Below are 72,089 nucleotides of genomic sequence, written 5' to 3'. Positions count from 1 at the left end.
GCAGAGCGTCACGGGATCAGCTGCCCGGCATGGATTTGGGCCACAGCGTTGGAGCCGTCGCAAGGTTGATCGAATTTTCTGTGAGCAAGGCTACCTGGAAGGCCTATTCGAGGGTATGGCAGGAATGGTCGGAGTGCTTGGCAGCGATCGGCATGGCCCCGGGTGAGGCGGGCATGGCTCAGGCGGTATTCTACTTCCTTAGCACTGCTATGGACCAGGGGGGGGGGCTTCGGCAGCCTCTATTGACAAAAAGCTTGCGGGGTTGGCCTTTCTCTTTAAATGGGGAGGACAACGGGATTACACTAAGGAGTTCTGGCTGTGGCAGGCGGCGAAGGGTTACCGGAAGCCACATAGGCAAAGGGATGGGAGGAGCCCAGTTTCCTTTGAGGTGCTCTGCGGCCTGTGTCGCGTGGTGGGGACGGTCTGTAGTTCCGAATATGAGCAAGTCCTTTTTCGGGTGGCTTTTTCCCTGATCTTCTTGGGGGCTTTTTGGATTGGTGAACTGTTTTGCCCAGCCAGGCGGAAAACATGGGGGTTTGGAGGTAGGTGAGGTAGAACTGGGCCGAACCGTGGTTAGGATTTGGTTGAGAAGGCCCAAGATGGACCAGGAGGGAAAAGGAGTACTTGTAGAGGTGGGAAAATTAGAGAGCAGCATCTGCCCGGTGAGGGCGGTGGAGGCTTTTTTGCTCCTGCGGCCAAGGATCCTGGGCCCATTTTTCGTGCAAGCGGATGGTTCTTTCCTGTCTAAATTTCAGTTCAGTGTGGTCTTTAAGAAGTGCGTGGTGGGGGCGGGGTTCGACCCGCGGAATTTTTCATCCCATTCCTTCCGCATTGGTGCAGCTACCGAGTCGTCCAAGGCCGGACTGAGTTCGGAGGCGGTTAGGAGGATTGGGAGGTGGGATTCAGAGCGGTTTAAGCTGTATGTTCGCCCACAACTGATGGCTTGAGGTTTTTGTTTGGATGGGAGGGGTTGTGGTGTTGTTATTGTTATGCAGAAGAATGTGTTTTTCTTCCGTGTATCTAATTCTTTTTGTTTGCAGGTTATGAAGCTGGCCTGGTATGGATTTTGGGCCATTCCTAAGATTTTTGGGGTTCAAAGAGAGCTGACATTCGGCCGAACGGCAGACAACTTCGGATACCCAGGGATGAGACGCAGATTGTGTGGAACGGGGTCCCTGGTATGCGGTGGAACAGGGTTTTGGGCGAGGTGCATAGATTCGCTCGTCTGGGCCGGCTGCCAGATGTCTTGCTTCTGCATGTGGGGGACAACGAAATGGGGGTGAGGTCTATGAGGGACCTCACCCGGGACATAAAGTGCGATTTTCTTAGGTTGAGGGATTCCTACCCGGGAATGGTACTGGTGTGGTCCGTTATGGTTAGCAGGACGTCGTGGAGGTGGGGGCTGTCGGACAAAAAGGTGGACAGGGCCAGGATTAAGGTCAATAAGGAAGTTAGTAGATTATTTATCAAGAATGGGGGGGCTGGCCATTCGCCATCGGGAGTTAGAATTCAAGACCTGGAAGTATTTGAGGAGTGATGGGGTACATTTAAATGATGTAGGTACAGACATGTGGGCCTTGGGCCTTCAGGAGGGGATTCAGCGTTGGCTGTTGGTGTGGCGTTGCTCAAAAGGGTAAGGTTTTACCACCTTTCGAGCTGTGGCAGTTGTTGGGGGTCAGTTGAGGAGGTTAAGTAGTGCAGGTAGAGAATATGTTTGTACCCATCCATGGTGATGGGGGTGGTTTGATCTGTACTTCCCGGTTACATGGGGTTAACCGTGAAGGGTAAAAGGGGTAGGTCACTGCACTGGTTTGGGTATAGCCTCCGAGACATGGGATTCCGTCTGGAGGTCAAGAGGTTAAAGTACTGACTGATGTAGTGTGCAGTGACCAGTAGGTGGATGGGTATACTTATGACCCATGATACAAGACAAATTAATAGTTGTTTACATGTTTAATAAAGTTATTTATGAAAAGTTTATTTTTTGTTATATATATATATAGATATATATTTTGATTAATAAATCAAGGCTGGATGGCCATTTACTCCAAACGCAGTCTGGTCATTGCTTATGGGGGGTCGGGTTTGGAGGGGAATTGGGGGTGAGGGGTGTTAAGGTTGGAGCACGGGAGGTGTCAGGCAATACAGATGTCATGCACTGGGAGCATGCATGATCCTTATCCATAGAGGACACATCTACAGAATGATGGATCTGTTGTCAGCAAGGACCGGACTCTGTTACCTCCTGCTGTGTCTGCTCAACTTCAATCCATTAGAAGGTTTATCCTCCTCGGGGACCAGAAATCCAGGGGATCAGTCCACCTCCCACCATAGGGTCACCCCTGCTGAGACTAGGCTGCCAGTCTTCACCTTCCCACCCTCTCTGCGGGAGCACAGCGGCAGTGGCACTTACCTTGCTGACTGTGTTGTCCTCTCCTCTCCTGCGGTGTCTCTTTCCAGCGGTGATGGAGGAGTCCACTCATAATACTTCCCGTTTCCTCTCTCGGGCGCAATTAGAGAAAACAGGAAGTGACATCTAACACAGATGTCAATCAAACCGCCCAGCCATAATAATATATACTATGGGCGCTGGGCGGGAGCTACTCCGTGCTTCAGAAAGCGACGCAAGGCGGGCTAGACACCCGCAAGTGAAACGCAACATCTGCAATCTCGTCTCGTGATTGCATAGATGTGGCGCTTACCATAGTGCACTGTGTCTGGTGTCTGAACACACTGCACTTACTTAAAGGACTTTTTTTCAGAGGGGCCGTTTTAAAAAATATATATATATATATATATATATATATATATATATATATATATATATATATATTTATTTTTTTTCTTTTCTTTTTTTTACTACACAGGTGGGGGAGGGCGGGGGCGGCCCCTATGGACGGGCTACCACTGTGGCTGAACCATCCCTTAGATCTCGAATAGATAGGGGTAATACTGCCCAGTGAAAGACACCCTTCTTCTCTACATCCCGGTGCGGGATCGAAAGACTTCTACAGACCACAGGTATGCTCCATCTCCCTTTTTCCCTACACCCTCCCCCCTCAGCTTTCCCTTCCCCTCCTCTAATCTCTTCCTTTCTCTCTCTCTCTTTATCTTCTGTTCATTAACTATCCAATGCCTCCCTGGTACCAGGATGTGGTTCTATGTTTTACCTTTTAAAATAACTGGAGTTATGGTCATAGTGGCTAGCTGTGAGGGGGAATGAATCCCCTTATTGTGACTGGCATCTGTATCTCCCCCTACCGCAAACATGAGACCAATGGGGCATGCCCTGCTGGAGTGGCGGAAATGTTTCTAAATAAAGATTTTGCAAAACAAAATAAATAAATCCGGTCTCCTCCACCTCTTAGCCTCTCCTTTTTTCTGAGATGTTAATAAAGTGAATGTCTGGAGCGTTCACCTAATAGGTGGTAGCTCAATCAGGGTAAAGCGACTCCTTTTCGGCATTGAATGTCTGGAGTGATCACCCGAGAGGTGGTAGCTCAATTAGGGTGAAGCGACTCCTTTTCGGCAGTGAATGTCTGGAGTGATCACCCGAGCGGTGGTAGCTCAATTAGGGTGAAGCGACTCCTTTTCGGCAGTGAATGTCTGGAGTGATCACCCGAGCGGTGGTAGCTCAATTAGGGTGAAGCGACTCCTTTTCGGCAGTGAATGTCTGGAGTGATCACCCGAGCGGTGGTAGCTCAATTAGGGTGAAGCGACTCCTTTTCGGCAGTGAATGTCTGGAGTGATCACCCGAGCGGTGGTAGCTCAATTAGGGTGAAGCGACTCCTTTTCGGCAGTGAATGTCTGGAGTGATCACCCGAGCGGTGGTAGCTCAATTAGGGTGAAGCGACTCCTTTTCAGTGGTGAATGTCCGAAGTATATTTTTTTTTTAGGTATCATCTACTATAAGCAGAAACAGCAAAAAAATATACATATTGTTATACATTACCCCATGTTGTTTCCAGGGGATCAGAAATAGAATACAATACCGTCTAGATTTCCAGGATGGGGTCTCCATTTTCATCATGCCCCATGACAGGATACAGGAACTCGCCGTCTTCATGTGGAACAACCAAAAAATATGGAGTAAACGCTCGGCACAGAGGACAAGTCACGTTCAGTTGGAGCCATCTGTTGATACAATCGGCATGGAATACGTGATCACAAAATAAGGTAATAGACTCCTCTGCACTATACTCACTGAGGCAGATGGTGCACGGTGGTCTCTGAGGAGGCTGCTCCAGTGCCGGTGGTCTCTGAGGAGGCTGCTCCAGTGCCGGTGGTCTCTGAGGAGGCTGCTCCAGTGCCGGTGGTCTCTGAGGAGGCTGCTCCAGTGCCGGCGGTCTCTGAGGAGGCTGCTCCAGTGCCGGCGGTCTTTGAGGAGGCTGCTCCAGTGCCGGCGGTCTCTGGGGTGCTGGTTGCTGATCCCTGATGTGGTCTCCAGGAGGATGGCGCACGTTGTTGGCTTCGTCCTCTCGTCTCCTCCGAAGCTGTGCTCGTGTGCGGTGGGCGATGGGTGCCTCTCCTCCCTCCTGGCGGGATCGCCTTCCACGGGGCCGTTGACACGAGAGTCGTGGCATCTTAATGACGGTGTAACTGAAGAAAATAACAAACTAAAAATATTAATATGAATAATAATATTAATATATACAATAATAATAGAAAAAATGTAAATAAAAATGCTAATAATCGCAGGAAACAATCTGACAATGTGAAAATGAAGTGTCACCCTTGCTCTATGATAAATGAAGAATCAGTGATCAATAAGAGCTGCTCCCCTCAGACAAACTTGAGTAATATGTAACATTGATGGGGGGGCGATTAATAAAGTGCTAATAACTGATCACACCAACTAATACTTTTCAGGCCTGGAAACTTTGACTGGGAATACCTCGGTCATGTAACACTGTAGCCAAATAAATGTTATATCATTTTATAGATTTTATATATATATATATGGAAATTTTACCACTTCAGTCCCGGAAGATTTTACTCCCTTAATGACCAGAGCACTTTTTGCGATTCAGCACTATGTCGCTTTAACTGATAATTGCGCTGTCATTCGACTTTGTACCCAAACAAAATTACCGCCCTTTTTTTCTCCACAAATAGAGCTTTCTTTTGGTGTAATAAGTAACTTATTATTGTATGTGACTTCATACTGTGTCACTGAATGATCCTGAGCAGGGCCATCATCAGGGTTGTTCCACGGTTCTCCTGTAGGGGGCTCGGACAGCAGGTGGATCAGACGGTGGGGTGGGTAAGAGCAATTGCAGAACGATGCCCTGTGCTGCTCTCTGCAGCATCTTAAAGCTGGTTTCTTCCTCTCGCCAGCTTTTAGCTGCTAGATGGAGAGACACAGACAAGGCGGATCCATGGGGGTGCTAATTTCCACCCAGATTTCAGTCGTGCCCCTCCCCAGCCCTTCCTTCCATGTGCTAGAGGAATAGAGGAAGTGATTGGGGGGATTTGTGCTAGAGGAAGTGATTGAGGGGATTTGGGCTAGGAGGATGGATTGGGGGGGATTTGTACTAGGGGGATTGGGGGATCTATGCTAGAAGAAGTCATTGGGGGATTTCTGCTAGGAGGAGCAATTGGAGGGGATGTGTGCTAGGAGAAAGGATTGGGGGGAGTTGTGCTGCAAGGAGATTTTTTTTGGTGGGGGGTTTGTGCTACGGGGAGGGATTGGGGTGGAGTTGTTGCTAGGAGGAGGGATTTGTGCTTGAGGAGGGATTGGGGGGGGGGGATTTGGGCTAGGACAAAAGATTGGGGGTATTTTTGTTAGGAGGAGGGATTGGGGGTATTTTTTCTGTGAGGAGGGATTGGAGGGGAATTTGTGCTAGAAGGGGGATTGGGGGGGATTTGTGCTGTGAGCAGGGACTAGGAGGATTTGTGCTGTAAGGAGTGATGGGAAGATATGTGCTGGGAGGAAGGATTGAGGCAATTTGTGCTGGGAGGAGTGATGGGGGGGGGGGCTGTGCTAGTGGAAGTGATTGGGGGGGAATTTATGCTAGGGGGAGGGATTGGGGGAGATTTGTTCTAGGGGGAGGGATGGGGGGATTTGTGCTAAGGGGAGGGATGGGGGGGGATTTGTTCTGGGAGGAGGGATTGGGGCAATTTGTAATGGGAGGAGGGATTTGGGGGATCTGTGCTGGGAGAAGGTTTTTTTGTGGGGGGGCGGGACGTCAGTTAAGAGGAGGGATGGGGGGGTTGTGCACACCATGTGTGATGTGCATCCCTGTTACCTGCTCTCCCTTCCATGTATCCATCTATAAACTATACACAGTGACAGGCCTCAGATGATTGCACTGGGTGTGTGTCTCATCTCTGCCCCCCTCCTCCTGTGTGTCTCATCTGCTTTGAAGCCACAAGCTGTCACAGCCGGGTGCCCCTAGTGAAGATGCCAGCGATGGGGACCGCGGGGGACACTGGCTGAGGTGAGCACCCCGCTGGATCATGGGACGGGTGAGTGTTTTGTTTTTTTAAAAGTCAGCAGCTGCAGTTTTTGTAGCGGTCGACTTTTAGTTTTTTCCATAGGTGGCTGGAACTCCTCTTTAACCGCTTCCCGCCCACCACACATCACATGACGTCATCGGGTTTGAGCGGTGATATCTGAATGATAGAAAAAGTCTGCGCTTAGTAAAAAACAATAAAGAAATCAGCAGCTGAACACCATAACCAAGATACTAGGCATAAAAAATATATAAGAAAAAAGTGCAGCGCTTGGCCAATAATTATGAAAGTGACCAAAGAAAAGTTGCAAAAAATATATATGTAAAAGAAACTGTGAAGCCAAATACTCAAATGCTATTGAAAAATAAAAAATAAACTCAAGTGTCCATAAAAAAAATAATCAAATGTCCATACATAAATTAATACACAAAAAAGAAAATGTATATAATGTCCAGTGTGTATATAAAAATAACTGTGGAAATAACTGGAACTTGATTATTCAATCAAATTATATTTGACCACGTGGACCCGACACCTCTAAACACCGCTATTAGATGGAGGCTTACCAGATTCCCAGTGACCCCCCATTTAGGGGAGGTCAAACTGCGCAAATTCGATCACAGGTCACATAATCTCCGGGATCTGGATATCTGGACATCTATGTGACCTGTGATTGAATTCGCACAGTTTGACCTCCCCTAACAGGGGGTCACTGGGGATCTGGTAAGCCTCCATCTAATAGCGGTGTTTAGAGGTGACGGGTCCACGTGGTCAAATATAATTTGATTAAATAATCAAGTTCCAGTTATTTCCACAATTATTTTTATATACACACTGGACATTATATACATATTTATTTTTTGTGTATTAATTTATATCTGAATGATGCCTGCAGCTACAGACATCATTCACATATCTTCTTTGAGCGCCAGCGATTCTCTACACATAAGGATGATCATAGCGGCCGCTTGATCATTCTTACAGGTGGCGAGAGGAAACTCCCCCCACTCCCACTGCTTCTACCGACTCGCCACTGCCATTGGTGAGTTGGAGAAGGGAACCGCTGGCTTCAAAGAAAAGGATTTTACAGGTAAGCCGTTTTTATACATCAGGGGACACAGAGCCATAGTAGTTACTCCCATACATGCCATAGCAATGGCAACTGAAGGGAGGGAGACACAACAAAAAGGGTAGGGCATTAAGAGGCTAGAGGACTTATACTGCAGCCTGCAGTACACTACGCCCAAAGGCAATATCCTCCTGACCTTTTACATCGATTTGATGGAATCTGGTAAATGGATGGCCTGAAGACCAAGTTGTGGTCTTGCAGATCTGAGCCATGGAGGCCTGGTGATGTACCGCCCAAGAGGCACTAACAGCCCTGGTGGAGTGCACTTTAACATGAAAAGGAGGAATTTTCTTTAGACCATAAGCTTGAACAATCACTTGACAAATCCATTTGGAAATAGTAGATTTTTATGCTGCCTGTCCTCTTTTAGGACCTCCTGACAGTACAAACAAAACATCTGTTTTGCAAATCTGGGCTGTCTCCTTTAAATAGACCTTGACCGCTCTCACTACATCAAGAGAATGTAGTGACTTCTCTATATCGAGGCTCTGCAAAAAAAGAAGGCAGAACAATATCCTGGCTTAAATGAAAATCTGTCTCTACTTTTGGTAGGAATTCAGAATGAGGTCGCAATACCACCTTATCCTTACGCATAATCAAATATGGCTCTTTACAAAACAGAGCCGACAATTCTGATACCCTTCTGGCAGAAGATAAAGCAACCAAAAAGATTATTCTCCTCGTCAAAAGAACCAAGGGAATTTCCCGAAAAGGGTCAAAGGGCTGTTTTTGTAAAGCCGAAAAGACTAAATTCAAATCCCAAGGATTCAGGGATGCCCTGATGGGAGGATTCATTTTCGTTACCCCCTGAATAAAACTACGTACTAGAGAGTGAGAAGCAAGAGGCCATTGAAAGAATACTGATAAGGCCAAGATCTGGCCCTTGATAGTACTCAGGGCCAGCTTCATTTCCAGTCCAATTTGCAGGAATTCAAGGATCCTACCTATGACGTACTTTCTGGGGTGCCAACCCCTGGATCCACACCAGGAGATATATGCCTTCCAGAATCTATAGTATATGACTCTGGAGGCCAGCTTCCTAGCATTAAACAAAGTAGACACTACTGAAGGAGATAACCCACGGTCCTTTAGAATGTGGGTTTCAATAGCCAAACCATTAAATTTAGTGTTTGTAAGATCAGATGGAATACCGGACCTTGTGCGAGAAGGTCTGGCCACAGAGGCAGGGTCCAAGGATCCCCTACTGCCATCTTTCTGATCTCAGCAAAACAAAATCTGGGCCAGGCTGGGGCCACCAGAATCACCTCTTTTCCTTCCTGATTGATCCTGCAAAGAAGGCGCGGAAGCAGCAGAACTGGAGGGAAGGCATATATCAGTGAAAACTGATCCCATGAAAAGACCAAAGTGTCTGTTCCGCATCCCAGTGAATCCCTTGTCCTTGATAAAAAGTTGTGGACTTTGTTGTTGAATCTGGAAGCAAACAGATCCATGTCCGGAACACCCCATTTTTGACATATCGACAGAAAGATGTTGGGGTGAAGGGACTCAAGTAGTCTGCCTGCCAATTTTCTATCCCATGATTGACCTCATTTTGGGCTGCACGACTTCTCACGTCCCCTTGGTGATTGATGTAAGCCACAGCCGTGGCATTGTAGGATTGAATCCTGACAGGAACATTTCATAATCTGAGCGTCCAGGCCTCTAGGGCCAGACATACCGCTCAAATTTCTAGAACAGTGATGGGTAAGGTCCTTTCTGACTTGGACCACTTCCCCTGGACAGAAGCCTCTTCCAGGACTGCTCCGCAGCCTAGAAGGCTGGCATCCATAGTTACCACTTTCCAGAATACTGGTAGAAAGGATTTCCCCTGTTGGAGGTTGCTGGATATCAACCACCAATTGAGGCTCTGATGCACTTCGGGAGATAAACGCATTGGAAAGTCCAAAGCCTGGACTTTCTTGTTCCAGGCCGACAGAATGGCTTTTTATAGCAGTCTTGAATGAAACTGTGCATAAGGAACAGCCTCGAAAGAGACCACCATCTTTCCTAACAATTTCATGCACAGCCGAATGGAATGTTTTGAATAGTTAAATCAGTTCCTTTATGGAGCGGACTCCTGCCTGGGGTAAGAATGCCTTCTTTTGAACAGTATCTATGATCAGCCTTAAGTAACGTAATCTCCTTGACAGTTTTAAGGAAGATTTTTCTAGGTTGAAAATCCAGCCTAGGAATTCCAGGTAGTTTATAGCTGAGATTAAACTTTGGTTTAGACCGGTGACTAATTGCTCTAATAAAAGCAGATCGTCTAGATAGGCTAGGATAGTTATACCCTGAACCCTTAACCTGGCTAACAGAGGTGCCAGGATCTTTGTGAACACACACGGTGTGGTGATTAGACCAAACGGCAGAGCCACAAGCTGAAAATTATGATTTTCTACCTCGAAGCGTAGAAATTTGTGATATCGGCATGTGGAGATCTGATATCGATTGATGCTAAAAATTCCCCTCCTTGCAGAATGAAACAACCGGATCAGATTGACTCCATGCAAAAGGACCGAATATTCAAGTTCCGGTTCAGACCCTTGAGATCTAGAATGGGTCTTACCTCCCCGTTCGGTTTTGGAACCGTGAAGAGGTTTGAATAAAACCCTGAACCCTGCTCTTCCGTGGGAACTTCTGATAATCACCTTCTGGGTCAAGAGATTATCCAGCGCTAGAGAGACTTCCTTTTCCCTGGATCTCTGGGAACGTTTGATCTTAAAAAACGAGGAGACAGGAATTTTCTTAACTCTAGTTTGTAACCTAGAGAAATTGAGGAAGCCACCCAGCTGTCTCCCTTCATAAGGAAGCTTTAGTATTTTGTTTTGCGGGATTCCTGCCCCAAGTCCTCTTTTGTCCCTGGGACTGCCCCTGAGGTCTTCCTCTTGAGCTCGATGGTGGAGGCCGTCAAGACTGTCTAGAGGCAGATGCTCCTGGCACTGGACAAGATGCACGTTTAAAGGAGAAATGCCTAAACTTCTTTTTCACTGATAAAAGAGAACTTTTTCCCATTAGAAATCCTTTGGATATATTTATCGAAATCGTCTCCAAATAACTGTTCACCATGAAATAGGAAACTGGCCAAGAGCTTTTTACACGGCGCATCAGCTGACCAATTTTTCAACCATAGGACTCTGCGTGTATGTACCAGTCCTAGCATAAGCTGTGAGGCTTGAATAGTAGAATCTTTCATAGCATCCACTGTAAAACATGCTTCTGATATGCCAGCCCATTGCTGGGCTTGCTGATTAGGAATAATTTTAAGTATCTCTACAAACTGGTCCTTTATGGACTGAGATACTCCAATTGCCGCAAGAGCCGGCTACACCACTGAACTTGCCAGAGAAAAGTTGTTCTTAAGAAATAAATTGCAACTTTTTATCTGTTGGATCCTTCAACATTTGCGCATTGTCTACAGGACAAGTGAGGTTTTTATTTACCAAGAAGATTGCAGCATCGATTGCTGGAACCCCCCCATTTCTTATAGAATTCCTCTTCCATAGGATAAAGTATAGAAGACTTTTTTTGGAGGAAATAAATGCTTATCTGGGTGTTCCCATTCAGAATACATCAACTTTTTTTTAGCCACCAATGGATAGGAAAGGCATCCCCAGAAGGGGGAGGCTTTAGTGATCCAAAACCAGAGGTGGGCTCATCAACAGATTGCGCTACAGGCAGCAAAAAAGTTGAGCGAACCAACTTAGTAAGGGAGTGTACCAACAGTCTTTCTTGTGAGACTGCTCCCTCCATATTAGGATCCTCGGAAGAGGAGATATCAGTGTCTTCCTGATCTTTTGGAAGAACTTCCTGATCCCCTGCCCCTTGCACCTCAGTATGAGGGTCCTGAGCACTGGATGGGGGATCTGCTATGCTTGGAACCATTGGGAAGCAACCATAGCATTAAGCATGAAGTGTCCAGTGTTGCTGTAACACCAGTCCCCCCCTGACAGCTCACTCTGACCGGCCGCATCACTCTCAGAGGAGGATGATTCTCAGACATAGATTTAGGTTGTCGTATAACAATTGATCTTTTGAGGTGTTCCTTTCCCCCCTTCCGCTCATAGCTTGATGCACAAAGCAGAGGCACTACCAGAAGGAATGCATACACTGCTAGGGTTATAGTCCAGCAAAAATGGCTGCTATTAATGCCCAGCCTGAAGCAGTAACAATGTGTCAAAAGGAAATGCCTGTGTCACCAAACCTGATAATGCCACCTCTTTGCTCGTGTCCCTCCACAGCCTGCAGCAGCACACAGTCTGCTTTTAAACACTTGCCTCTGTGTGCACCTGGCATCAGAGAACACCAACGATGTTAGCCCCGCCCCCACCGCGTTACCTACGGCTCCACCCCCATTTCAAAAGGAAGGGTTTTCCTGCATAAGCGGCAGACTACAGGTCCTCTCAGACCCAGAGAGAGCATGGTGGGGGGGTTACAAAGCCGCCGCTGCGCTTTCCCTCTTTCTTTTTTTTTTTTTTTATGAATCTGAGCGTTTTTACCCCACGATTCCATTCCAGCACTTAGCACAGAACCAATCTTCACCCTTCATGGTGGGCTCTGTTAAACCTTCAGGACCAGGGGATCCTAGAGGAAACCCACAATCCTGGACCTGCAACAGCACACTGCCAGTAAAAAACGTTATGGACTACCAAAAAGTACTGGATCCCAGGGTCCAGCTCTCTAAAAAGAGAAGCAGTCACAGCAAAAGCCTGATTTCTTCGGATATGAGGACTGGGTACCATTCAATTTGGCCCAAAACAGGACACTTTGAATGGATCCGGTCAGCATGGCTAGCCCCAGCAAAGATTGATCCAGTGGAGCTCAGCACAGCACATCTTTGCTCCCATCCAACACCTTAGACACTGGCGAAAAAACTGAGGTACTCCCCGTAGTGGGAGGGGTTATATAGGGGGGCAAATTCTTGTCTTAGGGAGTGCCAGTGTCCATCACCTGAAGGTGGCCTATAACCCACATAGAAACTACTATGGCTCTGTGTCCTGTAATGTATGAGAAGAAATGATGATGTAGGAGAGAAATGTCAGAATTTAGTCTGGTAGGCAAGTGGCTGAGCGGTTAAATTGTCTGCACAGCAGAGAATCCTTCAGCTAATCCCCGCTGAGCAGGCAGATGGCTGGTCCATGCCCGCTCCGCTTATGCAGACACAGCCCGCTCTATGGGCAGCCGAATGTAAACGGACCAATTGTCTAACCCGACTGTTATCTGATCCGCCAGATGGATGGGGAACGGATCCCCTTGTTTTTAGTCGATCAGATGTCCATAGAGCAGACTGGAGGTCCAATTGGGTCCTCCCGATAAATTGACAGGTGAACCAGATCCGTCCTCTAGTGTGAAAAGAGCCTTAAAATATCAATATCCTACCCATTTTCTGGATGAAATGTCAGAGATCTTAATATAAAAAAATCTGCAAATGCGTGCTCAAAAATAAACCATAAAAATAAACACACACATGGCAAAAAGTCCCAGCGATCTTTTATGCATGAAACGCAACGTATTATTGTGCTGCCATCCCAGTAAGTGGGAAAACATAAAGGGGTCCGATTTATATAACAAGCATTTGCCCATCCTTCACAGATTCTGACTGTATTTTGCTTAATTCAGTGACCTCATCGGCTCTATCTAGCAGCCATAATGCAGTATTTTCCTGATTGAAGTATTCCAGGAAAAGTACCACATTATGAGCATTAGATGGCGCTGATGATTATAGGAAATCAACATATAAAAGTGATACTAAAGTCTTGTTTTTTTTTGTTTTGTTTTTTAAATAACAAACATGTTAAACGTACCTGCTCTGTGCAGTGATTTTGCACAAGGCAGCCCAGATCCTTCTCTTATTGGTTCCCTAGCCAACATATCTGGCCCTTCCCTCCTATCGAGTGACCCCCACAGCAAACAGCTTGCTCTGGAGGTCCCCCCGAGCCGCTGCTTTGTGTGTCCATTCAGACACGGAGCCGTGGTTCAGCCCTGCCCCCTCTCTCTCTCTCCTCAAGTAACACTGTAGCCAAATAAATATTATATCCATTTTTAGATTTTACATATAATTAACCACTTATCTACTGGGCACTTTCACCCCCTTCCTGCCAAGGCCACTTTTTAGCTTTCAGCGCAGTCACACTTTGAATGACAATTGCCCGGTCATGCTACACTGTAACCATGTGACGTTTTTAGAATTTTCTTCACATAAATAGAGCTTTCTTTTGGTGGTATTTAATCACTGCTGGGATTTTTATGTTTTTCCTTAATAAATAAAAACGAAAATGTTGAAAAAAAAAAAGTTTTTCTTTCTGTTAGTAAATGGGCATTGATGAGGTGGCACTGATGGGCACTAATAGGCTTCACTGATGAGGTGGCACTAATATTCTGCACTTATGGGCACTGATAGCTGGCCCTGATGAGCACTGATAGGCGGCATTGATAGGTGGCACTGGTGGGCATTGATAGGTGGCACCGGTGGGCACTGATAGGTGGCACTGGTAGACACTGATAGCTGGCACTGGTGGGCACTTATAGGCATCATGGATAAGCGGCACTTATGGCCACTAATGAGCATTAATGGGTGGCACTGATGGGCTTTACTGATAGACATCACTGATAGGCGGCATTGAAAGCCAGCACTGACTGGCATCATTAATGGGCACTTATTTCTGGCTGTGGTGGGCACTGTTTGTTGGCACTGGTTAGCATGGGTTGCTGGCACTGGTGGTGCTCTAATGTAATCAGGACACCGATCATCAGTGCCCCGATTACATTTCTCACTGTCCCCTGTGATAAAATGCTGCTGATTGGCTCTCCTCACCACTTTCTCTGTCAGTGGGAGGCGAGAAGAGCGGATTACCGGCACTTCCTTGTTTACATGTGACCGGCTGTGATTGGACACAGCCGATCACATGATTAAAGAGCCGCATCAGCTTGACATCGCAGGAACGGCCGTCCTGGTGCGCTATCATATGGGGTCTACCCAGAACAAGAGCCACAGCATCCTGCCATCATTTGACAGGTGGGTAAGCAAGTGGTTAAACTGTACTATGGTCATTTTAATGGCTGAGCATAATTCTCAGTATCTGTTCTTATTCTGTATGTATGGGCCCTGCACAGTACCACTTCTCTTGTCCCCTATGCTGGGTATAATTCTCAGTATCTGTTCTTATTCTGTATGTATAGGCCCTGCACAGTACCACTTCTCTTGTCCTGTATGCCAAGTATAATTCTCTGTATCAGTTCTTATTCTGTATGTATGGGCCCTGCACAGTACCACTTCTCTTGTCCCCTTTGCTGGCTGTAATTCTTAGTAACTTATTATTGTATGTGACTTCATACTGCGTCACTGAATGATCCTGAGCAGGGCCACCATCAGGGTTGTTCCACGGTTCTCCTGTAGGGGGCCTGGACAGCAGGCGGATCAGACAGTGAGGTGGGTAAGAGCAATTGCAGAACGATGCCCTGTACTGCTCTCTGCAGCATCTTAAATCCGGTTTCTTCCTCTCTCCCTCTAGCCATCTTTCAGCTGCTGGATGGAGAGACACAGACAAGGCGGATCCAGGTGGATGCTAATTTCCACCCAGATTTGTGCTAAGAGGAGGGATGGGGGGGATTTGTGCTGAAAGGAGGGATGGAGGGGATTTGTGCTGAGAGGAGGGATGGAGGGGATTTGTGCTAGAATGGAGGAATTGTGGGGGTTATGTAAGGAGCAGGGATTGGGGGGTTGTGTAAGGAGGAGGGATTGGGGGGGGTTGTGTAAGGAGGAGGGATTGGGGGGTTGTGTAAGGAGGAGGGATTGTGTAAGGAGGGGGGATTGGGAGGATTGTGTAAGGAGGAGGGATTGGGGGATTGTGTAAGGAGGGAGGAATTGGGTAAGGAGGGGGGATTGGGGGGTGTAAGGAGGAGGGATTTGGGGGGTTGTGTAAGAAGGGGGGAAATGGGCGGTTGTGTAAGTAGGAGGGATTGGGGGGGCTGTGTAAGGAGAAGGGATTGGGGCGGTGTAAGGAGGAGGGATTGGGGGTTGTGTAAGGAGGGAGGGATTGGGGGGATTTGTGCTGGTTGGACGAATTAATGGGATCTGAGCTAGAAGTAGTAATTGGGAAGTATTTGTGCTGTTATGGGGAATTTTGGGGAGTAGATTTCTGCTGGGGGGGCGGGGATGATGTGATTTGGGATTGGGGGGCAAACACTTGAACTGGGAGGAGGGGGGGCTGTCAGGTAGGGTGTTCGGAGGGCCCTGTGATCTCTAATGGCAGCTCTGATCCTGAGTGTGAAAAGTGATTTCTCTTCCCTCAAACCAGAAAGGAGGAGAGAAGAGAAAACACGGACAGGTCATGACAGCACAAGCCGGGTCCAGCTCTCTATTGCCCTGGGATGAGGACACAGAGGCGGCTGGTGAAGTTTTAGGATAGGGGGGTGCCAGACCCACCACTCCTTTTTAACTCCAGACCCACCGGGAGGCTCGATTGACAATCTGACAATTTTGACAGACTGGCACGAAGCTGGAAACGGCTTTGTGCCAGTCTCCTGGATGTAAACACAGAATCGATGTCACAATGTCACTTCCTGTTTACTCGGCTGCCAATGGCGCCAGATTTTAAATATACAGTATTAAGATGCACTGTTTTCGGTGATCTGAATACTATGACGTGCAAAGGAGGGATCGGGGATAACTTTACTGTTTTTTTTTTTTTTTTAATTCATGAAAGTGTCCCTTTTCCCAAAAAGTTGCGTTTAAAACACAGCTGCACAAATACCATGTGACATAAAATATGCAACAATCGCCATTTTATTCTCTAGATTCTCTGTAAAAAAAAAATTATATATATATATATATATATTTGGGGGTTTTCTGGCAAAAAAATATGGATTTTAACTTGTAAACACCAAATGTCAGAAATAGGCTTAGTCATAAAAGGGTTAAAGAAAAAAAAAGACATAGCCTGTCTTGTGCAATACTCTGCGGAGATCTCTGATCACCAATATCAGCCCCACATAGCCTGTCTTGTGCAATACTCTGTAGAGGGAGTGATGATTTCCCGCCCCTCCCAGCACCAGGAGGCTTACCCGTACCCTCTGGTCCCAATGTTATTAGGGACCAAAGGGATCAAGGGGACCAGGTGGTTGGAGATTGTATTAGACAGGATAATGCGAGTGAAGTTATTCTACCACCATAGAAAGAGATCACACCACAAGAGGGGGGACTAGATCTATCTTTGATGACACATCTAAATATGGATGTATCAAAGAAACAGGAGCCTGTTCAAGGACCAAGACCCCATGATATATTGGGTACAGGAAAAACTACCAATAACAAAGGACTAGAATTAAATGATGAGATTTCTTTTTTGTGGAAGGAGCTGCGGGAAGGACAAAACCTGCAGCACAGCAAAACAGTGCACCCCGATCACTACCACCCCCAAACACCAGGAGGCAACAAAAGCAAACGAGAAGAGGTTGCAGGGGAGGGCAGAAAAATACAAAGAAATCTAAAGCAGTAGATATTCTACAATTAAAATATTGAATCTGTCGAAATGTGAATTCATAGAATCAGAGCTCAAGTTGCTTAGAAGAGGTCCTAACTATGCTCCAGAGAGTCCTTCCAATTTGTTTGAACTCTTCATAGATCTTAATAAGTTTGTACGAAATCTCACTGGGAAACGCCACTTCAGGCTGAAAGAACTTAATGGAGTAGCCGATATGAGTGCTGCAATGACTACTCCTACTTCTCCCAGTGAGTCCTGTGACAAAGGAATATTGGAGACCCTAGAGGAGCTATATGTGGAAGAAGGTCAAGTGTCTATGGATGAGATCTCCTCCCTGATCTTTGAAGATAAGATGATTAACACCGGGTTTAGACCAAGATCCTGCTTTTACCCCCATTGGAATAAGGGTAACTTTATACCGACTTTCTATCAGGAGGTGATGGAAGGATTCAGAAGGTTGTGTGGAAGCCACACTCGTAAATACAATAAGGGCCATGAAGTGTTTTTGGATGGCCCTCTAAATAGCCTGAGAAAAAACTCAGAAATCGTAATAAGGAAGGCAGACAAGAGGGAGGCTTGGTGATACAAGATAGGGAACATTACTTGGAGGAAGCATTAAGACTAATTGGGGATAAGAATACGTATGAGAGGCTCACTTGGGATCCTACGGCCATTTACAGTATTGAACTTAAAGAGCTCTTGGATAGAGCACTATCCAACCAGGTTATTACTCTGAATGAATACCAATTCTTGTACTCCAAGCACCCAGTAGTCCCCTATCCTATCATATTCCAAAAGTAAATAAGGATCTGGAGAAGCCCCCAGGCAGACCAGTTATTGCCGGAATGGATAGCTTGACCAGCAATCTTGGCAGTTATATTGATCACTTCCTCCAAAGGCTGGTAATTAATTTGCCATCATTTATAAAGGATTCTGGCCATGCCCTGGATATCCTTAGCGCGTACACATGGGAAAGGCTACAGATGGTTGTCGCTAGATGTAGCGTCATTGTACACTTCTATCCAGCATGAATTTGGCCTGAGAGCAATTGAGAATTATCTGGCAGAAGCATACCTGTTTAAACCTGTGCAGGCTAAATTTATACATGAATGTATCAAGTTCACTTTGACTCACAACTATTTTACGTTTATGGAAGGCTTCTATAGGCAAGTAAAGGGCACAGCTATGGGGGCTAGGTTTGCCCCTAGTTACGCTAATCAATTCATGGGCTACTGGGAGCAGAACAGGGGTCAAGTCCTGCGCGAACGCATGGGAACGGAGTTCCTGTACTTTTTCCTCAACAGGAACTCAGTTCCCATTAGCAGCCGCGTCTTGCATATGCCTGAGTAACTGGTTGCTAGGCTGAGCAGCGCCTCTGACAGAGCAGCCAGCCACAGACACCACACCAGACAGAGCCACACTTACTGCTGGTAAGGATCCAGCCTGTGCCCACTGCCCAGTCAGTGCCAGACAGTCCCGGGGCCACCGCCAACTACTCCTGCAGCCGCTGTAGCACATTGCCAGCCCAACTCTGAGCTGCCAGACTTCTCCAGTTCAACGTCTCCTCTCCTGAGCTGAGCCTCAGAGTCCTCCCGCCCCCAAGGTCTGCCGTGAGTTTGCCACCCGACAGAGTCATTGACAAACTTCCAGGTTAGTGTGTTGCACACACTTTGTTAGTTACATTGAGCATGGTCCCCCTCCGTTCTGCTGCTGTGTCCCCCACTACCCCTCCGTTCTGCTCCTGTCCCCCCCACTCCCCCACCATTCTGCTGCTGTCTCCCCCACCATTCTGCTGCTGTCTCCCCCAGCATTCTGCTGCTGTCTCCCCCACTCCCCCTCCGTTCTGCTGCTGTCTCCCCCACTCCCCCTCCGTTCTGCTGCTGTCTCCCCCACTCCCCCTCCGTTCTGCTGCTGTCTCCCCCACTCCCCCTCCGTTCTGCTGCTGTCTCCCCCACTCCCCCTCCTCCGTTCTGCTGCTGTCTCCCCCACTCCCCCTCCTCCGTTCTGCTGCTGTCTCCCCCACTCCCCCTCCGTTCTGCTCTTGTCCCCCACCCCCCCTCCATTCTGCTCCTGTCCCCCACTCCCCCTCCATTCTGCTCCTGTCCCCCACTCCCCCTCCATTCTGCTCCTGTCCCCCACTCCCCCTCCATTCTGCTCCTGTCCCCCACTCCCCCTCCATTCTGCTCCTGTCCCCCACTCCCTCTCCATTCTGCTCCTATCCCCCACTCCCCCTCCATTCTGCTCCTGTCTCCCACTCCCCCTCCGTTCTGCTGCTGTCTCCCCCACTCCCCCTCCGTTCTGCTACTGTCCCACTCCCCCTCCATTACACCCTCCATTCTGCTGTCCCCCTCCGTTCTTGTGGTGATTATTCTGTTAGCTTGACAAGGTAACTTATATTGTTTTTGTAAACTGGCACTTTACAATAAATGTTGCACTGTATTTTCTGTGAAATATATATGCATATGAGCGTATCATTTAAAAAAAAAAAAAAAAATATTGGTGGGGGAGTGGATCTTGGGTGGGAGTTCCCACACTTTTTTCCCCAGGACTTGACCCCTGGAGCAGAACTATATTTGGGCCAACAATCCTTTTGGAAGGAACTTAATACTGTAGAAGTATTCTGTCAGAAACCATGAATCAGACAGAGACAGAAGTACAATTAAATCACACTTGTTTATTAAATAAAAATAAAAAAGGTAAATAGAGTAAGCATAGTCAAAGCATAGCCAGAGTCCAGTAACTGGATCGAGTAGTTAGCCAAGCCAGAGTTCAGAGTTCAATAACCAGATCGGGTAATCAGCCAGGCCAGAAGTCAGGGATCCAAGTGGAGGAATAGCAAGCAGAATAAGGAGCCAGAAGGGATATCAGCAAGCCAGTCTTTAACCAGGTACGCAGGAGATGGTTTCCTGTGATGTGACCAAGGCGAAGGCAGAGATGAAGTGAGCTGCACAGCTTTAAGTAGGCAGGTCAGACGAGCAGGAACAGGAACAGCTGGTAACTGTGGAGAGAGATGAGAACTGGCAATTAGTCTGAGCAGCCAGCCCAGAGAAGGAAGGGCTAAGCCAGCCCTGACAGTACCCCTCCTCAATGACCCCTCTCCCTCGGAGGGCCACTGAGCTTGAGGGGAAAAAGTCTATGGAACTTGAGGAGGAGGACAGGGCATTGACCGTCCGAGGATGAAACCCCTTCCAATGCACCAGGTACTATATGCGCCCACGGAACCTACGGGAGTCAACAATGGATTGTACCTCATACTCCTCATGGTTCTCAACCTGAATAGGGAGGCATGTGGCACTGAGGTGGTAAATCGGTTGCAGCCCAACGGTTTCAATAAGGAGATATGAAACACATTAGGAGATGTGCATACTAGGAGGAAGGTCCAACAAATAAGGCACTGGGTTAATCCTGCGAAGGATACGGAAAGGCCCAATAAACCGAGGTGCAAACTTCAGTGAGGAAACACGAATTCAGAGGTTGCGAGATGACAGCCAGACCCTATCCCCAATCTGGTAGGAAGGTGCAGGCAGGCGTCTGCGGTCAGCATGGAGTCTGTACCTATCATTAGCATGACGCAAAGCCTCCTGGACTTGTACCCAAGTGGAACGAAGACCACGAAGATGCTCCTCTAATGCAGGAATACTCTGCAAAACAAATGAGTCAGGCAACATGGAAGGTTGGAAACCAAAATTCACCATAAGTGGAGACAATCGGGAGGCAGAATTCAAGGCACTGTTGTGAGAAAACTCTGCCCATGGTAATAGGTCTGACCAGTTGTAATGTTGGTCAGAAATATAGCAACTTAGGAATTGCTCCAAGGACTTATTGGCTCGCTCTGCAGCCCCATTAGACTGCGGGTGATACGCAGAAGAGAAAGCAAGCTGGATTCCCAACTATGCACAGAAGGCTTGCCAGAACTGGGAGACAAACTGACTGCCCCTGTCCGAGACAATCACCTTGGGCAGCCCATGTAAGTGAAACATCTCCCAAGCAAAAATGGAAGCCAGTTCCTTAGAAGTAGGTAACTTCTTAAGTGGAATAAAATGACACATCTTTGAGAACCGGTCAACCACCATAAGGATAACCGTGTTTCCTTGGGAGTTGGGCAACTCCACAATGAAATCCATTGACAGGTGGGTCCAGGGCCTCTCTCCATTGGGTATGGGTTGTAGGAGGTCCACTGGAAGGTGTCGTGGAGTCTCACTCTGAGCATACACAGAACAGGCATCTACAAAGGCACTGACATCAGCCTGTAGACTAGGCCACCAGAATCGTTGGGGAAATGGCCCAAATGAGTTGATTCCTCCCAGGATGACCAGTGGCCTTGGGAGAATGGCAAGTCTGGAGCATGGCAGTACGGAGACTCTCTGTGACAAAGCAGCGGTCACAAGGTTTATCAGGAGGAGCATGGACCTGAGCAGCAAAACTTTTGTTACCCAAAGGAGAAGTAAGACTGGTGCGAACCGTAGCCAAGATACGATCAGGAGGAAACACAGGAACCGGTACAGACTCCGAGTTGGAAGGGGAGGAAAATTGATGTAACAAGGCATCAGCCCTTACATTCTTAGTACCGGGTAAGAATGAGACAATGTAATTAAAATTCGAGAAGAAAAGAGCCCATCGCACCCTTCTGGGAGAGAGGCGCTTAGCCTCAGACAAGAATGTAAGATTCTTATGATCAGTAAGAATAAGAACCGGTACAGTGGTACCTTCAAGGAGATGTCTCCATTCTTTCAGGGCCAAAATGATCGCCAATGGCTCTCTGTCACCAATCTCATTGTGGTGACCAGGAGAGAACCTTAGCACGGAGCCAATCAAAAGAGGGGTTATGCCTCTGTAACCAAGGATAACCAATAACCAGCAGAAACCTGGGTGAGGAAATAACTTGGAACTGGATTACCTCATGGTGAAGAGCCACATGGGCAGGCTGTAAAGGTCTCCCGTCAAGAGCCTCAATGGCAAGTGGAGTGTCACGCAACTGCAGCGGAATCGAATGCTGCAAAACAAATGCAGCATCAATGAACAGGCCTGCAGCCCCAGAGTCGATTAGAGCCTGTATCTCGATGGACGACTCAGCCCAAGAAAGGGTGACCAAAACCAGGGGCTTATCCTTCTGGATAACTGGGGATGAAACAACGTCACCTAAGTTCTGTCCGTGACAGGACCTCAAGGTTCGGGCGTTGCCTGGACGGGTAAGACAAGACTTCAAAAAGTGACCTGCCTGGCCACAATAAAGGCACAATCTCTCCCTCCTCCTAAAGGCTCTCTCATCCACAGAGAGACGTGTGAAGCCCATGTGCATGGGTTCCTCTTCACTGACCGACTCGGTACCAAGAGGCATGGGAGGTGAGGGAAGCACGGGTGGGACTGCAAAGCTCAGAGGCAAATGTACAGGAGACTTCGGCAAGCGCTCCTTAAAAGAAAGTCTTTCTCTGAGTCTGGAGTCAATGAGGATGACAAACAAGATCAAGCTCTCCAGCTCAGTAGGTATATCTCGGGCTGCTATCTAATCCTTAATGGAATCCGAGAGACCATGAGAAAAAGCGGACACAAGGGCCTCATTGTTCCAAGCAACCTCTGCTGCCAGAGTACGGAATTCAATGGCGTAGTCGGCAACAGTTCTTGTACTCTGTTTGATGGACATGAGACACTTGGCAGCAGAAGCGGAGCATATGGGAACGTCAAATACCCTTTTAAAGGAGGCCACAAACTCGGGGTAACTCAAGACAACAGGTTTTTGCGTCTCCCATAGAGGGTTAGCCCAGGCCAAAGCTCTTTCAGAAAGCAAAGATATCACAAAACCTACTTTGCTTCAGTCCGTGGGAAACGCCTGGGGCAGCATCTCAAAGTATATCTCAACCTGATTGAGAAACCCTCTGCATTGAACTGGATCACCCCCAAATTGCTGGGGAAGGGGACCGGGAGATGGTTTCTTGTGATGTGACCAAGGCGAAGGCAGAGATGAAGTGAGCTGCACAGCTTTAAGTAGGCGGGTCAGACCAGCAGGAACAGGAACAGCTGGATAACTGTGGAGAGAGATTAGAACTGGTAATTAGCCATCAGCTGAGCAGCCAGCCCGGAGAAGGAAGGGCTAAGCCAGCCCTGACAGATTCCTAACACGTAATGCAGAAAATCCGTTTGGAATTACATTTACGCATGTGGTGGATGACGTTTCTCTGGTTTTCCTGGATTTGGAGCTGCGTGTTGACGATGAGGGAAGAATTTATTCAAAAACTCATTTTAAGCCAAGTGCTGGCAATTCATATCTTCATGCACATAGTCATCACCACCCCAGATGGATTCGAAATGTCCCTTTCGGACAATTTTGTAGACTGAGCAGACCTGTACCCTCAAACGAGACTATGAAGAACAAAGTCTTGTCCTTAAGAGTAAATTCAAGGAAAAGGGATACAAGGATGAGCATATAGAGGAAGCCTGTTGGAAATATCTGTTTTTGTACCACAATGCTGGGGCGGAAGGGGGGAAAAAAGATAGAACCCCATAGTGATCAACAACTACAGGTACGTTTTTGTACTAGGTTCAGCAATAAGGCCCCTGCAATACAAAAAATCCTCAAAATGAACTGGAGGATATTAGAATCAGATCCCATCCTGAGGACCAGTCTTGCTCCACGCCCAAATGTGCTCTTTAGGAGACCTAAGGACCTGAGGAGTATCATTGCCCCAAGTAGGGTGAAAAAGATTAGAAATAGTGGCCTAAATAGCCTTTGGACAGCGGTATTCAATCAAAAGGGCAGCTACAAATGTGGGAGTACCAACTGCGGGAATTGTACATACATGTACCATAGGAAGAAGGATGTAGTAGGTGTTGACGGCAGAACCCACAAGATCAACCAATTCATAAATTGCGGTACCCCATATGTAGTCTATGACCTCCTGTGCCCATGTGGCCTCTTGTATGTGGGCCGTCCTTCAAGGCCAACGAGAACCAGAATTAATGAAGCAACATTCTGACGAAGGATAAATATTCGATACCAAGACATTTTAAGGAGATCCACGCCAGTAATGTAGACGGTCTTAGGGTGTTTAGTATTGAGGCCATGCCAAATGATTTGGACAATGGCAAAAAACACCAGCTATTGTGTAGTAGAGAGGCCTACTGGATTTTCTCCTTAGGGACTATGGCCCCAAAGGGCTTGAACAAAGAAATTAAATTGCATAATCTCGTATGAGATCTGCTGTCTCTGTGAGTCTGTGGGATGTCTTGGGGTATGGCTATGTTCACTGGGCTTGTTTACTGGATCCATTTGCTACATGAGGGCCCCATCCTTTCAACGAGGTTCAGCACTTAAAATAACTTATTGTGTAGCCATTATATCTGATAGTGTATTGTTGTGTAGAACTAGGGTATCACTTTTGTCGAGTATAGGCTCTCTTAGTTGGGATCTATTGGGATTCCTTTGAATAGGTAGGCAGTTGTTGCGTTAGGTTTAGGTGCAGACAGGTTAGGGAGTTACACCAGTTTTGTTTTTGGTTCTGTTTTTGTTTCGTCTTATTTCTCCTTCTTTTACCTTTCTGTATTTCTGTAACACTATGCTTACTGTGCTATTGGTCTATGCAATTGGTAACGGGTATTTGGTTTCTCTGTAGGGAGTTATTCTAAATAAGTCCCCTCGAGCTATTTATATGCATGATCATTTTTTTATTATATGTCTACATAGATATAGCTAGTTGTAGTCCAGGCTTGTCGATGTTCGGAATAGTGGATTCTGCTTTATTGATTATGCCGTCTATCAATACTCGTTTGTGAGTGTATATTTTACTGTGTTGTACTGAATAAAGCTCTATTAGTGGTAATGCACTAGATTGGTGCGTACTCCTTTTCTTTTTTGCAATACTCTGCAGGAATCTCTAATCACTGATATCAGCCCCACATAGCCTGACTTGTGCAATGCTCTGCAGGGATCTCTAATCACTGATATCATACCCACATAGCCTGTCTTGTGCAATACTCTGCAGGGATCACTGATATCAGCCCCACATAGCCTGGCTTGTGCAATACTCTGCAAAGATCTCTGATATCAGCTTCACATAGCCTGTCTTGTGCAATACTCTGCAGGAATCTCTGATATTATCCCCACATAGCCTGTTTTGTGCAATGCTCTGCACATATTTCTGATCACTGATATCATACCCACATAACCTGTCTTGTGCAATACTCTGCAGGGATCTCTGCTATCAACCCCACATAGCCTGTCTTGTGCAATACTCTGCAGTAGGGCTGCAACGATTAATCGATAATAATCGATAATGAAAATCGTTGTCAACGATTTTCATTATTGATTAGTTGGTCCGCACCTTCCGCCTGTCTGTTCATTGAAAAAAAATAAAAAATAAATCCTCCCCTCCTATGTCATCCCTCCTGTGTCCTCGGCGGCGCTCTCTGTGACCAGGCACGCACTCGCCGCTGCATGTCCGCGGCGCGCCTCTCCTCGCTGATGTCACATGATGATCATTCACACAGATCTCAGCCCCGCCCGCTGCTGCCTCGAGGGAACAGAGAGGCGAGGGCGAGAATCTGTGAGGAGGACACTGAGCCGAGCTGCACACAATATGAAAAAAAGGGTAGCAGCTATCGGCAAGTTGTACCCAGTAAAAGCACACACAACATTCAGTGCCCCATCATCATTTGCTTTCCTGGGAGGGAGAGGGGGGGAAATAGAGCCACATTGGTGTTTCTACAAGGGGGGGGATAATAGTGCCCCATTGGTGTTTCTGGGGGGGAGAGATAGTGCCCCATCATTGGTGTCCCTGGGAGGAGCAGCGCCTCTCGGGGACACCAATGATGGGGCACTATCCCCCCCCCCGGCTGAAACACCAATGTGGCTCTATTATTCCCCCCCCCCCGAAACACCAATGCGGGAGGAATAACACCCCATCATTGGTGTCAGTGGGGGGAATAGTGCCCCATCATTAGTGTCAGTGGGGGGAATAGTGCCCCATCATTGGTGTCAGTGGGGGGGAATAGTGCCCCATCATTGGTGTCAGTGGGGGGGAATAGTGCCCCATCATTGGCATCAGTGGGAGGAATAGCGCCTAGTCATTGGTGTCAGTGAGAGGAATAATGTCCCATCATTGGTGTCAGTGAGGGGAATAGTGCCCCATCATTGGTGTCAGTGGGGGGGAATAGTGCCCCATCATTGGTGTCAGTGGGAGGCATAGCGCCTCGTCATTGGTGTCAGTGAGAGGAATAATGTCCCATCATTGGTGTCAGTGAGGGGAATAGTGCCCCATCATTAGTGTCAGTGGGGGGGAATAGTGGCCCATCATTGGTGTCAGTGGGGGGATTAATGCCCCATCATTGGTGTCAGTGGGAGGAATAATGCCCCATCATTAGTGTCCCAGATTTTTCATTATTACTTTTAAATAAACGAAAAAATTGAACATTACGTTTTTTTTTGTGATTTTATCCGATTAATCGAAAAAATAATCGGTCGATTAATCGATTATGAAAATAATCGTTAGTTGCAGCCCTACTCTGCAGGGATCTCTGATCACTGATATCAGCCCCATATAGCCAGACTTGTGCAATACTCTGCAGGGATTTCTGATCACTGATATCAGCCCCACATAGCCTGACTTGTGCAATACTCTGCAGAGATCTCTGATATCAGCCTCACATAGCCTGACTTGTGCAATACTCTGCAGGGATCTCTGATATCAGCCCCACATAGCCTGACTTGTGCAATACTCTGCAGAGATCTCTGATCACTGATATCAGCCCCACATAGCCTGGCATGTGCAAAACTCTGCAGGGATCTCTGCTATCAGCCCCACATAGCGTGACTTGTGCAATACTCTGCAAGGATCACCGATATCAGCCCCGCATAGCCTGACTTGTGCAATACTCTGCAGAGAACTCTATCAGCCCCACATAGCCTTTCATGTGCAATACTCTGCAGGGATCTCTAATCACTGATAACAGCCCCACATAGCCTGGCATGTGCAATACTCTGCAGGGATCTCTGCTATCAGCCCCACATAGCCTGACTTGTGCAATACTCTGCAGAGATTTCTGATCACTGATATCAGCCCCACACAGCCCGTCTTGTGCAATACTCTGCAGGGATCTCTGATATCAGCCCCACATAGCCTGGCATGTGCAATACTCTGCAGGGTTCTCTGATATCAGCCACATATAGCCTGTCCTGTGCAATACTCTGCAGGGATCTCTAATCACTGCTATCATACCCTCATAGACTGTCATGTGCAATGCTCTGCACAGATTTCTGATCACTGATATCAGCCCCACATAGCCTGTCTTGTGCAATACTCTGCAGAGATCTCTGATATCAGCCCCACATAGCCTGTCTTGTGCAATACTCTGCAGAGATCTCTAATCACTAAAATCAGCCCCACAAAGCCTGTCTTGTGCAATACTCTACAGAGATCTCTACTATCAGCCCCACATAGCCTGGCATGTGCAATACTCTGCAGTGATCTCTGCTATCAGCCCCACATAGCCTGAATTGTGCAATACTCTGCAGAGATCTCTGATTTCAGCCCCACATAGCATGTCATGTGCAATACTCTGCAGAGATCTCTGATCACTGATATCAGCCCCACATAGCCTGACTTGTGCAATACTCTGCAGGAATCTCTGATCACTGATATCAGCCCCACATAGCCTGACTTGTGCAATACTCTGCAGGAATCTCTGATCACCGATATCAGCCTGACTTGTGCAATACTCTGCAGGGATCTCTAATCACTGCTATCATACCCACATAGCCTGTCTTGTGCAATACTCTGCAGAGAACTCTGATATCAGCCCCACATAGCCTGTCATGTGCAATACTCTGCAGGGATCTCTAATCACTGCTATCATACCCACATAGCCTGTCTTGTGCAATACTCTGCAGGGATCTCTGATATCAGCCCCACATAGCCTGCCCTGTGCAATACTCTGCAGGGATCTCTAATCACTGCTATCATACCCACACAGACTGTCATGTTCAATGCTCTGCACAGATTTCTGATCACTGATATCAGCCCCACATAGCCTGTCTTGTGCAATACTCTGCAGGGATCTCTGTTATCAGCCCCACATAGCCTGTCTTGTGCAATACTCTGCAGGGATCTCTGATCACTGATATCAGCCCCACATAGCCTGTCTTGTGCAATACTCTGCAGGGATCTCTGATATCAGCCCCGCATAGCCTGACTTGTGCAATACTCTGCAGGGATCTCTGATATCAGCCCCACGTAGCCTGTCCTGTGCAATACTCTGCAGAGATCTCTGATCACTGATATCAGCCCCACATAGCCTGTCTTGTGCAATAATCTGCAGAGATTTCTGATCGTTGATATCAGCCCCACATAGCCTGACTTGTGCAATACTCTGCACAGATTTCTGATCACTGATATCAGCCCCACATAGCCTGACTTGTGCAATACTCTGCAGGAATCTCTGATCACTGATATCACCCCCACATAGCTTGACTTGTGCAATACTCTGCACAGATTTCTGCCCACTGATATCAGCCCCACATAGCCTGGCATGTGCAATACTCTGCAGGGATCTCTGATCGTTGATATCAGACTCACATACCCTGACTTGTGCAAAACTCTGCAGGGATCTCTGATATCAGCCCCACATAGCCTGACTTGTGCAATACTCTGCAGGGATCTCTGATATCAGCCACACATAGCCTGTCATGTGCAATACTCTGCAGGGATCTCTAATCACTGCTATCATACCCACATAGCCTGTCTTGTGCAATACTCTGCAGAGATATCTGATCACTGATATCAGCCCCACATAGCCTGTCTTGTGCAATACTCTGCAGGGATCTCTGATATCAGCCCCGCATAGCCTGACTTGTGCAATACTATGCAGGGATCTCTCATATCAGCCCCACGTAGCCTGTCCTGTGCAATACTCTGCAGATATCTCTGATCACTGATATCAGCCCCACATAGCCTGTCTTGTGCAATAATCTGCAGAGATCTCTGATCGTTGATATCAGACTCACATAGCCTGTCTTGTGCAATACTCTGCAGAGATCTCTGATATCAGCCCCACATAACCTGTCTTGTGCAATATTCTGCAGGGATCTCTAATCACTGATAGCCCCACATAGCCTGTCTTGTGCAATACTCTGCAGAGATCTCTAATCACCAATATCAGCCCCACATAGCCTGTCTTGTGCAATACTCTGCAGAAATCTCTGCTATCAGCCCCACATAGCCTGTCTTATGCAATGCTCTGCAGGGATCTTTGATCACTGATATCAGCCCCACATAGCCTGTCTTGTGCAATACTCTGCAGGGATCTCTAATCATAGCCTGTCTTGTGCAATACTCTACAGGGATCTCTGATATCAGCCCCGCATAGCCTGTCATGTGCAATACTCTGCAGAGATCTCTGATATCAGCCCCACATAGCCTGTCTTGTGCAATACTCTGCAGAGATCTCTGGTCACCGATATCAGCCCCACATAACCTGTCTTGTGAAATACTCTGCAGAGATCTCTGATCACTGATATCAGCCCCACATAGCCTGTCTTGTGCAATACTCTGCAAAGATCACTGATATCAGCCCCACATAGCCTGTCTTGTGCAATACTCTGCAGGGATCTCCGATATCAGCCCCACATAGCCTGTCATGTGCAATACTCTGCAGGGATCTCTGATCGTTGATATCAGACTCACATACCCTGACTTGTGCAAAACTCTGCAGGGATCTCTGATATCAGCCCCACATAGCCTGACTTGTGCAATACTCTGCAGGGGTCTCTGATATCAGCCCTGCATAGCCTGACTTGTGCAATACTCTGCAGGGATCTCCGATATCAGCCCCACATAGCCTGTCATGTGCAATACTCTGCAGGGATCTCTGATCGTTGATATCAGACTCACATACCCTGACTTGTGCAAAACTCTGCAGGGATCTCTGATATCAGCCCCACATAGCCTGACATGTGCAATACTCTGCAGAGATCTCTGATATCAACCCCACATAGCCTGTCCTGTGCAATACTCTGCAGGGATCTCTGATATCAGCCCCACATAGCCTGTCATGTGCAATACTCTGCAGGGATCTCTGATCGTTGATATCAGACTCACATACCCTGACTTGTGCAAAACTCTGCAGGGATCTCTGATATCAGCCCCACATAGCCTGACATGTGCAATACTCTGCAGAGATCTCTGATATCAGCCCCACATAGCCTGTCCTGTGCAATACTCTGCAGAGATCTCTGATATCTGCCCCACATAGCCTGTCATGTGCAATACTCTGCAGGGATCTATGATATCAGCCCCACATAGTCTGTCTTATGCAATACTCTGCAGGGATCTCTGATGTCAGCCCCACATAGCCTGTCTTGTGCAATACTCTGCACAGATCTGAGATCAGCCCCACATAGCCTGACTTGTGCAATACTCTGCAGAGATTTCTGATATCATCCCCACAAAGACTGTCATGTGAAATACTCTGCAGGGACTTCTGATCACCGATATCAGCACCACATAGCCTGACATGTGCAATACTCTGCAGGGATCTCTGATATCAGCCCCACATAGCCTGTCCTGTGCAATACTCTGCAGAGATCTCTGATATTAGCCCCACATAGCCTGTTGTGTGCAATACTCTGCAAAGTTTATTGATCAAGGATACCAGCCTCTTAAGAAAGTTATCTGTGTAATACTCTGCAGAGTTCCCCATTACCAGCCCCCCCCCCCCTCCCCAATCAGTCCTGTGCAATACTCTGCAGGTTCTCCAATCAGTGGTACCAACACCTATAACCCAGTCCTGTAAAATCTCCAGGTTTCTCTGATCACTATGCAATACTCTGCAGGGATCCCTCATACCAGCTCCCTAGGATCAATCATGTGCGATGCTCTGCAGAGTTCTCTGATCACTCATAGCGGCCCATATGGGACGTTTTCAGTGCAATACTCTGCAGATTTCACGGATAGAAACCCCTACAGAGTTCCCTGATCAGTGACGGCAGTCCTGTGCGATGCTCTGCAGGTGATCACCCGGACAGGACAATGTTCTTGGCCCCCCACATCTGTATTGGATGTCCCCCCTGAGCACCGGCAAAGATTACATGGACAGAAATTACTTACTATATCTCCGATGGAGGAGCGGAGGGCGTAGTGTCAGAGGATGCCGCTATAGGGCGCTGTCCTGATCTGTCACCGGAGCTCTCTGAAGACACACCTCCTTTCTGGTTGCCAAGGAAGATAATGGCGCCCGCTCAGCCTTCGGTTGCCTGATAATGCGGCTGCGTCACAGCCCTCCGCCAATCAGAGGCAGCGCGAGCCATTGGTTGAGAGAGAGAGAGAGAGAGAGAGCGCGCGCGGGACATAGGGGGGACCTTTCGCATAGATGTGTTTATGGCCACAACTTATTTACATGAAGGTATGAGACTGACTCCGAGCACTCCCCTCCCCCAGCTCCTCCCCCTCTGCCGGCCTCTGCTCTCATTTCCTGCAGAGCTGGGAGGTCGGATAATGTGTGCAGAGATCTGTTCAATCCGCTCTCCAGGAGCCCATAGCAGACAGTCCAGATGTATGTGATAGTCTACAGGTTGCCCCCCCCCCCCCCTCCACAGTGTCCCCCTGTGTCCTTCCCCCCCCCCCCCAGTGTCCTCCACTTAAATTGTCCTACAGTATTCTCCACTCTCCCCCCCCCCCCCCCCCATGGTGTCCCCCCACGTCCTGCTCTCCGCTCACCCACCCAATTGCCCCCCTGTATCCTCCAACCACCCAAATTGTCCCACAGTGTCCTCCACCCCCCCCCTCCCCCTCAGTGGCCCCCTGTGTCCTGCTGTATTCTCTATCCCCCCCACAATGTCCCCCTCTATCTTCCACCCACCGAGTCCTCCTGTGTCCTCACACACAGTGTCCACCCCCCCCCCCATGTTGTCCCCCTGTATCCTCCACCCACCCAAATTGTCCCACAGTATCTTCCACCCCCCACAGTGACCCCCCTGTGTCCTGCTGTATTCTCTATCCCCCCCAAGGTGTCCCATTTTGTCTATCCTCCACCCACCCCACAGTGTCCCCCTGTGTCCTCCACACCCCCCCCCCATAGTGCCCTCCACCCACCCAAATTGTCCTACAGTATCCTCCACCCCCCTACGGTGTCCCCCCCACGTCCTGCTCTCCACTCACCCATGGTGTCCCCCTGCGTCCTCCAACCCCCACGGTGTCCTCCTGTATCCTTCACTCACCCACCCAATTGCCCCCCTGTATCCTCCACCCACCCAAATTGTGCCACAGTATCTTCCACCCCCCACAGTGACCCCCCTGTGTCCTGCTGTATTCTCTATCCCCCCCACGGTGTCCCATTTTGTCTTCCTCTCCACCCACTCGCCAACTGTGTCCCCCTCTATCCTCCACCGTGCCCTCCACCCACCCAAATTGTCCTACAGTATCCTCCACCCCCCTACGGTGTCCCCCCACGTCCTGCTCTCCACTCACCCATGGTGTCCCCCTGCGTCCTCCAACCCCCACGGTGTCCTCCTGTATCCTTCACTCACCCACCCAATTGCCCCCCTGTATCCTCCACCCACCTAAATTGTCCCACAGTGTCGTCCTCCACGTCCCCCTGTGTCTTCCTGTGTCCTTACACACAGTGTCCACCCCCCCCAATGGTGTGCCCCTGTATCCTCCACCCACCCAAATTGTCCCACAGTATCTTCCACCCCCCACAGTGACCCCCCTGTGTCCTGCTGTATTCTCTATCCCCCCCACGGTGTCCCATTTTGTCTTCCTCTCCACCCACTCGCCAACTGTGTCCCCCCTCTATCCTCCACCCACCCCAGTGTCCCCCTGTGTCCTCCACACCCCCCCCCCCCCCCCACAGTGCCCTCCACCCACCCAAATTGTCCTACAGTATCCTCCACCCCCCTACGGTGTCCCCCCACGTCCTGCTCTCCACTCACCCATGGTGTCCCCCTGCGTCCTCCAACCCCCACGGTGTCCTCCTGTATCCTTCACTCACCCACCCAATTGCCCCCCTGTATCCTCCACCCACCTAAATTGTCCCACAGTGTCGTCCTCCACGTCCCCCTGTGTCTTCCTGTGTCCTTACACACAGTGTCCACCCCCCCCAATGGTGTGCCCCTGTATCCTCCACCCACCCAAATTGTCCCACAGTGTCCTCCAGCCACCCACAGTATCCTCCACCCCCCACAGTCACCCCCTGTGTCCTGCTGTATCCTCCACTTGCTCGCCCACGGTGTCCCCCTGTGTCGTCCTTCGCTCGCCCACAGTGTCCCCCTGTGTCGTCCCCCGCTCGCTCGCCCATGGTGTCATCCTTTCCACTCGCCCGCCCACGGTGCCCCCCCTTTGTCGTCCTCTCCACTCGCCCGTCCACGCTGCCCCCCCCCTTTGTCGCCCGCCCACGGTGCCCCCCCTCTTTGTTGTCCTCTCCACCCGCCCGCCCACGGTGCCCCTCCCCCTATCTCGTCCTCTCCACTCGCCCGCCCACGGTGTCCCCCTCCGTCGTCCACCCCCCACCAACCAAATTGTCCTCCTGTCCCCCCCACAGTGACCCCCCGTGTCCTGCTGTATCCTCTCCACCCACAGTGTGCCCCCGTATCCCGGTGTCCTCCACCCACGGTGTCCCCTTGTGCCTTCTCCCCCACGGCTGCCCTGAGAGACGCTGTGTCTAGAGGATCCCAGTGCTCTGCTGTGTGCCCTGTGTTTTGGTTTGTGCCCTGCTATTTTCCCTACTGCTTACCCCGTGGCATGTAATGTGCCCCATGCCCTGCTGTATACCACCTGATGTGACCTACTGTGTGCCCTCTGTCATCTTCATACCCCACCCCAGGCATCTTCATCCCCCTGTACTTCACTGCCAGGTTCCTACCACCCCGCCTGCTATCATCATCCCCATACCCCACCTCTGATATCCTACCACCCTGACCCCTGTCATCAACATCCCCATCCTCCCCCCTGTTCCCCACCACTAGCATCCAACCACCCTACCCCATCATCATCCTCTCCATTCCCCCTATACCCCACTGCCAGCTTCCTACCACCCCACCCATTGTCATCAGCAATCACATCATCCCTCTCTACCCCACCTCTGGCATCCTACCATTATAGGGGAGATATCATCTCCTCTCACCCCCATGCTGTCATCCTGTCATCCAGCCAAGTGCACCCCAACAGTTGCATCACACACCACAATACTGCCCTGCCACCCAGTGAGAGGTAATGATTTGCAGTAATCTCTAGCAACCAATCGTTGAGTGGTAATATTGTACAGTAACCTATAGCAACCAATCAGTGAGTGTGAACCAGATCTTTGTTTACATTATTAAAGTTTTTTTGTATAAGTCTATGTGTGTGTTTGATTTTTGGGATGTTGGGGTGGAGAGCGACATTGCTAGGAGTGGGGGAGCCAGGAAAATGTTTGTCCAGTCAGTATTAAAGACGGCTCTGGGTATCCCCAGGTGTGCAGGGTGAGGAGGTTGGCACACACTGGGGTAAAGCCATGGAGGCTCCAGCTGAACCCCCCTCCCCCACACTGAGAACATCTCATCAACTGTAGCCAATGTCGAGCTCTAATGCCGTCCTACCCTTCTCCCAAAGCCGGCATTGTTGTGCATGGCAGGAGTTGTCATGTCCGCACAGCCTCTGACCATCCCTTGTATCATGTCCGCACAGCCTCTGACCATCCCTTGTATCATGTCCGCACAGCCTCTGACCATCCCTTGTATCATGTCCGCACAGCCTCTGACCATCCCTTGTATCATGTCCGCACAGCCTCTGACCATCCCTTGTATCATGTCCGCACAGCCTCTGACCATCTCTGACAAGAGTCGTCCCCCCCACACACACACACATTAGAGTTCTCGTTTTAAATGCAAGTTGGAACTATTCAGACCCTGATGTAAAGGGAATGTTGTGCAATCTGATATAAGGTGATCTCTGGTCACAAATTGTGTGTTTTTTTTTTTTTAAACAGCGTGGGGGTCCCCCTAATATTGGGGTCTGATATTAACCCCTTGCCGCCGAGCGTACGCAGATGTGTGTACTCGGCTTCCGGGGGTTATACCGGGATGATGCCCGCACCTGCAGGCATCATCCCGCTACCGATTTTGGGAGCCGCTCTTACTGGTGCTCCCGCTCAATCAGGAGCACCGATGCACAATCCGCCACTTCCAGCGGCTGGGGAGGGACTGGAATGACGCCGTAAGTGGCTTTATTCCAGTCTCATTGTAAACACGGAAGTGACGTCATAACGTCGCTTCCCGTTTACTCTGCTGCCAATTGCGCCAGATTTAAAATTATATACAGTATTCATAGTCGCAGAAAAAGGCGATCTGAATACTTTGAAGTGTAAAGGAGGGGTGGGGGGTCTTTTAGACCCCTGATCCCTCCATAATGAGTACCTGTCACCACCTATTACTGTCACGAGGGATGTTTACATTACTTGTGACAGCAATAAAAGTGATCAAAAATATATTTAAAAAAAACAATTTATTAATTTTAAAATAAGAAAAACATTTTTTTTTTAAAGGGGCCCCTCATCTCCGCGAGCTCGTGCAGCAAAGAAACCGTCCTGCCCGCATATGTAAACGGTGTTCAAATCACACATGTGAGGTATCGCCGTGATCGTGAGAGCGAGAGCAATAATTCTAGCACTAGACCTCCTCTGTAACTCTAACCTGGTAACTGGATTTATTTTTTTAAAGCATCGCCTATTGAGATTTTTAGGTACCGTAGTTTGTCGTCATTCCACGAGTGCGTGTGATTATAAAGTGTGACATGTTTGGTATTTATTTACTCGGCATAACATCATCTTTCACATTATGAAAAAAAATTGGGCTAATTTTACTGTTTCGTTTTTTTAAAACTCATGAAAAAGTGTAAATTTTTCCCAAAAAGTTGCATTTAAAACACAGCTGCGCAAATAACATGTGACATAAATATTGCAACAATCGCCGTTTTATTCTCTAGAGTCTCTGCTAAAATATATATATATATATATATATATATATAATGTTTGGGGGTTCCAAGTAATTTTCTAGCAAAAAATATGGATGAACTTGTAAACACCAAATGTCAAAAATAGGCTTAGTCATGAAAGGGTTAATTTTAAGGGGAACTTCATGGCAAAGGGTAAAAAGACATAACCCCCCCCCCCAAACTACATCAGACCCTGCATACAGCCCGGCAGGTCAGGAAAGTGGGGGAAATGACTAGGGGCCCCTGAAGCATACGAGGCCACATGCCTTCAATGTGGGGGCGATTCTATGGAGCACCCCCCCTAAAGCACCTTGTCCACATGTTGATTGGGACAAGGACCTCTTCCCCAAAACCCTGGGCAGTGGTTGTGGGGGTCTTCGGGCAGGGGGCTTATCTGAGTCTGGGCTGGGTCACCCGCTGACATCATCGCATTACTCCACCGCGTAGTTATTTGGCGGGGAGCCTTCAATGACACTGAAGGTTTTTTTTTTTTTTTTTGGATTGGACGGGCATCCTGATTAATGATGGATCCACATCTGGGGGACATTGTTTTTGATTTTTTTTTTTTTTAATAAAGTAATTGTCAAAAACTCATGTTGTGTCTTTATTCACTTTTTGGGTTAATAGTTAGGCCTTATTCATTCATATGGAGGGCCCATGACTCGGGGGACCCCTTGTTAAAGGAGGCTTCCATAGACCGATAACCACCTGCCCGCAGACCGCTCCAACCACTGCCCTGGTTGGGGGCAAAAGGCCCTTGTCCCCATGGGAACAAGGTGCTTTGGGGTGGGGGGGGGTAGAGCCATGTTGAGGGCATGTGGCCTGGTATGGTTCAGGAGGGGGCGATGCTCGCTTGTCCCCCCCCCCCCCCCCCCCCCCTTTCTTTGCCTGCCAGGCTACATGCTCTGATAAGGGTCTGGTATGGATTTTTTTTTCATTCTGGCGTGGGGTTCCACTTAAACTCCATACCAGACCCTGCTGATGACAGCCGATGACTCATCAGTTGATAAGGACGTGGCGGCCGGCTTGTCAGCCCGCTCCTTAGTAGCCAGCTATTCTTTAAATCAGGGCTCGACAAATCCCAGGCGCCAGGTCGCCGTTGCGACTAGAAATTGTGCCCTGGCGCCTGGGTTTTTGTCACTGACAGGAGCCTCTGTTGCTCTGTGTCTGGTAGTCGGGATGGAGCAGGAAGAGAGCGGCTCAGCAGCCTCTGACATCCTCCTCCCTTCTCCACACACTGTTGGCAGAGCAGCGCTGCAGTGTGTGGAACTGTGTGTAGAGAGGAGCTGTCACAATGGAGGCTGAATGTCGGGGTGGGCGGGACCCAGCTTTCCAACACCAGCCAATGGGATGGGATCTGGGCGGACCAATATGTGTATGTGGCCCCTCCCCTTTCTTAAAGTGGAGGGCCACCCTGAAAAACAAAGGAAGGTAAGTCGGCTTATTAACCAGTTGCCGACCACCGCACGACCGGTGCCAGCGGCGGTCGGAATCCGTTCAGGAGCGATCCGGGATGAGGGGGCTGCCATTCATTCATGGCCACCCCCTCGCGATCGCTCCTGACGAATGGAAGTGCAGCATGACATCACTTCCTCTCCTGTAATGTAAACACAGGCAGAGGAAGTGATGTAATCTCTCCTCCGTGTCGGTATTTTTCGTTCCGGCACCGAGGAGAGAGGATCGGTGAGTTGCACCCACACTACACTACACACTAGAACATGCCAGGCACACTCTCACCCCCCCCCGATCACCCCCCGTCACAGTGACACCAATTGCATTTTATTTTTTTATTGCATTGGTGTCATTTGTGACTGTAATAACTGTTAGGGCAGTTAGGGTTAGCCCCCTTTAGTTCTAGGGTACCCCCCTAACCCCCCCAATAAAGGTTTAACCCCGTGATCACCCCCCGTTGCCAGTGTCACTAAGGCTGGGTTCACATTGCAGCGGTTTATGAGAACGGATGTGATTCGCACCGCACTGCAGTGCAAATCACATCCGATCTCTGTGCGATGCGAGTTCAGCCATACAGATAGTATGGCTGAATTCGCATCGCACCCGCCGCAAACTCGCACGGGACCCTTTTTTTGGTCCGCAGCAGAATCGGATCGCATGGGTGTTCACACCATGCGATCCGATTCCTGTCCGAGTTTGCAGATTGCACTGCGATATGCGAACTGATCTGGGGGTGTCATTAACATTTCATTGACACTCCCAGCAGTTCGCATAGGGCAGTGTGATGCGGGAACCCGCCACGGATTCGTGGCGTTCCCGCATCGCTCCAGTGTGAACCCAGCCTAATAAGCGATCGTTTTTCTGATCGCTGTATTAGTGTCACAGGTGACGCTAGTTAGGCAGGTAGGTATTTAGGTTCGCCGCAGCTTTTTATAGCGCCAGGGACCCCCATATACTACCGCATAAAGCCCCCTGATTGCCCCCTAGTTAACCCTTTCACCAGTGATCACCATATAACTGTTACAGGTGACGCTGGTTGGTTAGTTATTTTTTTATAGTTTCAGGGCACCCGCCATTTATTGAGTATATATAGAGACTTCCGCGCTCTATGGAAAAGATAGGAGAGGGCGAGAATAGCAAATGAAAAAAAGCAGCAATCACTAAATGAGTTGTCTCTCACTGGTAAAGGTAATTGAATAAAGATGTGATGCGCTAATTACAAAACATTCAAATAGCCACAACAAAACTAAAAATGTGCAATTATAGAGCTATATAAAGTGCAACCGTGCATAGATCAATCAGAGAATATCCCTATACATATATGTCAATGAGTTAAAAAACCATGCCGGTGATTGATAAGTGCAAAAAAACACATAAATGTTTAACGTAAAAAATAAGATATAAGATATATGCACGTGTTCAGCGTGTAATATATATGTACAAAGAAAAATAAATAAATATTAAATCGTGATTTGTGTAAAATGTCCCATACACAATCAAATCAAAACGTGCAATTCGGTAAGCACACTCAATTAAACGTGCAATGTGCTGGGTAATGAGTCCATTCGTGGTGATCCGTGCAGGTGGTGTAAATGCTATATAATTACCTCACCAGTTGAAGTCTTGACGACGTAACGCGTAGGACGCCCGGAAGTGACGTTCGTATCCGGTTTTGTTTGCTGTTTGTCGTATGTGTCTATTTTTCCTGCTTCACTTGTGAGTAGTTTTAAATCATTTAAATAAATTGCTATATTTTAAAAAACAACTACACTATGGCGGTTTTCTCTGATTCATTCCTCTGAGTTTACCTACCATCCATGAGGAAGCCATAAGAAGTCTCCTAAAGAAAATTCGTTTATACAGCCATCCCTGCAATCACCTTGGTGCCCATTACTATCTTTTGCTGTGTTACTCACAGCAGTGAGGTAATTGCATAGTATTAACACTATCTGCACGGACCATCACGGACGGATCTATCACCCAGCACGTTGCACGTTTAATCTCGTGTGCCTACTGAATTGCACGTTTAAAATTTGTGTCCATTACTATTTTTGCTGTGTTACCCACAGCAGTGAGGTAATTATATAGCAGTTACACCACCTGCACGGATCACCACGAATGGACTCATTACCCAGCACATTGCACGTTTAATTGAGTGTGCTTACCGAATTGCACGTTTTGATTTGATTGTGTATGGGACATTTTACACAAATCACGATTTAATATTTATTTATTTTTCTTTGTACATATATATTACACGCTGAACACGTGCATATATCTTATATCTTATTTTTTACGTTAAACATTTATGTGTTTTTTTGTGTTTTTTTGCACTTATCAATCACCGGCATGGTTTTTTAACTCATTGACATATATGTATAGGGATATTCTCTGATTGATCTATGCACGGTTGCACTTTATATAGCTCTATAATTGCACATTTTTAGTTTTGTTGTGGCTATTTGAATGTTTTGTAATTAGCGCATCACATCTTTATTCAATTACCCGCCATTTATTACCTAATAGAGGTTTAACCCCCTGATCACCCGGCGGGTGATATAAGTTTGAGGGTCAGATAGGGTCTGCGTCACCCCAGGCAGCGTCAGGTTAGTGCCAGTACCGCTAACACCCACGCGCAAAGCATACACCTCCCTTAGTAATATAGTATCTGATCAGATCTATATTAGCGTCGCCAGCAGTTTAGGTTTCCCAAAACGCATTTTTAGCGGGATCAGCCCAGATACCTGCTAGCACCTGCGTTTAGCCCCTCCGCCAAGCCCAGCCCAGCCCACCCAAGTGCAGTATCGATCGATCACTGTCACTTACAAAACACAACACACATAACTGCAGCGTTCGCAGAGTCAGGCCTGATCCCTGCGATCGCTAACAGTTTTTTTTGTAGCGTTTTGATACAGTTGCTGACAGCCTAGGTGCTTTTTTACCTGTGAGTCTCACTAGTGTACCCCTAAATTTAGGGGTGTCTACTTTCCAAAATGGGGTCATTGGGGGGGGGGGGGGGGGGGGGTTTGTGCCATCTTGGCATTTTATGGCCTTCAAAACTGCGATAGGTAGTGAGGAGTGAATTAAAAAACGTACACCCTTAGAAATCCTGAAGGCGGTGCTTGGTTGTCGGGGCCCCGTACGCGGCTAGGCTCCCAAAAAGTCCCACACATGTGGTATCCCCGTACTCAGGAGAAGCAGCAGAATTTATTTTGGGGTGTCATTTCACATATGCCCATAGCATGTGTGAGCAATATATCATTTAGTGACAACTTTGTGAAAAAAAAAAAAAGTTTGTAATATTCCCGCAACTTGTGGCAAAATATAAAATATTCCATGGACTCAACATGCCTCTCAGCAAATAGCTTGGGGTGTCTACTTTCTAAAATGGGGTCATTTGTCTGTGTTTTTTGCCATCTTGGCATTTTATGGCCTTCAAAACTGTGATAGGTAGTGAGGAGTGAAATTACAAATGTATGCCCTTAGAAATCCTGAAGGCGGTGCTTGGTTTTCGGGGCCCCGTACGCGGCTAGGCTTCCAAAAAGTCGACCACATGTGGTATCCCCGTACTCAGGAGAAGCAGCAGAATGTATCTTGGGGTACAATTCCACATATAACCATGGCATGTGTGAGCAATATATCATTTAGTGACAACTTTGTGTCATTATTCAATCGCTTGAGGCAAAAAAATTAAATATTCAATGGGCTCAACATGCCTCTTATCAATTTCCTTAGGGTGTCTACTTTCCAAAATGGGGTCATTTGGGGGGGTTTTGTACTGCCCTGCCATTTTAGCACCTCAAGAAATGAGATAGGCAGTCATAAACTAAAAGCTGTGTAAATTCCAGAAAACGTACCTTAGTTTGTAGATGTGACAACTTTTGCGCAAACCAATAAATATAGTTATTTACTTTTTTTTTACCAAAGACATGTGGCTGAATACATTTTGGCCTAAATGTATGACTAAAATTGAGTTTATTGGATTTTTCTAATAACAAAAAGTAGAAAATATCATTTTTTTTCAAAATTTGCGGTCTTTTTACGTTTATATCGCAAAAAATAAAAATCGCAGAGTCAGACAAATACCTTTAAAAGAAAGCTCTATTTGTGGGAAAAAAAGGACGCAAATTTTGTTTGGGTACAACATTGCATGACCGCGCAATTACCAGTTAAAGCAGCGCAGTGCCAAATTGTAAAAAGACCTCTGGTCATTGACCAGCAAAATGGTCCGGTCTGAAAGTGGTTAAGTCAGCAGCTGCAGTGTTTGCAGCTGCTGACTTTAATTTTTTTTTTAACCGGCCCTCCTCTTTAAGCAGCCCAATCATTGGCTGGATAGCTGCCGGATCCCGCCCACCTCTGACATCACGCTGAATTTGTGAGCTCCTCTCTCTCTATACAGTTTCACACAGTGCAATACTGCAGGGAGCATTCAGTTTCACAGTTACATGATCGGCTGTGAAACCTGCCAGTGCCACCTGCCAGTGCAATCCAGTGCCACTTGCCAATCTGTGTCACCCACCAGTGCCACCTGCCAGTGCAATCCAGTGCCACCTGCCAATGCCATCTGCCAGTTAGTGCCACTTGCCAGTGCCAATCAGTGCTACCTGCCAGTGCCAATCAGTGCCACCTGCCAAAGCCAGTTAGTGCCATCTGCCAGTGCCACCTGCCAATGCCAGTTAGTGCCAGTGCCATCCAGTGCGACCTGCCAATGCCAGTTAGTGCCGCCTGCCAATGCTGCCCATCAGTGCCACCTGCCAGTTCCCATTAGTGGCACCTCAGTGCTGCCTATTGGTGCCCATCAGTGCCACTTGTCAGTGCCCATCAGTTCCAACCTCAATGCTGCCCCATCTGTGCCCATTAGTGCAGCCTATCAAAGCACATCATTGAAGGAGAAAAAAAACTTATTTGCAAAATCTTATAACAAAACAAAAGTTGATTTTTTTCTCATTTTTAAATATTGTCTTTTTCTCTTGGCATCAGGCATGAGCAATTCTTATTGTCCGATGCCCCAGACATGCAGCGCTGGGCAGAGGATTTAAATAACTGGCTCCTAACTTTTTCAGCTGGCTCCTAGATTCTAAGCAAATTTGTCAAGCCCTGGTCTAAATAGTATTTAGATCAATCGATCAATTTTTTTGATCGATTCAAATTCTAATCGTTCCAAAAATGTGAAATTTGTTAGAAAACAGATTTATACAACGGATGTAAAAACGAAGGTCTGCGTCCGCTTTTCATCAGATTTTCTACCAAAGACAAAAACGTGACGAACGAATGGAGAAAATGGATTGGCCGTGTGAAAGGACCCTTAGGCTGCTTTGCCACCAGAATTAAGGAACAACCTATAATGAAGAGCAAAGCCTTCACCCCGGTCCTCTGAGGGTACAGGATAACCCGACTCATTTCTATAGAAAGTGCCTCACAGTAGCCATATTGTCAGTGTGTTGAGCTTTTAGGTAAAGCTAAAAATTCTGCAGAGAGAGAAACTTTTTTTTTTTTTCTAATATTATATAGTTACATAGAAGGTTGAGGTTGAAAAAAGACACAAGTCTATCCAGTGCAACTTGTGTGTGAGATTATATGTCAGTATTACATTGTATATCTCTGTATGTTTTGGTCTTTAATTTAAAAAAAACTATAAGATGAATATCTTATTGATGGTCCCTACTGATAACACCGCTTGTGGAGGAGAATTCCACATCCTCACCGCTCTGACAGTAAAGAACCCTCTACACAGTTTAAGGTTAAACTGCTTCTCTTCTAATTTTAGTGAAAGTCTTTTTACATTTCTTTTCACTGAGAAGTTTTATCCCTATTGTGGGGTCACCAGTACGGTATTTGTACATTGATATCATATCCCCTCTCAAGCGTCTTCTCCAGAGAGAATAAGTTCAGTGCTCGCAGTCTTTCCCCATAGATGAGAGCCTCCAGTCCCTTAATTAGCTTTGCTGCCCTTCTTTGTACTCGCTCCATTTCCAGTACATCCTTCCTGAGGACTGGTGCCCAGAACTGGACAGTATACTCCAGGTGCGGCCGGACCAGAGTCTTGTAGAGCGGGAGAATTATCATTTTATCTCTGGAGTTGATCCCCTTTTTAATGCCAATATTCTGTTGGCTTTGCTTGCAGCAGCCTGGCATTGCATGCCATTGCTCAGCCTATCATCTACTAGGACCCCCAGGTCCTTTTCCATCCTAGATTCCCCCAGAGCTTCTTCCCCTAGCGAGAAAATTGCATTCATATTTTTGGCACCCAAATGCATCATTTTACATAATTCAACATTAACCGGTTCTCGACCGGTGCACGGCGATGTACGTTGGCAGAATGGCATGGCTGGGCAAATGTGTGTACCTGTACGTCCCTTTAAATTTGTCGCCATGCCATCTTGTGCGCGCCGCCGGCCGGGACCTCCGTGAGTCGGGTCGCGGGTCCCGCAGACTCAATCACCGCGGGGATAACCGCAGTCGTCTCACGGGGAGGAAGAACGAGGAGATGCTAATGTAAACAAGCATCTCCCTGTTCTGCCTAGTGACAGTGTCACTAATCATAGCTTCCTGTCATCAGGAGCAGAGATCAGTGATGTGTCACACGTAGCCACGCCCCTCCCCCCACAGTTAGAAACATGCCCCAGGACAAATTTAAACCTTACCCTGCCCCCTAGTGGTTAACCCCTTCACTGCCTGTATCATTTAAATGACAATGGTCCCAAAAATGTCCGTGTGTCAGTGTCTGCCATAATGTCGCAGTCACAATAAAAAACGCTGATCGCCGCCATTACTAGTAAAAAAAAAAATTATTAAGAAAAATGGCATAAAACTATCCCCCATTTTGTAAATGCTATAACTTTTGCGCAAACCAATCAATAAACGTTTATCGATTCTTTTTTTACCAAAAATATGTAGAAGAATACGTATCGGCCTAAACTGAGGGAAAAAATTGCTTTTTTTATATATTTTTGGGGGATATTTATTATAGCAAAATGTAAAAAAATGTTTTTTTTTCAAAATTGTCGCTCTTTTTTTGTTTATAGCTCACAAAATAAAAACCGCAGAGGTGATCAAATACGACCAACAGAAAGCTCTATTTGTGGGGAAAAAAAGGACGTCAATTTTGTTTGGGAGCAATGCCGCACGACCGCGCAATTGTCAGTTAAAGCGACACAGTGCCGAATCACAAAAAGTGCTTTGGTCAGGAAGGGGGTAAATCTTCCGGGGCGGAAACAGTTAAAGTGGTTGTAAACTCTTACAGACCACTTTAACCTACAGGTAAGCCTAGATAACGGCTTACCTGTAGGTGTAAGAAATATCTCCTTAACCTACACGGTTAAGGAGATATTTCCCCAAAAACGGGCACTGAGGTCTATGGCGCAGGTGCACTGAGCGTGCCGTTAGTGGCGGCTCCCACGCCCATGCGCCGGAGTGACGCCATCGCTGCTCCGGCCAGTCACAGTGTCGGAGCAGCGATACCCGGAAGTCACGCTGGGTTTCATGGTGGTGATGGAGGACGTGGACGAGGGTCGCTTTGGGGGCTTCGATCTCAGGTAAGTAATTCATAATGAGATAGTATGCTATGCATACTAGCTCATTATGCCTTTGTCCTGCAGGGTGTTTTTATTTTTAGAGAGGGTTTACTTCCTCATTAAACCTCATTTGCCATGTAGTCGCCCACCCCATTCATTTGTTTAGATCGTCTTACAAGCTTTCCACATCCTACGTAGATGTTATTCCTCTGCTGAACTTTTTATTGTCTGCGAATACTGAGATTGGGCCGTATATCCCATCCTCCAGATCGTTTATCAATGAATAAACGTTTGTTTATTTTCATTTTTGTTTTGTTTTGGCATGCCCTCCATGCCATTCCCAGCTCCCCATGTCTTTTGTATGACATTGGCTTTCTGCTCCTACAAGTGGGCAGAATTGTAATAATAGGATTTGCCATCTATAAGCCCCATACACATAATAATGGCGCGTACACATGGCTGGACTTTCCGGCAGACCAGGTCCGACGGTCTTCCCGATGGACTTTCAGAGGAGTTCCGGCGGACTTCCGAACGAGCGGACGTGGCCACACACAAATGGACTAAGTCCGTTCAAAAGTCCGTTCATTTTGAACGTGATGACGTAAGACGGGACTAGAAAAGGAAGTTCAGTAGCCAATAGCTTCCCTTGCGTCGTATTTGGTCCATCGGCCAGCACACAGGCGAACGGTTTTCCGATAGGAATTGAGTCCATCGGACAGATTTGAAACGTTCTATTTCGAGGTCCGTCAGATTTTTTAAATGAAAAACGATCAGATTAGCCCACACACGATCAGACTGTCCGACAAACTGATTCCGTGGGACCTGGTCTGCTGGAAAGTCCGGTCGTGTGTACGCGGCATTAGAAGATCGGAAGAAAAATGTTGGAGGGCGAACAATCGGCCGATTATCTGATCGTTAACATAGTGCTTATGACAGCCGATTCCGACTTTTCAGACAACAAAACCTGAAGGTGCGCTAGACAATGTTTATCGGAAGTGAACATAACGTCTGATATTCGTTTAATCCGTACTGCTTTCCTCCGAAAAAAGACGTAAGAGCAAGACTGCGCATGCTCGGAAGAGAAAGAATACATTACAGAACAATTCAGCACATTACATCTCCCGAGGTTGTATTCTGTTGTGTGGAAGTTTAGGACCCTCTTCATTTTCCATATGAGATTAGCATAAAAAACAGAAACGATTATTTGTCGGATAATCTCATGGTGTGTACCAGGCTATAGACTTCTATTGGCCGACTCTGAGGACGATTCCCACAACTGTCTGCAGACTAAACCCCGGCAGATTTGCTGATCCCAAACCCCTGTGTAATGGATGGAAAACCTATTTGGTGCTAACGAAGGATGAAAAGAAACAGTAAAGTGAATGGGAAAGTTGAATGTGTTGTTCCTGGAGGGACTTGTGTAGTTTCAGGAATACAACTTGAATCGGGAGTTCCGCCGATTTTTTTTTTTTTTTTTTTAAGTCAGCGGCTACAAATACAGTTCAGTGACAAAGTCAGCAGCTACAAATACTGCAGCTGCTGACTTTTAAAATAAGGACACTTACCCGCCCAGCGTGCCCGTAATGTCGGCACCCGAAGCCGATCTCTCGATCGTCTCTCGGGTGCTGCCGCCGCCATCTTGGGTATGGGAATCAGGAAGTGGAGCCTTGCGGCTTCACTTCCCGGTTCCCTACTGCGCATGCGCGAGTCGCGCTGCGCAATAAGGATGGTCCCCGCTGTCTCTGGGATCCGTGTGTTTCCCAGCGGACAGCGGGGGACCCGCAGGAAGTGGCGTAAATATCCGCAGATTCTGCGGATATCTATACCAGAACTGGGTGCAAATACCTGTACTGTACAGGTATCTGCACCTCCCTCCCCCCTGAAAGGTGCCAATTGTGGCGCCGGAGGGGGGGAGGGTTCCAATGAGCGGAAGCTCCACTTTAGGGTGGAGCCCTGCTTTGAGTTCAGCTCTGAAAGCACAAAGAGTCATCAGGATCATTAGAAATATCCTTGGTGGCTCATTACCAGCATGTCACTATCACAAGGTCATGCCCAAGGGTATGCCAGATTTCGCAATATCTACTGCATATTCACTGAATTCCAATGCAATACTGACTCATCTTGGCATCACATGAAGGTACGTATTAACCACTTCAACCCCGGAAGATTTTACCCCCTTCCTGACCAGAGCACTTTTTGCGATTCGGCATTGCATCCCTTTAAATGACAATTGCACGGTGAGTGCGACGTTACACCAAAACAAAATTGACGTCCTTTTTTTTCCCCATAAATAGAGCTTTCTTTTGGTGGTATTTGATCACACACAGGATAAACTTTAATGGCATCCCAGTCTTAGTTTGTAGGGCTCAATATTGAGTTTGCTCACCCTTTGCAGCTATAACAGCTTCAACTGTTCTGGGAAGGCTGTCCGCAAGGTCTAGGAATGTGTCTATGGGAATGTTTGACCATTCTTCCAGAAGCGCATTTGTGAGGTCAGGCACTGATGTGAAAGAGAACGCCTGGCTCGCAGTCTCCGCTCTAATTCATACCAAAGGTATTCTATTGGGTTGAGGCCAGGCCAGTCAAGTTACTCCACCCCAAACATGCTAATTCCAGGCTTTGTGGATTGTGCTTTGTGCACTGATCCGAATCATTTGGTGGCCCCTTTTCACAGGAACTAAGGTGTCAGCATACCAAGACATTTCTGACAATTTCATTCTACCAACTTTGTGGGAACAGTTTGGGAATGGCCCTTTACATGGATGAGCGAGTGTGCAGGCCAGTCAAGTTTCCCCATCCCAAAGAGTCCTGACCTCAACCCGATAGAATACTTTTGGTATGAATTAGAGCGGAGACTGCGAGCCAGGCCTTCTCATTCCCATCAGTGTCTGACCTCACAAATGTGCTTCTGGAAGAATGGTCAAACATTCCCATAGACACACTCCTACACCTTGTGGACAGCCTTCCCAGAACAGTTGAAGCTGTTATAGCTGCAAAGGGTGAGCCAACTCAATATTGAGCCCTACAAACTAAGACTGGGATGCCATTAAAGTTCATGTGCGTGTAAAGACCCAATACTTTTGGTAATATAGTGTAGATTAGCAAACAGCTAGCACGCTACAAGACTTTGCCTACATTCACATGGCCAGTAGATTCTTGCTGGTGGTTCTAAATGCTGCCTGCACACACTGTTTACCACCAGCAGTGACTGTCAACAATGGCTGTCAGATTAGTATTCTGTACCAATCAATGGTCAGCATTGCTGCTGTTCAGATGTAACCGCTTATACAGGTAATAGAGCCTACACTTCTGTAGCATCCTATCCAGAGCTAAATCAGTCAATTTGTATGCGGCTTTAGCACATGATGTTGCTGTATCTAGAGGACCCATGGGTGTGCTCAGATCCATTCAGCAGGGGATCCATGAAAAGATCCTCTGCTGATTCAGAGCAGAACGGAATGGATGTCCCTTTTGTGACATCTATGCCATTCAGTTTTTTCTTCCTGTAATTTGACTGCAGACGTTTGTGGACCTGTGTTCGATCTATGGACTCCCGATTGTAAATGGACTTGTGTCTTTCTACATGAGGCTGCCTCCAATCCATCAACTGCAGTGCCAATGCAGAGAGAGGAAGTCATGAGGAACATGGTTTCCTAAGTCACTGGGGGGGAGTGATCCTATTGAATGATGGCTGCCCATGTGACTCTGGCTGCCATTTTGGGTGTGGCAGAGCCTTTTTGGACCCTTTTTTCTCGGTTTGGAGCACATTCGCATGTGGGTAGTGTTTGGGACAGGTTACCCATCTGTCATGAACAGTATTAGCAGCAGGGAAAAGGTTCCAGATGAGAAGGGAAAGCTTAGGGCTCACAATCTCTTTGGACATCTTCCAGTTTGGGCACAAGATGGCCAGGCCGCATTCTGCCCCTCCAAGCAGACATTGTAGCAGAGCAGGTACCAGCCGAACTGACACACTATTTGCATCAGTGAGTGTTCTCGGTTGGGCCTTCTCCCACCGGGTTTGTTGTGAATTATTCTGCCTTTACTACAACACAAGTTCTACTAATTGCACCTGGACTGCACCAATGCACCTCACACACAAGCTGGGTGGACTTGGAGGTAGGTTGATTTAAAAGGACACATGTCTGTTTAGATCTGCCTCCTGCCCATAGAACTACATGGACCTTCCAATCAGATCCACCTGAAAAACTGCCCGACAGGCCTATTGGGAAAGCCTGCTTGAAAGAACCCGAATGTTCCAGTTTTATGTTCTGGTAACTCCTACAAGGGTGAACTTTCTTTGCTGAGTTTGCTCTGCGGAGAAATTAAAAGGGGGCAAGAAGCATCGGATGTCTGCCTCCTTGTGAGCTCTATTCTTGAAGCTAGTACTCACAACACCCTTCAACTGTCTGGAAAAGCAACACCTTTCAGCACATATTATTTAAGCAAAGGAGACGCCTCTGTCACGTGCCAAGTCACCCATACCGTAAAGAATTAAAGTGCTTGTAAACCCTTACATGTACCCAGTGAAGTAACTGACCTCAGGTGATAGAGAGAGGAAACAAATCCTTCTACATAAGTTGTACCTGTTTATCCGCAGTCTGTTTTTCCCTACAGCCATTCAAAGTGCTGAATTTATACAGCTTCTCTGAACTTCCAGAAAGTAGGGGTCAGTGAGCTGCAGTTGCACTCTGCAGAGCTTGGAGCTGTTTGTTTTGGTGGTTCATCTACGACCAAGCAGAGAAATTGCCCTTTGTCAAGACAAATACACACTATAGAGGGTTATACTTTGTTCATATTTCATGTCTGAGGTTTACAACCACTTTCATTACCAATATTTGTTGGTTAAACCCATAAGTGCTTTCCTTTACCAATAACATTTCAAAATAACAAATGTGATAAGAGGTTAGATGCCATAAATCACTCTGATGGATTATTATTTTTTTAATAGAGATTTATACATCAGACCAAAAAGAGATACAACTGAGGAGGAAAGTGGGCCAGAGGGATTTTGTTCACATGAGGAACAATTGAGATCTGTGAATGACTATTCAGGCCCCTTTCACACTTTTGTGACTTGTCCTGCGACTTGGGACTGCAAAGTCACATGAAAAGTCGTAGTCCATGATTTCAAATGAATACTATTCATATCTGCGTGACTTCAAAGTAGTCCCTGTACTGCTTTGGTCCATAGACCTCAACTTTACACAGACATTCCCTGAAATCGCGTGACTTTCAAGTCGTGGTAGTGTGAAAGGGGCCTAACCAAAGACAGAAGACTTCACTAGCTCTAGGGCCATTTGTAAGGCAGGACAAAAGGGGCAGCCGCCCTGGGCCCTGCCATTGTTGTGGGGCCCAAAGCAGCTGCCTCATACTTGACAACTACCTTAGTTTAAATTCCCTCAACCATTGAGGTTTTAGTCCTGTGCTATGTCCCAATATCTCAATGTGAAGTGATGCTACTAATGCTGCCCAGCTCTGCCCTATTGTTGTGTAAAGATGACTCACCTGTAGACCCTGTGTTTACATGTAAATTACCGGCATTCATATGTAAATAGGGGTGGCCGGCGGCATTGATATGTATATCATGCCCCCCTGAGGTCATATCCACAGTAATCTCTAGCAACAAATCAACAAGCAGAAATCATGTTGTCAGGGCTGGCTTAGCCCTTCCTCCTCTGGGCTGGCCGCTCAGCTGTCGGCTAATTGCCAGCTCTCTTCTCTTTCCACAGTTACCAGCTGTTCCTGATGATGCTCGTCTGACCTGCCTATTTAAAGACTTCCTGCCCAGGAACCATCTCCTGCTGTTTGTTTCAAGACTGGCTTGCTGACATCCCTCCTGGCTTCTTATCCTGCTTGTGGTTGCTCTCCTTGGATCTCTGACTTCCGGCCTGGCTGATTACCCGATCTGGTTAATGAACTTTGGACTGGCTGACTACCCGATCTGGCTACAGGACTCTGGCTATGCTTGACTACGCTTTTTTCTATTTACCTTTATATTTTTATTAATAAACAAGTGTGATTTGATTGTACTTCTGTCTCAGTCTGTTTCATGGTTTCTGACACATGTGCTGTAACCTTTAGCAACTAATCAATGAGCCGTAATGTGTGATGTAACCTCTAGCAACCAGTCAGTGTGTGGTAATGATGCACTGTAACCTCTGGCAACCAATCGCAATAGCTGCCTGATCTGATTCAGTAAACGGATTTTGGGTCTAGCTGTTAATTATTGTATGTTTCAGAGCAGGTGGAGGGTGGAATTGCATGGGGGGTGGGGGGCCCCCAAGAAAAGTTTTGCCCAGGGTCCAATCAATATTAAAGACGGCCCTGACTAGCTCACCGGCATATGAGAATATTTTTGTAAACTTATTAATGCTATGAAAATTGTAGGCAATTGAAGTGTATGTGTAGGAAAAACATATTTTAGTTTGGGGTGAAGCAGGGATCCCCTTCCAATTGGTATTGTTGTTGTGCTTCTGCTGGGGAGATTTGTCTCCAGAAAAGGAGGTGAGGGGAAAATTTTCAGACTGAGGCAACAGCTGCAGTGATGACCGTCTAAGGCAGTGGTGTCACTAGGGGGTGATGTCACTTGGTGTTTTTACATAGCGAGGCACTGTTTACCATTTTTCAAAACTTTAATGAAACCTCAAAGTGAAATTCCATTATTTGTATGTGTGGCCACTCAGCTGAGCTCAGCAACCGCACATAAAGACACAGGATCACACAGAGACCTGTGGAGTGGAGTGGAAATCTGCTCGGGTGCACGGGGGACAGCTGCAACCATCCATTCAATTCTTTTCTATTCCTTTATTTTATAGTTTGTTTTATTCTATTCTTTTAACCACTTCAAGACCAGGCCTATTTCTGACATTTGTTGTTTACAAGTTAAAATCAGTATTTCTTGCTAAAAAATTACTTAGAACCCCCAAACATTTTATATATATATATATTTTAGCAAAAACCCTAGAGAATAAAATGGCAGTCATTACAGCGTGACATAAAATATTGCATTTGCGCAGTGGTTTTTCAAATGCATTTTTTTAAAAGAATGCACTTTAACTGCTTCCCGACTGGCTCACAGCGATGTACGTCGGCAGAATGGCACAGACAGGCACATGGGCGTACAGGTACGTCCCTTTAAATGTAATGCCGTGCCATCACGTGCGCGCGCCAGTTGGGAACTTCCGTGAGTCCAATCGCGGGTCCCGCGGACTCGATCACCGCGGGGATACCTGCGATTGTGTCACAGGGAGGAAGAACGGAGAGATGCTAAAGTAAACAAGCATCTCTCTGTTCTGCCTAGCAACAGTGACACTGATCTCTGTCCCTTTGATTGGAGCAGAGATCAGTGATGTGTAAAACACAGCCACGCCACCACAGTTAGCAACACGCCCCTAGGACACACTTAACCCCTACACTGCCACCTCCTGGTTAACCCCTTCACTGCCAGTGTCATTTACACAGGAATCAGTGCATTTGTATAGCACTGATTGCTGTATAAATGACAATGGTCCCAAAAATGTGTCAAAAATGTCCGATGTGTCCGCCATAATGTCGCCGTCACAATAAAAAAATCGCTGATCACCGCCATTACTAGTAAAAAAAAAAATTAGAAACGCCATAAAACTATCCCCTATTTTGTAAACGCTATAACTTTTGCGCAAACCAATCAATAATCACTTATTGCGATTTTTTTTTTTTTTTACCAAAAATATGTAGAAGAATACGGATCGGCCTAAACTGAGGGAAAAAATTTTTTTAATATATTTTTGGGGGATATTTATTATAGCAAAATGTAAAAAAATAATGTGTTTTTTTCTAAATTGTTCGCTCTTTTTTTGTTTATAGTGCAAAAAATAAAAACCGCCGGGGTGATCAAATACCACTAAAAGAAAGTTCTATTTGTGGGAAAAGAAGGACTTCAATTTTGTGTGGGAGCCACGTCGCACGACCGGGCAATTTTTAGTTAAAGGGACGCTGTGCCGAATTGCAAAAAGTGGTCTGGTTTTAAGCCAGCAAAATGGTCCGATCTGAAAGTGGTTAATGAATAAAAAAATACTAAACAGTAAAGTTAGCCCAATTCTTTTGTATAATGCATAGAATGTATAATGTGAAAGATGATGTTACACCCAGTAAATGGATACTGAACATGTCATGCTTTAAAATTGCGCACACTCGTGAAATGTCCTCAAACTACAGTACCTAAAAATCTCCATAGACGATGTTGTAAAAACATTTTAACGGATACCTGTTTAGCGTTACAGAGGAGCTTTTTAAATTTGCAGCCGCGACTTACATATGCTCTTTCTTTGGCGCGAGATCACGGAGGGATGGGATGCTCTAAATTTTTACTTTTAGTTTTACACTGTCCACCTAAAACAAAAATTTCTGATCACTATTATTGCTGTCACAAGGAATGTACACATTGTGACAGTAATAGGCAGTGACAGGTACTCTTTATGGAGGGATCTGGGACCCCAAGCCCCTTCTCTGCATTAGAAACTTTTCAAAACGCCAAGATCAGCGTTTTTTAATACAGACTTTTTTTAAAAACTGGATCTGTTGGCTGCCAAGTAAACTGGAAGTGACGTTGTGGCGTTGCTTCCAGGTTTCTACATCAGAGAACTGTTCCGAATCTGGCTTTGTTTGGGTCTCCCGCCAGCCGATGGATGTGCCTGGGCAGAGCGGCTGAAGGTGGCGGGGGGGCTTCACCCCTGCTGCTTGTAATAACAGCCGTGCGGCTACATAACTGCATCTGTTATTACAAGAAAGCCTGCAGCTGCAGGCATCATTTCAATACAACTACTTCAGCAAAATGACGTACAAGTATGTGATTTTGCATGAAGTGGCAAAGCAGCCTAATGCCGCGTACAGATAATCGGACTATCTGGCGGACTTAGACCGGAGTCCGCCGGACAATTCGATCGTGTGTGGGCTCCAGCAGACTTTTTCTTCCCAAAAGTCCGGCAGACTTAGAAATAAGACTTACTTCAAAATTGTCCGGTGGACTCGGCTTTTAGCGGACAATCCGTTCGTCTGTGTGCTAGTCCACGGACTAAAACCGACGCTAGGGCAGCTATTGGCTACTGGCTATGAACTTCCTTATTCTACCTCATCACGTTCGAATCCGTCGGACTTTTGGAGTGATCGTGTCTGGCCAAGTCGGTTCACTTGAAAGTTCGGCAGACCTCAGCTGCAAAGTCCGCCGGATAGTCCGATTGTGTGTATGCAGTATAAGTAGGAATCATCATCTTATTTCACTTTCATACCTTACCACATTTTTTTCGTTTAATATCTGTTTATTGAAGAGACTAGCGAACAGAGTAAGCAACGGTAATACAAGCATATTGTGTAAATACATGCATAAGTAAGCAAATATCATCCAAAGACCGTCAGGAACGGAAGACCTAAAAATAGGAGATAAAAGGCAAAGCCTCAAATAATAACCTGGGTCTGGGTGGGCATGTGGAAACTTATTAGCAATCTAATATTATGGTAGGTAAAGTGAGAATTTGAGGGGAAAGAGAAAATAAAATGGAGAGGGGGAGAAGGAGGAAGAGCAAAGGAAGAGGAGAGGGTGGGTAAGGGTAGGGAGAAGGTAATGGGGTGCTGGTAATTGATGGGGTGAACAAATCTGTATGAGTAAAAATCGTAATATTCCACATCGGAAAATAAGAGACAATATCTGGCTGTACAACTTAAGGGATTGCACACAAAATATCTTTATAGAAGGAGCTGGACTTGAATTTAAACCAGAGGTCCATAGTTACATAGTAGTTACATAGTAGGTGAGGTTGAAAAAAGACATCAAATCCAATCTATGTGTGTGATTATATGTCAGTACTACATTGTATATCCCTGTGTGTTGTGGTCGTTCAGGTGCTTATTTAATAGTTTCTTGAAACTATCGATGCCCCTCACCGAGTCCTCCGTCTGTGGAAGGGAATTCCACTTCATTGCCACTCTTAGGGTTTACTTCCTCTTTAAAAGAGGCTTATGTACTGTCCTGTAAAACCCTGCTCAGCCTCCTCTTCCCCACCCTCACTCACCTTAATGTGTTAACGAAATTCTTTGGTAACACCTATTGTTATATTATTGAAGCACTTGGAATTCACTGTCCCCAACAGAGTGCCCCCTTACATCAAATGTCCCCAACAGAGTGCCCCCTTACATAAACTGTCCCCATCAGAGTACCCCTTACATAAACTGTCCCCATCAGAGTGCCCTCTTACATCAACTGTCCCCATCAGAGTGCCCCTTACATCAACTGTCCCCAATATGCCCCCTTACATCAACTGTCCCCATCAGAGTGCCCCCTTACATCAACTTTCCCCAACATGCCCCCTTACATCAGTTGTCCTCATCAGAGTGCTTCATGAATGCACACTTAGAGCCCTAGGGGGCACAGCTAAAATCTAGGGGAGGCACAGCCCACTGACCAACCCCCTATATCCGGACCTGTTATGTCTATTGTCACTGACCCTTCTGACTGACCACTGCCTATGGAAAAAGTCTATCAGGTGAGAACTGGGTAAAAATGTCAGGTCTATGAGAGGCCTCAACCCTTCTGGCCAGCAGCTGCCTGCAGTATTAGTACTGGGTGGGAAGCTGGTGACAATCTCACATCTACGAGAGGCTCCTGACCCTACTGGCCAGCGTTCATATGAAAGACCATCGTATCTGATAGGAATCAGGTGACATTCTCATGTCTAAGGCCCCTAACCCTACTATCTTGCTACTGTCTGTAGCAACAGTCTAATGTACGGTAATTGTCTTTTGACTCTAATGAATAGCTCTTGTCTGTAGAGACAGTCTACTGGGTGGCAATCAGGTGAAAATTGAACGTCTATGGCTTCTAATGTCGCGTACACACGATCAAACAATCCGGTGGAAAATTCCGGCAGACTCAAGTCCGCCAGACAATCCCCCCGTGTGTAGGCTCCGGCTGACTTTTTTTAACCAAAAGCCGGACTCGCATTTCGGCAGACAGTACGGCCATGTGTGTGCCAGTCCGCCGTACTTTAGAAATTAACGGACTTTTCCCGCCCGGAGAAAAGTCTGCTCATTTTGAGCGCGGCTCCAGGTAGCCGGGGCCAGCGAAGGAGGTATCACTGGCCCCGTCACCTGGTATGGACTTAAAGGGGAATCCCTACGCCGAAAAATCGGTATGGGTCCCCCACTAGGTCCATATCAGACGCTTATCCGAACACACTACCCGGCCGGCCAGGAAAGGGGGTGGGGACGAGCGAGCGCCTCCCCCCCCTCCTGAGCCGTACCAGGCCGCATGCCCTCAACATGGGGAGTGCCTTGGGGAAGGAGGGGCCGCGCGGCCCCCCACCCCAAAGCACCTTGTCCCCGTGTTGATGAGGACAAGGGCCTCTTCCCGACAACCCTGTCCATTGGTTGTCGGGGTCTGTGGGCAGGGGGCTTATCGGAATAAGGGGTCCCCGGATCCCGTCCCCCCACCCTATGTGAATGAGTATGGGGTACAACGTACCCCTACCCATTCACCTGTGAAAAAAAGTAAAAAAAAAAAAAAAAAAACACAACACACAAGGGTTAAAATAGTTTATTGCACAGCTCCAGGAGTCTTTCTTCTGCTAGATCTTTCACGAGTGGAGGAGCCCGGCTTTCTTCTTCTTCGCTGCCCTCTTCTTCCAATTTCGGGGGTCTTGTCCCCCCCTTCGGGGGTCCTGTCCCCCTCTTCGGTTCTTCTTGCCGGGCCACCGCGCCTTCTTCTAGCTCTTTTACAAGGGGTGGCCTGGTCTTCTGTCGCCGCTGTCGCCGTCTTCTGTTCTTCTCTTCTGGAGATGTTGCCTCGTCGCTGTCTCCGGTCACTATGACAGGACACGCGGTGTGCGGCGACTTATATAGGGACATCACCGAATGATGTCCCCGCCCATTATCATGTCACAGTCCCAGAGGATATTGGCATGCTTAAAAAAGGGGATCAACTCCAGAGATAAAATGATAATTCTCCCACTCTACAACAAAATAAAGTGCTAGTGCGCACAACCCTAAAGATTAAATCTAAAACTCGTATAAAGAAAAAAATAATAATACTAATGCGCTCCACTTGTGCTAATATGAAAAATCAATAAGGTGAAGCAGCCAGCATAGAAAGTGATCTCAACACCAAAATAAAATATATATAAAGAAATATGCAGCGCTACCCAACTTCCTCAAAAAACTGAAATAACATGAAAAATAAAGAAATAACGATAACCCTGATGCAAAGAAAATGTGCAAATCAGCAAAATTAAAATGGCAACAAAAAGTGATAAGTGCAATATGATGCAATCAATAAAATTCTAAATACAATATAATAAAAAATACTATAAACTATAATACAAAATCAAAGTGCAGTGTAGTCCATAATATCCACACAAATAATCAGTGCAGTGCAGTATCCAAATAGCAGCAGTATTCATAAAAGTGCAAAAAGTGCAGATGATTCATAAATCACACAAACAATCAGTGCAGTATAAATTCCAAGATGCTGTGATCCTATAATAAATCCATGCAGTGGAAAATAAAGCTGCTCCAAAGAACTGTGACAGTCCACCAATAATTCAGTGCTTAGGCTTGTGCACCACTTATTTCCCCCAGCCTCTCACCTCCAATGAAGACCATTAATGGCCAAATCCAGCGTAATGTGTGTGTCCCACTGGCTACTTTCTCCTCTCCTCGTAATGTCAGCCCATCAATGTATTAGGTCCACCAGTCATGCACCGGATAATAAAAAACACAAGAGGGGGGCTCCCATGTGTAGAACGTATTGTAAAGCACTTTATTAAAATAATATCCACACTTACAGTTAGGTAGAAACACTTGCGAAATAGTAAACACAGGAACTTCCGCTCTCGGCCGCGATCGGAAGTGACGATCGTGACACCTGGCTCCTCCCTGACGCGTTGCGTCACAGACACGTGACTTTTTCAAAGGGTCAAGGAGTCAGGTGCCGAAGGAGTTTAAATAGAGCAAGCGGTGCTGCCATAGCAACTGCAGACAACTACCGCTGCATACATGAATAAAAAATCAGTTCCTAATACAGCTCAAAGTAAAAACCTATATCAACTACTTACATATTTATTTATAAGAATCCCCAAAACGCCACATAATAATTAAAAATCACTCTGCTTAAATGAATATAAAATCCCATTATAAATATACCATTTCAATACCACTGCCATCTTGTGGTGAAAAGGCATATTGCATCATTTTATAAAGGCAATGCTTAGCTATACATATATAGATCCATAGTAAAATCAAATATGACAGTACCATATTATAAATAAAAGGGGTAGCTAGCTGATCTCAACGTTGAATTTGATTGAGCAAATTAATAAAATAATGTATCCCGGGAAAACCGAAAAAATGGGGACATCGAACCCCAATGGTAATAAATAATAATATATAAAAGTCTTTAATAGATATAAAATTTAATATATCAATAATTAGAAATAAAACAATTAAGATCAAAGTCAACGTTGTGTCCGAAAGGTTTCAAAGTGCATAACTCATGGATCCATCGGGATTCAGCTTGGCTTATCCTAATTACTTTGTTATCACCTCTCCAGTGGGGCTTATATTTTTGAATCCCTCAGATTTGTAAGGATGAGGGGTCTTTTTTATGGAACTTAGCATAGTGTCTTGATAGGCTATTCCACCCTAAAGTGGAACTTCCGCTGATTGGAACCCTCCTCCCCTCCGGTGTCACAATTGGCACCTTTCAGGGGGGAGGGGGGTGCAGATACCTGTCAAAGACAGGTATTTACACCCACTTCCGGGCAGACTCCCACGGGAGTCTATGCCTCTTCCTGTCCCTGCGCGCTGTCTGCTGTCCCAGAGACAGCGCGGACAATTCCTATTGCGCTGCGCGACTCGCACATGCGCAGTAACAAACCGGGAAGTGAAGCTTCACTTCCTGATTCCCTCACCTAAAATGGTGGCGGCAGCAGCCGAGAGCCGAGCGATCGATCGGCCTTGGCTGCCGACATCGCTGGACCCAGGGACAGGTGAGTGTCCATTTATTAAAAGTCAGCAGCTGCAGTATTTGTAGCTGTTGGCTTTTAATATTTTTTTCCACAGTGAAATCCCTCTTTAATTCTGGTGGAAAAGCAGCTTAAGGGTCCTTTCACACGGCCAATCCATTTTCTTCATTCGTTCGTCACGTTTTTTATTTTTTTGGGACGAAAATCTGATAAAAGCGGATGCAGACTTTCGTTTTTACATCCGTTGTATAAATCTGTTTTCTAACAAATTTCACATTTTTGGAACGATTAGAATTTGAATCGGTCAAAAAATTGATCGATTGATCCAAATTTTATTTAACCACTTCAATACCGGGCACTTAAACACCCTCCTGCCCAGACCAATTCTGAGCTTTCAGCGCTGTCGCACTTTGAATAACAATTGCGCGGTCATGCTACACTGTACCCAAATGAAATTTGTATCTTTTCCCACAAATAGAGCTTTCTTTTGGTGGTATTTGATAACTTCTATGGTTTTTATTTTTTGCTAAACAAATAAAAAAAAATGAAAATTTTGAAAAAAATAAAAAAAAATTTTGTTTCAGTTTCAAAACTTTGTAAATAAGTAAGTTTTCTCCTTCACTGATGGGCACCGATGAGGTGGCACCAATGAAGTGGCACTGATGAGATGGCATTGATGGACACTGATATGTGGCACTTATAGGCGGCACTGATGGGGGACACGGATGGGCACTGATAGGTAGCACAAATTGGCACTGATAGCTGGCACGGATTGGCATGGATAGGCGGTACAGATGGGCATGGATAGGCGGCACAGATGGGAACGGATGGGCACTAATAGGCGGCACAGATGGGCACCGATAGGTGGCATTCTATTGTTTTATACTGTACTAATGGGTGCCAAACAATAATGCATGCCAATCAGTGATGCCCATTGTGGGCACTGATTGGCATCCATTGTGGGCACTGATTGGCATCCCTGGTGGTCTAGGGTGGCATACCTTGTGCTGGGCATCCCTGGTGGTCTGGTGGCGTCCCTGGTGGTCCAGTGTGGGCATCCTCGGGGGGACTGCGCTGATAGTCGATCCCCCCTGTCAGGAGGAGCAGCCGATCGGCTCTCCTCTACTCGCGTCTGACAGACGCGAGTGAGGAAAAGCTGATCACCGGCTCTTCCTATTTACACTGTGATCAGCCGTGATTGGACACGGCTGATCACGTGGTAAAGAGTCTCCATCAGACTGACACCCCGCAACAACGATCGCCGCGATGTGCGCCCAGCGGCTCAAAATCCTGATCACGTCATATGACGTCTGGTCAGGATTTTGAAACCACTATGCCGCCGTGCTTTTGTTATAGGGCAGGCGGCAAGTGGTTAAAGAATAGCTGGCTGCTAAGAAGCAGGCTGACAATCCGGCCGCCACATCCTTATCAACTGATCCCCGCTGACAGCTTAATGTAAAAAAAAAACAAAAAACGCATTGCCGGCAATAAAATCATTGTGAAAAAAAGACAGCGTGTTCCCTCCCTCCCTAATTTATAACAAGGCCCTTTCTTTCACAACTGAATGTAAGACAAGCTGGTTGCTAAGGATCGGGCCCTGAAGTCTGCCGCCATTACTTAACTGATGCGATGAGTCACCCGCTGACAGCTGAATGTAAATAAAAAAAAAAAAAATAAATAATATAAATATATATTAAAAAAAAAATTGTGAAAAAAATATACAAATACATATACATACATATATATATATATATATATATATATATATATATATATATATATATATAGGCCCTTAAGGTCTGGTATGGATTTTAAGTGGAACCCCACGCCAGAATGAAAAAAAAATCCATACCAGACCGTTATCAGAGCATGTAGCCTAGCAAGCAAAGAAAGGGGGGGGGGGACGAGACAAGCGAGCATCGCCCCCTCCTGAACCATACCAGGCCACATGCCTTTTGCCCACAACCAGGGCAGTGGTTGGGGCGGTCTGCGGGCAGGTGGTTATCGGTCTATGGAAGCCTCCTTTAACAAGTGGTCCCCCTAAGTCATGGGCCCTCCATATGAATGAATAAGGCCTACCTATTAACCCAAAAAGTGAATAAAGACACAACACGAGTTTTTGACAATTCCTTTATAAAAAAAAATCAAAAACAATGTCCCCCAGATGTAGATCCATCATTAATCAGGATGCCCGTCCGATCCAAAAAAAAACCCTTCAGTGTCATTGAAGGCTCCCCGCCAACTGCCTGCTCCACCGCCAGACAAATAACTGAGCGGTGGAGTCATCCGATGATGTCAGCGGGTGACCCAGCCCAGACTCGGATAAGCCCCCTGCCCGAAGACCCCACAACCACTGCCCAGGGTTTTAGGGTCCTTGTACCAATCAACCAATCAACATGTGGACAAGGTGTTTTGGGGGGCGCTCCATAGAATCGCCCCCACATTGAGGGCCTGTGCCCTCGTAGAGGCTGTGCGGACATGATACAAGAGATGGTCTGAGGCTGTGCGGACATGACAACTCCTGCCATGCACAACAATGCTTTGGGAGAAGGCTAGGATGGCATTAGAGCTCGACATTGGCTACAGTTGATGAGATGTTCTGTGTGGGGGAGGGGGGTTCAGCTGGCTGGAACCTTCATGACTTTACCCCAGTGTGTGCCAACCTCCTCACCCTGCACACCTGGGGACACCCCGAGCCGCCTTTAATACTGGCTGGACAAGACGCAGCGAGTGAGGTGTAGCGGGCGATAAAGATGCCAGGGGTGGGGTGTAGCAGGGGATAAAGATGCCGGGGTGGGGTAGCATGGGGGATGAAGATGATGGGGGTGGGGTAGGATGGGGGATGAAGATGACAGTGGAGTACAGGGGGGTGAAGATGCCGGAGGTGGGGTGTAGAGGGGATAAAGATGCCATGGGTGGGGTGTAGCGGGGGATAAAGATGCCAGGGTGGGGTGTAGCGGGGGATAAAGATGCCAGGGTGGGGTGTAGCGGGGGATAAAGATGCCACGGGTGGGGTGTAGCGGGGGATAAAGATGCCACGGGTGGGGTGTAGCGGGGGATAAAGATGCCACGGGTGGGGTGTAGCGGGGGATAAAGATGCCACGGGTGGGGTGTAGCGGGGGATAAAGATGCCACGGGTGGGGTGTAGCGGGCGATAACGATGCCACGGGTGGGGTGTAGCGGGGGATAACGATGCTGGGGCTGGGGTAGCATGGGGGATGAAGATGACGGGGGTGGGGTAGGATGGGAGATGAAGATGACGGGGGTGGGGTAAGATGGGGGGATGAAGATGGCGAGGGTGGGGTGTAGCGGGGAATGAAGATGCCGGGGGTGGGGTAGCATGGGGGATGAAGATGACAGGGGTGGGGTAGGATGGGAGATGAAGATGACGGGGGTGGGGTAAGATGGGGGGATGAAGATGGCGGGGTGGGGTGTAGCGGGGAATGAAGATACCGGGGTGGGGTAGCATGGGGGATGAAGATGATGGGGGTGGGGTAGGATGGGGATGAAGATGGCGAGGGTGGGGTAGGATGGGGGATGAAGATGGTGAGGGTGGGGTAGGATGGGGGATGAAGATGGCGAGGGTGGGGTAGGATGGGGGATGAAGATGACGGGGGTGGGGTAGGATGGGGGATGAAGATGACGGGGGTGGGGTAGGATGGGGGATGAAGATGACAGGGTGGGGTAGGATGGGGGATGAAGATGGCGGGGGTGGGGTAGCATGGGGGATGAAGATGATGGGGGTGGGGTAGGATGGGGGATGAAGATGGCGAGGGTGGGGTAGGATGGGGGATGAAGATGACGGGGGTGGGGTAGGATGGGGGATGAAGATGACAGGGTGGGGTAGGATGGGGGATGAAGATGACGGGGGTGGGGTAGCATGGGGGATGAAGATGATGGGGGTGGGGTAGGATGGGGGATGAAGATGGCGAGGGTGGGGTAGGATGGGGGATGAAGATGACGGGGGTGGGGTAGGATGGGGGATGAAGATGACAGGGTGGGGTAGGATGGGGGATGAAGATGACGGGGTGGGGTAGGATGGGGGATGAAGATGACGGGGTGGGGTAGGATGGGGGATGAAGATGACAGGGGTGGGGTAGGATGGGGGATGAAGATGACGGGGGTGGGGTAGGATGGGGGATGAAGATGGCGGGGGTGGGGTGTAGCGGGGGATAAAGATGGCGGGGGTGGGGTGTAGCGGGGGATAAAGATGGCGGGGGTGGGGTAGCATGGGGGATGAAGATGGCGGGGGTGAAGTAGGATGGGGGATGAAGATGGCGGGGTGGGGTGTAGCGGGGGATAAAGATGGCGGGGGTGGGGTAGCATGGGGGATGAAGATGGCGGGGGTGGGGTAGCATGGGGGATGAAGATGGCGGGGGTGAAGTAGGATGGGGGATGAAGATGGCGGGGTGGGGTGTAGCGGGGGATAAAGATGGCGGGGTGGGGTAGCATGGGGGATGAAGATGGCGGGGGTGGGGTAGCATGGGGGATGAAGATGGCGGGGGTGGGGTAGGATGGGATGTCTACTAGACTCTTGTTTGGACAGATTTAAGTGTGTTATTCCTAACAGAAATTTTCTATGCAAAATAATTGTACTGCTTTCAGACGCAAAGATCTGACATAATCATACCGCCAGGGAGGCTACGGCTGGGTTCACACTATTGCAATTTGGATGCAGTAGCTGCAAAAATGTCAGTCCAGCACATTCGTGCGGGAGCCTCAGCACAGAGCTCTGAAGGAATGGCACCAATGTTCAGTTTCTTCAAAGTACATGCGCTGGTGACGTCACTGGCTGCTGCTCACTGGAATATCTCCTAAACAGTGCATGTTTATTAAATATTCCTATTACCTACAGGTAAGCTTTATTATAAACTTACCTATAGGTAAAAATGTCATAAAAGACTTTACTATCGCTTTAATTCAGAGTGGATAATCCATCTCCATCTAGTGGTCAAATTTTATAATGACACGTCAATCTATACAATTCGTATTCGTCTTGAAAGGCAGCACCCTTTACAAAATCCATGATCACCTCCTAACCACTTCGTGCCCACTCTATAGCCAAAAGATGGCTACAGAGCGGACGCTAAGTGCCGGGAGGGCATCCCTGGATGTCCTCCTGTTTACTTCCCCAATGCGCGCCGCCGCAGACGCGCATCTGGGAAGTTCTGTGTTGGCCATGTCCCTCAGACACAGCCAATCACAGATCGTGCTAAATGGCCAATCACAGCGGCCATTTAGTACTTGATCGGCCTGTCCAATGAGTGGTGATCTCATATGTAAACATATGAGATCATCTCTCATCGCCGGCTCCCCTCCTCACACAGAGACAGAGTGTGAGGAGGGAGAGCTTCCGTGCTGCAGCATCAGTGACAGTGAGTGTACACACACAGTAAAACACACACAGTAAAACAGACACACAGTGAAACACACACACATGCCCACCTGTCCCCAGTGCCACCTATGAGTGCCATCTGTTCCCTGTGCCATCTGTCCCCAGTGCGATCTGTCCCCAGTGCCTCCTATCAGTGCCATGTGTCCCCAGTGCCACCTGTCCATGCCATGTGTCCCCAGTGCCACCTATCAATGCCACCTGTCCCCAGTACCATCTAACAGTGTCATCTGTCCCCAGTGCTATGTGTCCCCAGTGCCACCTGTCCCTAGTGCCATGTGTCCCCAGTGCCACTTGCCAGTGTCACGTGTCATCAGTGCCACCTGTCAGTGTCACGTGTCATCAGTGCCACGTATTGGTGCCATCTGTCATCAGTGCCACATATTGGTGCCATCAGTGTCAGGTGTCATCAGTGCCACGTATTAGTGCCATCTGTGCCACATCAGTGTCACGTGTCATCAGTGCCACACATTAGTTCCATCTGTCATCGGAGTCAAGTGTCATCAGTGCCACGTATTAGTGCCATCTGTCATCAGTGTCACGTGCCATCTGTGTCATGTATCAGTGCCATCTGCCATCAGTGCCACGTCAGTGTCACGTGTCATTGTCCTGGTGCTACAGGGCCTTCAAAAGTGTAATAGGTAGTCAACAAGTTAGATGTGTAATTTATGCTCCTAGAACACGTGATGGCGCTCCCTGCATGTTGGGCCTCTCTAAGTGGCAGGCTGTGAAAAAGTCCCACACATGTGGTATCGTAATACTCAGAAGGAGTAGCAGAATGTATTTTGGGGCATTATTTGTGGTATACACATGTCATGGGAGAGAAATAACCTATTACACTGACAATTTTGTGGGGGGGGGGGGGAAAAAGAAAAAAATCTTCATTTGCAAAGAATTGTGGGAAAAAATTACAACACCAAAAACCTCACCATTCCTCTTACCTAATACCTTGGAATGTCTACTTTCCAAAAAGGGGTCATTTGGGGGGTATTTATACTTTCCTGGCTTGTTCGGGTCACAAGAAATGAGATAGGCCACCAGTACATCAGGTGTGATCAATTTTTTATGATTCGCACCACAGCTTGTAGACTCCCTAACTTTCAGAAAGACCAAATAATATCCACTATTTTGGGTTATTTTTACCAAAGATATGTAGCAGTATAAATTGTGGCCAAAATTTATGAAGAAAAATTAATAATTTGCATAATTTTATCACAGAAACAAAGAAAAATGTGTGTTTTTTTCAAAATTTTTCATTTATAGCGCAAAAAATTAAAATCCCAGAGGTGATCAAATACCACCAAAAGAAAGGTCTATTTGTGGGGAAAAAAGGACAAAAAATTCATTTGGGTACAGTGTTGGATGACTGAGTAATTGTCATTGAAAGTGTGAGAGCACAGAAAGCCAAAAATTGGTCTGGGCAGGAGGGGTGTTTAAGTGCCCAGTAAACAAGTGGCTAATCAATATCATCAACTAAAAATCTAACAAATAAAAACAGACCGCAGGTGAAACGTGTTCCCCTTCCCCTAAATGTACACAGAACGCCCCTTTCCTGTGTGAACAGACCCTCAATGTCACCCCAAACCCGGGTAGCAGTCTTGTGACAAAATATGCTTGGCTCTCTGCTGAAAAAAAAAGTACAGGAGCTACTTTGGCGCTGGCTGCCCTGTGCTGTCACACAACAAATGCACCAAAAAAAAGCAATGTGTCGGCCAGGTGTGAAGGCGACCTGATTGTTAATGGCAATTAAATATATGGCACATTGAACAATCTTTTCAGTCTTTTAATTGTATAGATCATTATTTTTCAAACTTTTATCAGTCAAGGCACCCTTTAAAAAATATGGACAGTCTGGGGGCTCCCCATTTCAAAAGGTAAAAACTATTCTAATAGTTTTGCATAACACAGCAGCCTCCACACATGTAGGACCCCCAACATTAGGGGGGATTTATTCTTCCAAAGCAAATCATCTTTTATAAACTGGTATTGACTAGGATTCCAATGTTTCTCTTTTCCCTCAAATTTTCTCCATCACTCAGCTAAAGTGCCCTCAAGAAGGTTGTAATGGTGCACAATGGAAACCTGTGGCTAAAAGGCAGCTTTATCCACATGCTGGCTTGTATGCAATTTTGGGGCAATTTTCAGGCATTTTGCCAAGGCACCTCTGCAGAAACCTCACGGTGCCCCAGGGTGCCTGGACATCCTGGCTGATAAAAGCTGGTATAGATAATATGGTTATATATATAACATTGTTTTAAGTCCCTCTTATGCTGCCTTGTCTCTGCCCAGACAATCCAGTGTTGTCTTGCTGCGATCCGCTACTCAGTTGTCACATCCTGGGTCCCATGCTGCCATCCTGGTCATTGAGAGTTGGCTGCCTCTTCTGGGTTCAGGCACAAGCCCCGCCCCCACCCCTCCAGATGATCCACACCAGCACGCCACGTCTGCCTATCAGATGCTGCGGATCCCTTCTCCTGTAGCCTCCTAGGATACATGATGTGGTATCCCAGGAGAGTGGTATGAAAAAAGTTAACTGAAGAATAGCATTTTACTATACAGAGGGGGGTGGGCAGGGCTGTGAGTGCATGTAGGGTGGGTCATTTTAGGATTGTAGGCTCCACTTTAAAGTGTATCCCCAGCCAACTTTCACAAGGTGGCCTTCCTTATTGCCATCATGTCTGCGAGGTGAGTGCTAGCAATATTGTCTTGTATAAAACTTGTATGGACAAGGTTGTCTTGAGGCCTGGAGCCTCCTTTCATCGTAAAGTGGATGTAAACCTGATTCATGAACTTTTTTCATGTGCTCTGATTAAACCAAGAGTCCTTTGGTGAAATCGATTGGTCAGAAGTGACGATCTAGTGATCCTCTCTCCCAATCGCTAACATACTTTTGACCAATAGATTCCAAGCCTGCCCACCACGACAAGGTAGACTCTTCTAGGGCAGGACCTACACTAAACTACACTAAGCTACCCTACTGGATGCTAGTCATCGTTTTTCTAATGTTGGATGTATGTTTGTAGTAGGCCTCGTCCTATAATCTGTGTGTGCGATCTGCTCTCTCCTAATCAGTCGTTTTCTTTCCTTCAACCCCTCCAAATCTTACAGTGTATGGCTATCTGAATGTGCTTCTAAAGCCCTAAGTTTTATCACCTTAATGCATTCTATGTACTAAGGAGAAGGACCTTCTTTGCTGAAGCTGCCCACCCAACCACCCCTTTCCTTACCTGAGCCCATCCGATCCAGCTTCCACCGCTGTCTCTCTCCTCATTGGACAGACTGATAGTAGTGGGAGCGATTGGCTACAGCTGCTCTCAATTAAATCCGATGACATGGGGGTGCGCGGTGGCCCGAGTCCCGCATTCTGTGTCAATAGATGCAGCAGCGAGTCTCGGGAGTGAGCACGCACAGGTGCCCCCAGGGAAAGCGGCTTTCCGTGGGGGCACCCGATGAAGAGGAGGGTCCGGGAGTGCCAGTGGGGGGTACCCAGAGGGGCTGCTCTGTGCAAAACCATTACATACAGTAGGTAAGTATAGGCATGTTTTGTATTTTTTTTTTTTTTTTTTTTTTATAAAAATACCCAGTCTAAAAAGAAAATATCTGTTATTACTATACTTATACATTCATACAATTCTTTTTTGTTTGTTTTTTTTTTTGTTTTTTTTCTCAAAACATCAATTACTATAAAACTGCTAGAATTATGCTGTATAGAGGAAAGATGTTAAATATTTATACATTTACATGTATACATTTTCTATACATTTTTTTCAAACCCTTAACTATTAGGCCCCCTTCACACGGGACGAATCGGATGGATGGGCTCCGCTAGCTCAGTGGGGAATCGCTCTGTTGATCCTCGCTGAGCCGGCAGATGACAGGTCTGTCTCCGCTCCCTGTGCAGGGATGGACCTATCAGAGCCCCGCTGTTCTCTATGGGCAGATCAGATGAAAATGGACTGCATGACCGTTCTCATCCGATCCCATCTGATCCGCTGGACGGATGGCAAACGTATTGCCATCTGTCTGTTTTGAGCAGATCTTGTCGGATCGGATGGCAGGCGGGTGTAAGCGGACACATCTTCACTGACATCCGCCTGCCCATATGAGTCAATGAGTGGCCGGCTCAGATCTGACTGAAAATGGATCCGAGAGGGTCAGTCGTGTAAAAGGGGCCATACAGTTGTCACCAAACTGCAGCCCTGGGGCCAGATGTGGCCCTTTGCTTGCTTTTATCCTGCCCTTGAAGCATTATTCCTCCCACTGACACCAATGATGGGGCATTATTCCTCCCACTGAATCCAATGATGGAGCACTATCCCCCCCCCACTGACTCCAATAATGGGGCACTATTCCCCCACTGACTCCAATGATGGGGCACTATTCCCCGACTGAATCCAATAATGGGCCACTATTCCCCCACTGACTCCAATGACGGGGCACTATTCCTCCCACTGACTCCAATAATGGGGCCCTATTCCCCCCACTGACTCCAATAATGGGGCAAAATTCCCCCACTGACTCCAATAATGGGACACTTTTCTCCCACTGACTCCAATAATGGGGTCCTATTCCCCCACTGACTCCAATGATGGGGCACTATTCCTCCCACTGACTCCAATGATGGGCCACTATTCCCCCCACTGACTCCAATGATGGGGCACGATTCCCCCCACTGACTCCAATAATGGGGCACTATTCCCCCACTGACTCCAATAATGGGGCATTATTCCCCCACTGACTCCAATGATGGGGCACTATTCCCTCACTGATTTCAATAATGGGGCACTATTCCCCCACCGACTCCAATGATGGGGCACTATTCCTCCCATTGACTCCAATGATGGGGCACTATTCTTCCCACTGACTCCAATAATGGGGCACTCTTCCCCCACTGACTCCAATAATGGAGCACTGTTCCCCCCACTGACTCCAATTGTTATATCCTCTGTGTTGTGAGGGACACAAGACTCTGGTCTGGAACAATGGAAGTTTATTTCCAGTACTCAGTGTACACTGCAACATGCATCTCAGGACAGTACATCTTATTAGGCTGCTTACATGTGTCCAAGATGGCTACTATACCCCTTGACGCTTGGCATCACTCCTGGGTGGAGCCAGCCTTAAAGTGGCAGTACATGTGGAACCCTTCAGGTATAACATCTCCATTGGGCATGGTCCCGAAAAAGGAGCCCAACAAGTTCAGGCTGATCCATCACCTGTTTTTCCCAAAAGGGGGTTCGGTTAACGCACCCGCGCACCCGGACGCCGGCAGACACACCAGCGGCACCCGAAGTGCCCACAACAGCGCGCACCGGGGGGGCACACACCGACGTGCACCAGCGCCCACAGGAGCGCGCAACACCGCGCGCACAGGAACACGCACCCCAGCACGCACCGCAGGACATCGGCGCACACCAACACGAGCAGCACCGCGACCATCCAGGTAAGGACCCTGACAGTGCCCCCTCCTTAAGGGCAGACTCCGGCTGCCCAGGTGAGCCGATCTGGAAACCTGGCGGTTCTTGAAGGCCCGCAAAAGTTCTTGAGCATGCAGATTGCCCTCGGGCTCCCAAGAGTTGTCTTCAGGGCCATAACCCTTCCACTTGATAAGGTACTGGGTTACATTACCCCTCTTCCTACAATCAAGGATTGCTTCGACCTCAAACTCCTCTTCATTGTCCACTATAACAGGTTCGGGTGGGCCAGTAGTGCGGTCAGCAAATGGATTTGGGGTAACGGGTTTCAGTAAGGTCACGTGAAAGACCGGGTGCACTCTAAAAAGAGTCAGGCAGGTTAAGTTCATAGGCAACTTCATTTATCCTCCTCTTTACTGAGAAAGGGCCCATGAATTTAGGGCCTAACTTCCTGGAGGGACAGGCCATCTTAAGGTTGGCTGTAGATAACCATACTTGGCTGCCGGGCGCCAGAACGAGTTCTCCATGTCTCTTCTTGTCAAACGCCCGTTTATAGCATTCCTGGGACCGGGCCATAGTCTCCTTTAGGAGTTTGTTGTTTTTAGAAAAGAAGTCCAATGTCTCGGAAACTGCCGGGAACAAGGCATTCTGGGACTGAGCTGGGTAAAAAAGCTGGGTGGAAGCCGTAATTGGCAAAGAACGGTGTTTGGTTGATGGCGGAATGCAAGGAGTTGTTATATGCAAACTCTGCCATAGGTAGTAGCGAGACCCAGTCATCTTGCGAGAAAGAAGAAAAAAAGCGGATGTACTGCTCCAGGGACTGATTGGTTCTTTCCGTTTGTCCATTTGTCTGGGGGTGATAAGCAGAGGAAAAGGCCAATTCAATTTCAAGAGACCCGCAGAGCGCTTTCCAAAACCTTGAAGTGAATTGGGCACCTCGATTGGAAACAATACTTGCCGGGATCCCATGCAGCCTTACAATTTCTTTGATCAAGATCTTGGCCGTCTCCATTGCCGAGGGGGTGCCCCTCAACGGGAGGAAGTGGGCCATTTTGGACAGCCTATCTACAACAACAAAGATAGTAGAGAACCCCTCGGATAGGGGAAGTTCCACGATAAAGTCCATCAAAATCATTTTCCACGGTCTCTCAGGGACAGGCAAAGGTTTCAGTAGACCCCAAGCCCGTGTCCGGCTGTTTTTACTTCGGGCACAAGTGCTACACGAGTCCACATAGTCCTTGCAATCCTTGAGAAGTTGAGGCCACCAGAAGGTGCGCTGAACCAGTTCGGCAGTCTTCAGGGTACCAAAGTGTCCGGCCATCTTATGGTTGTGGCAGAGTTCCAACACGTTCACCTTCAAGGCTTCAGGGACCACAATCTTGCCTTTATGCCAGAACAACCCCTCACTACAGCTGACCTCAGGGCTCGGGGGCATTCCAACAGAAGCCTGTCTGATCCAGGAGATAAGGTCCCCTTGGAGGAGCAGGAAGTTCCCAGAAGGGAGAATTGTATCAGGAGGCCGAGTCTTTTCAGGGTTAGAAAACATACGTGACAGGGCATCCGGCTTGACGTTCTTAGAACCAGGTCTATAGGTGATGTGGAATTGAAACCGGGGAAAAAAAAAGAGACCATCTGGCTTGCCGTGGTCTAAGTCTTTTGGCAGTTCTCAAATATTCCAGGTTTTTATGGTCGGTGTAGACCAGGATGGGATGTGCAGCACCTTCCAATAGATAACGCCATTCCTCCAGAGCCGCCTTAATGGGCAGAAGTTCTCGGTCCCCAACATCATAGTTCCTTTCGGATGACGACAGTTTGTGAGAAAAGAACGCCACCGGAAAAAGAAGGGCCTTGGCACCCTGCCGTTGGGATAACACCACCCCCACAGCGATTTCCGAAGCATCCACTTCAAGAACGAAGGGTAAGGCTGGGTCAGGATGTTTCAGAATAGAGGCAGAAGTAAATAGCATCTTGAGTTTTTCAAAGGCCAGCTGAGCCTCAGGGGTCCAAGAGAATCGGGTACCCTGCCTGGTCAGTTCGGTGATGGGAGCAATAATTGCAGAGAAACCCCTGATAAATTTCCGGTAGAAGTTGGAAAAGACGATGAAGCGCTGTACACCCTTCTTGTCCACAGGCGCAGGCCAGTCCAGGATGGCAGATACTTTCTGGGGATCCATCTTGATGCCCTCCACAGATATAACCAGGCCCAGGAATTGGATGGACTGGCGTTCAAACTCACACTTTTTGAGTTTTGCGTAGAGCCCGTGTACCCTGAGACGAGCTAAAACACTACGGACAGGTCTACGATGGTC

At 47.4% G+C, this 72,089-nt stretch overlaps 1 long non-coding RNA gene across 1 annotated transcript; it reads left to right on the top strand.

The window, feature by feature from the left end:
* Nucleotides 1-31,259: 31,259 nt before the first annotated feature.
* On the top strand, nucleotides 31,260-51,012 carry LOC143942301 (uncharacterized). The gene is made up of 2 exons (XR_013264751.1): nucleotides 31,260-31,452; nucleotides 50,713-51,012. It is a non-coding gene; the product is annotated as an uncharacterized LOC143942301 (long non-coding RNA).
* Nucleotides 51,013-72,089: the final 21,077 nt, after the last annotated feature.

This window comes from Lithobates pipiens, unplaced genomic scaffold, assembly GCF_037356315.1.
Source record: "Lithobates pipiens isolate NorthernLeopardFrog02 unplaced genomic scaffold, aLitPip1_a1.2 Scaffold_30, whole genome shotgun sequence".
Taxonomy (NCBI): Eukaryota; Metazoa; Chordata; class Amphibia; order Anura; family Ranidae; genus Lithobates; species Lithobates pipiens.
Note: the sequence above shows the minus strand (reverse complement) of the source record. Positions and strands in the feature narration are given on the sequence as shown.